A 72,089-nucleotide genomic window follows, 5' to 3' on the forward strand; every position below is an offset into this window, starting at 1 on the left:
TCCAGTGTGCTCTTTCAATTGTTATCCTTCCCTTCTCAACCTCCAAACTAAGGAACTCCAGGGACCACTTCTTGAAGAACTCCACCGGCCGCTCACCTTCCATTCCCTCCGATATGACAACAGCGCGCAGATTCTTTCTTCTGCACCTGTTTTCGAGATCACCTACCAGATCCAACAGGCCATGGATCTGTGTTTCCAGGGCTTCAATCAAACTCTTGGAGGAGTCAGTCTCTGTCTTTACTCCTGCAGCCCGGCGCTTGAGCTCATAAGTCATTTTTCTCAGGCTTTGCAGCATAGCAGATGCAGGAGCCAACTTCTCCTTGATGTTTTCCTGGATCTGCCTTCCCAGGACCTCACAAAACTTAGCCAGCTCCTCAACCAGGGTCTGGTGAGTAAGCAAGCCCGCTGCTTCAGAGGGCTGGGCCATCGTCCCGATCTCAGCCAAGCTTCCTCCTTTCTTCGGCATTCTCCAGCTGCAAGGACAAAAGTAAGTCAATTTGTTTTCAGGTTTCTAACTCCTTTACTGTGTTTTTATTCACAGTAAAGTGTTTGGGATAGCTCCTGGCTCTGTCGGGTCAGTGTTGCAGCACGGAGCCCAGTAAATGCGATCTTAACAGGACTCCACCATCTTGAAGGAATTCCTCCTCACTAAGCTGTGAGGAGGATGCTAAGAGCCTGCAGGGTAAGTTGGACATGCTGGCTGAGTGGGCAAATACTTGGAAAATACAATATAATGTGGATAAATGTGCAGTTATCCAGTTTTAGTGGCAAAAATAGGAAGGCAGATTATTATCTGAATGGTGGCAGTTTAGGAAAAGATGAGGTGCAATGAGACCTGGGTGTCATGGCGGAACTGTCATTGAAGGTTGGCATGCAGGTGCAGCAGGCAGTGAGGAAAGCTAAGGGCATGCCGGCCTTCATAGCAAGAGGATTTGAGTATCAGAGTAAGGATGCCTTGCTGCAGTTAAACAGGGCTTTGGTGAGACCACACCTTGAGTATTGTGTGCAGTTTTGGTCTCCTGGTCTGAGGAAAGACATGTTTGCTCCTGGGGGAATCCAGCAAAAGTTTACCTGATTGATTTCTAGGACAGTAGGATTGACTAGGCTTATATTTGCTGGAATTTAGAAGAGTTGGGGGGAGGGGGGGGATGTCTTGAAATATATAAAATCCTGATGGGACTGGACAGATATGAGAATGAGATTCCTGATGTTGGATAAGTCCAGAACTAAGGCTTGCAATCTCAGAATAAGGGGTAAACCATTCAGGACTGCGATGAGGAAGAATTTCTTCATCAGATCTCGAACATCCACAACATTTTGTTTTTGTTTATATATTTTATATGAGCTTAGCCGGTATTTATCACATCCTATTTGACATTTTGAGAGCTTTCACAGGTTTTCCTGCCTTAGTTAAAACATTTTTGTACATGTATATTTGAGTCGTTGTTCCTACCTCGTTTAACAATTGTAACATTTAGTATATATTTCACCTCAATGTTTCTATTAACTTGAGTGAAATTGCTTCTTTCCTAATAGCACAATTCTAGCAACTAGAAAAACCACTATCATTAGAGACAGCTTCCTCACTGAGGGCTGATGTGTTGGATATAGTGTTAAATTTCATCTGACACATACTGTCAATGTCCTTCTAAAATCTATTACTATTGTCTTCACTTGTTCATTACATTTCCAAGCTTTGATCTATTTAAAAGCTGGCAAATTATGCCCTGTACACTCCAACTGAGAGCATCAATATATATTAAAAGGAACTCTCGTCCTGATACAAATCCCTAAGGAATATCAATGTGTGCTTCCTTCTCATCTGAAAAGCACCTAAGACTATGCTTGCTCTGCCTTTGTGATCCAACTGCCTTTTGATACCTAGCCTTCCTAATCTTTCCTAGTTCTGCACTCTGATATTCCTGACTCCATCCACTCCTGGCCTCCCCTATATTTCATGACTCTGAACTCCAACCTTACCCTGTTCAGCCTTCCTAACCTTCCCCAGCTCCAGAATTAATATTCCTCTCCCATCACATTGCCTCTGTTCGTGCCACCTCATTTTGCCAAAATTCCTGGCTCCTCTTCACTCCCCACCCATAGCCTGACTGGTGTCAAAGGCCTCTCTTGGCTGTAACCAAAAACTGGAGACATAAAGTGATTATTAAGGTGCTGTTAAATTTCTTAGGACCTTCAGAATGCCCCTTATTCAGAGTTTTCCAACTTCAAACCAACACCGGTACCAAGAAATAAGTGGAAATGAGCTGACAAGCTGAATCCAACAATCCTTATCTCCCTTTCGCTCACAAAAGCCCAGGACCCAGCCTGAGAGAAAATTAAGAGACATGTATGGCTATGATGGCCTGAATGGTCTCTTCCTGTGCTGTACCCATTCTATAATTCCATGTAATTTCATAATACAATTTTATTTGCTAATCTACTACCTGCGAGCACACTGGGGCTGTCTGCTTCCCCATCCATTTCCATTAGAACTGGAAGTGAGCAGGTTGAAGATACTGGGACAATGATTCAGAATTTTAAACAGTTACATTTCCAACCCAACCCAAACGTATCCATTTAATGGGTTTAAAACGCTCCCTCTGTCCCACCATTATATGACAATTCAACAGTGTCACATATTAATCTGATACAATAAACCACCTAGATGAATTTATCTTTAATGAGCATCCCCAGATTGATCTTTTTCTAGACTTGATTTTTCTTTTTTAGAGGTGTTGGCACTAGCTTTAGTAATATAAATGATCTAAATGTTGGATCACAAAACATCCGGATTCATGCATGTCAACTGCTGTACGGATTTTTGTAATTCCTTAAACTTTGTTTCAGATTTCAATCACATTGTGTTCACAGACCCTGCTTATATTGGTATAAGTGCTTGCACCAATTACAGAGATATTTCCAGTCACGTAAACAGTGGTATCTATCTCAAATAATATTTATATTATATGAATAATACATATTGCACATTGCATTTTCTTGTACTCAGTTGCAGGTTTTGTGTTGATAAACCAGCAACGATAAAGTCTCAGTTAATCCTCTTGTGTGCTCATCATGCATCAAGGACATGGAGATCACTGACTCTTTCTGTTCATACTGACAGCTGCTGCTGGCATAAGGAGTGACCAAGAGCTGAATGAACTCCTCACTTAAACTGAAACTCTATGTATTATAAATAATAAATATCAAGAAGTATTGCCAACTCAGCTTGGATTTCACACAATGGTTTTAAGTCACTGTCATGGTTTATGACATCTTTTTAAACTATCATTTAGATGACTTTGATGGATCAACTGTTCCCTGTTTATTTTTATTCAGGCACAGTTTCTGTCTCACCGACTTCGTCAGTGAATTAATTATTCCAGGTCACTCCTTTAGGATTCATTGCTCAATTATATGTTATTTCTTCTAAGCACTAAAGATTACGAAAAGATGGCATGAATCTCAATGTGAACAGAAAGTGCTGGAGAAAATCACAGCATCTGTGAAGAGAGAAATGGAGAGAAATGATTTAACCCTATCATATAAGGAAGTGATGCTAACAACAGCCAACATGTGTTTGGGTAGATTGCTTCCACCATCCTTATATTCTGACTTATCTATTAAAAAAATGTAGTTTATTGCATGACAGTGATCAGGTACAAGTTACATTAATAAGATAGACATTGTTACTAAGGCTATTGGGAGACCTAGGATAACAGGTCTGACCCTTTGAGAGCCTAAAGTATTGTTCATGTCCCTATCCTTTTGCCATCAGTAGATGGCGTTTAATGCAATCTTTAACAGAGACCCTTTAAGAACTGTTATTGTGTGCATCACAATTCAATATGGCTCTTCTTTGGAACTGGAGAATGATGTAAAAGTGCTGTCAGAAAAGGTGTAGAGGAGCAAATGGAACAGAAGGGAAGGCCAAGGAAGATTCAAGATCAAAGGTGTCACAGACTAAAAGACAAAAGGACTGGGAATGATAATCTAAGCATATTCAGAAAATGAAACAACGTTAAACTTAGAGGGAGAAAAATATACTAAGGTCCAGTGGCAGGTACAAGGGTCTTAACGCAAAATTAATCCACAGTTGTTTATTGTGATGTATGATATCAAATTCATACTGCCTGCCCACTAATATAACAGTAGTGTGCAGGCCAGTGTTAAATGTGTTGCCAAACATGCAAATTAGGATTTGAGTCAGATTTTGGGATCTTTGAGCTTGTTCTGCCACTCAATAAGATCATGGGATGATCTGATTGTGATATCAACTCCACATTCTTGCTTATCTACAAAAACTTTTGACTTCCTTGTTGGTCAAGAGTCTATCAATGTCTGCCTTACAAACATTTAATGATACTGCCTCCACCACTCTCTGGGAGAGGAGTTCCAAGATTCATGGTTGCATAGTTTGAGTCTTTCCACACAGCGAGGAATGTCCTTTCAGTATTTACCCTTCCTTCAAGGTGTTATAATATCTCAATAAGATCCCTTCTCATTCTTCTCAACTCCAATGGGAATAGGCCCAGCCTCATAAGAAAATTTCCCATCCAGGGTAATAGTTAAATGAACTTTCTCTGAACTTTCTCTGAACTTTTCTTAAATAAAGAGACCAAAACTGTACATAATATTTCAGATGTGTTCTCACCAACACCCTGTGAAATGTCCCTAATTTTTTGTTCTATTCCCCTTCGATATGCAACAAGTCCATTTATCTTCCTAACGACCTTCTGGACCTACATATCAATTGAATGACTGCACAAGAGGCCTCAAGTTCATGGAAGGCTAACACCACTTAAAGCTGATCTGCATAAATTCAATGCAGTTGATGCTCTTAAGTAATTCAGGAGGAGTTCTTGAGCAGAATAAAAACTGAAAAATGGTGCACCCAAATGGAAACATACTCTGTGTTCCTCTGACCATCACTTCATCTAAAACTCACAACAAGCACTGTTTGAGCTTTAGACATCATGTGGAAGTGGGACATGTTGCTTGTAGTCAAGGCAGAGGGAAGAGGGGAAAGGTCAAAGACAAGTTCAGCCTACAAGACGTGTCTGATTTTCTTGCTGCATGGAAGTTGTCATCCTTTTCTGTGTTGTTTTTTATCGAATCTGGCTATTGAGGGAGTGAAGCGTAGGTTCACAAGGTCAATTCCTGGAATGGCGGGATTACCTTACACTGAAAGACTGGAGTGACTGGGCTTGTATACCCTTGAGTTTAGAAGACTGAGAGGGGATCTGATTGAGACATATAAGATTATTAAAGGATTGGACACTCTGGAGGCAGGAAACATGTTTCCGCTGATGGGTGAATGCTGAACCAGAGGACACAGCTTAAAAATACGGGGTAGACCATTTAGGACTGAGATGAGGAGAAACGTCTTCACCCAGAGAGTGGTGGCTGTGTGGAATGCTCTGCCCCAGAGGGCAGTGGAGGCCCAGTCTCTGGATTCATTTAAGAAAGAGTTGGATAGAGCTCTCAAGGATAGTGGAATCAAGGGTTATGGAGATAAGGCAGGAATAGGATACTGATTAAGGATGATCAGCCATGATCATATTGAATAATGGTGCTGGTTCGAAGGGCAGAATGACCTACTCCTGCACCTATTGTCTATTGTCTATTGTCTAATCCCTCTCATTCTGCAGACCAAAGGCAATGGTACCCACAGTATGTTGACTAGGAGCAAGTGTACTGACAAGAACTCTAGATACTGGAACCATTCGGGGAAAGAAACAATAGGTGATAGGGAGCTGAATTTTGCAGCTCTTCTGAGAACTTGTAAAGATCAGCGTAGTTCTCTCAGGAGATCACAAAAATGCTATTTGTAGATTAGCTTAAGAAATGAATTTTCGTTCATGTCACCAACACTAACAAACATGTCAATGATAAATTAAGTGACTAATGATATTCTTGCAGTAATTTAGGTACAGACTCTTTCCATATTTTGCAAAATAGTTAACATGAATCATGGAACAGATTATAGGATTTCAGCCTTCATGATTTCTGTACCTTAATTTGTCTGTAAATTGAACAAGAATGTTAATAATAAAGACTGGTTTGGGTTTGTGTCATAGCTAAATAAGATTTTCTGAAGCCAGTTCAGTACATGTAAATATTAATAATTACTAGTGCACTATTTGTCACATTGATTCTGTTAGATTAAAAAACCTTTGACTGGTCTATAACCAATGAATTCACTAATTATACCCTATCACCCTTTTTATGGACTCCTTTTAAAATGGAATAAACTAGAAAAGCAGGTTATTCTTTTTAAATTTATCTGTTATATTTCATAGTAATGTACCATTGAGAAAATGATTGCTCCAATAGTATAACACATTATTGATTTCAGAATGGCATAGGTAATTGTTAAACACTAAAATGAAACAAAGAACTGTAGATGCCAGAGATCTGAAACAAAAACAGAAATTGCTGGTGAAACTCAGTAGGTCCAGCAATATTCACGGGGAGAAAGCAGACTTAACATTTTGAGTTCGGTGACTCTTGATGAAGAGTCTGATGAAGAGTCTTCTGATGATGCGCCAAACTTTCCCTCCGTTTTCTCCCCATAGATGCTGCCAAACTTACTGAATTATTGAATATTGTCTGATGCATTTTAAATGTATCAAATGTAGGTGTAGATCACAGTAAAATAGTTACTATATAGTTTAACCTGAATTCTGTTATCAATCTTTCCATAGTAAAGGTGAGTATTAAACTTTTATTTCCATTTAGAACAGATGAGGCTCAGGTTTCTTTGTTTAAATCTTTATTCATGCTCATGAAGTTGTACAAATCCAAAGAGGGCATACAACTCAAATAGTCATCACTAAAGCAAATATTTTTATATCAATTTTACAGTTAAGTTTCTAAGCAACTATTTCTAAAAACAATACTTTACACTTTATTCACTCCTATCTTTATCCAATTATGTTTGCATGGTTTAGATTCCAAAGTAATACTCATGACTATGTCATCTAATCATATCATTACATGTCCACATCTCATAATGTAATATGCACTTGTTACAGGAAAACTATTCTGTTATTTTTCTCCCCACTATCAGTTTATTAGACCCATATGGTCTATTTTCCCTTTCACCACTCATTTGCTTTTTCACTCTATAATTTTTCTACTAATTGCTTTCTAGCTATAGTGCATGTCTTGATTGCTAATTGTCCTCAAACATCTTGTCCAAGTGGTCATTATTTGTGCATGAATCTTAAGCGCTGATAGACAGTTAAATGACAAGCTTGATCCTGTCTTCCTTCAATTTCATCAAATATGATCTTCTATAGCTGGGCTTGTTAGCCAGCAATCAGGATTTGGGATGCCCATCGCATGCAGAACAAAATTCCAGTGGAATTCCCAATGGAGACACCTATCAGCAATATATCTGGCAGCATTGCTGAGGACCTCTGGTGTAATTACAGTGTTAGATGCCTGGGCTGCCAATGTGTTAAAATAATGTGACTGAAGAACCTTGGGTATGTTTCACTGTTACCAATCCTTCTCATTGGTATTAGTCTAATCTACGGATACCATGTAGGGAAGGATGCTTTGGCAGAAATTGATAAATTTTGATGAGAAATAAAGGTTTAATACATAGTATAGTATTTATTACTTAGTTACATGAATGTCTGTAACTTTTGTCAAACTGAAGTTTGGGTCAAGCTATGCCCACTGCGCTAACATATTATAATGTTGGATGCCGAAACTGCCAGCATGTTATAACGGTGTGACTGAGAAACTAACTTTACTGCCACAAACTCTTCTGGTTAATTGGTACCAAATTGAGAAGGATGCCCATATGCAGTCTTCAGCAGAAGATCATTTCAACCTTGATTTACTACGCAGTTACATTGCATCAAAGATACACGATAGTCTCTTGTGAGGCGATCAGGCTCAGTTTAGGCTAAGTACATGATACAGTTCTGGAAATGTCTTGGGACAAAACTTGAAGACAATTGAATTACAACAACTCTAGTTAACATGCCCCAGGAACAGTTTTTTATATCCTGATGGGTGGACCTTAATGTGTGATGCCAATTAACCATTTCAGATACTAACTGTTTTATACAACAGGTAGTGCAATTTTTTCTCCCACATTTTTGAGTGGTCCTTTAAGTGATAGTTGCCCTGCCAAATATCCTGCTTGGAAATCAACCAGTTCCCTAAGAATGGAAAATTGCTGTTGAGAACTCAGTTTCAATGTGCAATTAGATCTAATATCAGGATATTTGTTGGGAACAGATTTGTGTTATTGGGATTCCATTTCATAATTGGGCACAATAAGTCTACTGCAGCATAGAGTCATAGAGTCATAGAGATGTACAGCGCAGAAACAAATCCTTCGGTCCAACTCATCCATGCTGACCAGATATCCCATATTAATCATATACCTATCCAGATGCCTTTTAAATGTTGCAATTGTATCAGCCTCCACCACTTCCTCTGGCAGCTCATTCCATTCATGCGCCACCTTCTGCATGAAAATGTTGCCCCTTAGGTCCCTTTTATATCTTTCCCCTCTCACCCTACACCTATGTCCTCTTGTTCGAGACTCTCCCACCTCATGTGAAAATACTTTTCTATTTACCCTATTCATGCCTCTCATGATTATATAAACCTCTATAAAGTTACCACTCAGCCTCCAATGTTCCAGAGAAAACAGTCCAACCTATTCAGCCTTTCCCAGCAGCTCAAATCCTCCAACCCTGATAACATCCTTGTAAATCTTTTCTGAACCGTTTCAAGTTTCAAAACATCCTTCCGAAATGAAGGACACCAGAATTGTATGCAATATTCCAAAAGTGGCCTAACCAACGTCCTGTACAGCTGTAATATGACCTCCCAACTCCTATACTCAATACTCTGACTAATAAAAGAACGCATGCCAAATGCCTTCTTCACTATCCAATCTACCTGTGACTCCACTTTCAAGGAGCTATGAGCTTACACTCCAAAGTCTCTTTGTTCAGCAACACTCCCTAGGACCTTACCACTAAGTGTAAAAGTCCTCCTTAGATTTGCTTTCCCAAAATGCAGCACCTCGCATTTATCTGAATTAAACTCCATCTGCCACTTCTCAGCCCATTGGCCCATCTAGTCCAGATCCTGTTGTAATCTGAGGTAACCCTCTTCGCTTTCCACTACAACTCCAATTTTGGTGTCATCTGCAAACTTACTAGCTATAACTCCTGTGTTCACATCCAAATCATTTATGTAAATGACGAAAAGTAGTGGACCCAGCACCAATCTTTGTGGCAGTCCACTGGTCAGAGGCCTCCAGTCTGAAAAACAACCCGCCACCACCACCCTCTGTCTTCTACCTTCGAGCCAGTTCTGTATCCAAATGGCTAGTTCTCCCTGTATTCTATGAGATCTAACCTTGCTAACCAATCTCCCATGAGGAACCTTGTCGAACACCTCATTGAAGTCCATATAGATCACATCCTCATCAATCCTCTTTATTACTTTTTCAAAAAACTCAATCAAGTTTGTGAGACATGATTTCCCATACACAAAGCCATGCTGACTGTCCCTAATCAGTCCTTGCCTTTCCAAACATGTGTAATTCCTGTCCCTCAGGATTCCCTCCAACAACTTTCCCACCACCGATGTCAGACTCACCACTCTATAGTTCTCTGGCTTGTCTTTATCACCTTTCTTAAATAGTGGTACCATGTTAGTTAACCTCCAATCTTCCCGGCACCTCACCTGTGACTATCGATGATACAACTATCGCAGTAAGGGGCCCAGCAATCACTTCCTTAGCTTCCCACAGAGTTCTGGGGTACACCTGATCAGATCCAGGTGATTGATCTACCTTTTCATTTCAAGACATCCAACACCTCATCCTCCATAATATGGAGAATTTTTAAGATGTCACTATCTATTTCCCTACATTCTGTATCTTCCATATCCTTTTCCATAGTAAATAGTGATGCAAAATACTCATTTAGTATCTCCCCCATCTCCTGCGGCTCCACACAAGGGCCGCCTTGCTGATCTTTGAGGGGCTCCATTCTCTTCCTAGTTACTCTTTTGTCCTTAATGTATTTGCAAAAACCCTTTGGATTCTCCTTAACCTATTTGCCAAAGCTAAGTTATGTCCCCTTTTTGCCCTCCTAATTTCACTCTTAAGTATACTCCTATTGCCTTTATACTTTTCTAAGTATTCACCCGATCTATCCTGTCTATACCGGACATATGCTTCCTTCTTTTTCTTAACCAAACTCTCAATTTCTCTAGTCATCCAGCATTTTCTATATCTACCAGCTTTTCCTAACAGGAACGGACTGTCTCTGGGCTCTCGTTACCTCATTTCTGAAGGCTTCCCATTTTCCAGCCATCCCTTTACCTGTGAACAGCTGCCCTCAATCAGCTTTTGATAATTCTTGCCTAATACCATCAAAATTAGCCTTGCTCCAGTTTAGAACTTCAACTTTTAGATCTGGTCAATCCTTTTCCATCACTGTTTTAAAACTAATAGAATTATGGTCACTGGCCCCAAAGTGCTCCCCCACTGAAACAACAGCAACGTTTGATAATCCATTGCTTTTCCATCATTGACACAGAAACTGAAAGTTCTTATTTGTAAAGTGACATGAATATGGTGAAGTCAAAAAGGAAACAAAAAACTGCACATTTTAGAAATGTGAAATAAAGCCAGGACTTTCTGTCAGCACAGAGCTGTCAATCAGCAGAGAATTTATAATTTGTGAAATTTGAGTTCACAACTTCCAGAAGAACTACAAATGGAAAACATACAAGTATTTTCTTTTGTTGGAGAAGTAGAAAACAGGAGAGAGCAAGGAAATTAACAGATGTACCAGTCAAAAAGAGATGGCTGATGCTGCATTTAATGCTTGGGCTGAAATACTACATTCTGTAAAATGACCAAACCATCAAACATCTGCTTCGGTTCCTTCCTCTCTCCAATGGGACCCACTAGGTAATCCTCAGGAAAGAAACCTGGCTGCGTTTCTCTTCCCCCAGTCCAGGGGTGTTTGTGCAGAGTTGTTTTCCATCAGTTTTTAATTACTCTTTACATGAAATCAAGTTAGTCTCATGTGAAGGAAAAACACACTGAAGTAATCAGTGATGAGCAGAAATCAGAGCCAGAAATCCATCAGCTCAGTCATGTTCCACCAAAGCAGAGATTTTCATTTGAAAGACCAGTTCTTACCCTTGAAAATACATTCAGCAGTGAAGTCAGTTTGGCACATTTCCCGTGGAAAGTCTCTGGTCCTGGATAGACACCAGATGGTTCACCATTGCAGCTGTGCAAAGTGAATACTGTTAGCAACAAACAGTAAAAATGACAGTGTAATGAATGTGATAAGGTAAAATCACATGAGAATGCTCCTTTTTTAATTAGAAACATCAAAAGCTCATAAAGCTTTATTTTCTGAAACAATGTTACTGATGTTACATCGAGAAAACATTCATATCACGTATGGTGCATGTAATATGAAGTTATACTAATTTCCTTACTATTTCTGGTTCTGAAAATTCTGTTTTTAATCAATGTAATTTCCATATAAAACTTGGGTTTAATTGGCATAATTAATTGATGCATAATACTCAATAGTCAATTGATGTATCTCCCAAATATTGTGAAATTTGAGTTCCAGGAAAACATTTATGTAGTAATGAAATTCATTTCCAACTGTAAACACATTTTTAATAAGAATTCCTTTTAGCACAACAGGCATTCCTAGCTAATTGCAAAAACATATACAGGGCAAAGTCTATGCAATTAATTTAACTTTTTAGAAATTAGGTTTAATTCATTAATCTGGTTTCCTTTTTGCATATCAAATACAAATTAGAAGTTTCCTCTGTAAATTTACTCTCTTGGCAGTGTCAGAACATTCACTTTACTATTTATATAATTTGTCCCATCACAAGGGCAAAGATGACTATGTACATTCACCATTTTCTTCAGAATCAAAATTTCTAGCCAATAAGTAGATGTTCCTAACTATTCAAAGAGGATTTTCTCAGTCAAAAGAGTCATTACTGGTTGTTGCTGAAAATATCATCCAATGAAGTAATAATTTGTGGCTTAAATGGTCCACCTATAGAAGCTATTAAAAACAGTTATACCTTTAAGCCCACATATATTAATTTCTTTGAGCTGAGTGAATGTACAAATATCTCAAATTTCCCCAAACATATTCCAGTCTCTCAGAGACTGATCATTTACCACAACCCTATGTAATATTTCAATTTTAACGTTTTCTAATCTGTGTCTTCCACTGTTCCAAACAAGATTGCTGAATTATTGCCAAATCTAAGATTTACACCACAGATCCCATTCAACAATCACCTGGATCATGACTGTTTAGATTTATTACATCTACAGCCTCTAAAGATTATAAAGAACTAAATTCTTCATTGCTTTGGTCTGGGTTGGAATCACAGTTAAGCAAAGAAGGTGAAAGTTGAATCTCTAAGCACATTCCTCATACTGACATGCATGTTGAACAGAAACTGACAAAACATCTAACTGAAGAAACAGTCAAACCTGGCAGATTAAAGGTGATAAGATGTACTTTAACACAACACATTTTTGTTCTCTCTTTACGACTAGAGTCAGTATGTGGGTTCCCATGCTTGGAAATGTCTAATTTCATTTGGACATAGGAATGCAAACATTGTTTATGTGACTGAAGATTATATTTTCACCCAATGAGAGTAGGGGAATGTCCAAGTGCACATCTTTGATTAAAAAAAAAGCTCATTAAGGTGAGCAGCTAAGAGGCTAATTCTTCAGGGATGCGGGACAGGTGATGCAGGCACACAGGCAGACTGTGAGAAAATCAGAGCTCCAGTTGGGTCTTTAATCCTGTCAAAGTAGATGTCAGATACAAAGATGTACATTGATTGCATCATTCCATTTCACCCGCCCTGAGGGAGAGACTCTATGTGCTGTACCTTTAAGCTTCACCTTTCACTTTCTATGCTGAACTGTGATTCCAAACCAAACTGAGGCAATAAAGGTTTCACTTATTATTATGTCATAAATTAATGAAAAGAAACATACTGCATACATTGGAAACATGGAACAAAGGCACTCCAGCTTTGAGCAAAGGTGAAAGCACTCTGTTTTTTCTCCAGACACAAGACCAAGTACAATGTCTCTAATGTATTCTATTTTATTGTCATAAATGCTTCTAAACCACAGCAGTTTAGTAATTATTACTCTGTTTTAGATGTGATGCAAACTATTTTGATATGTACCAATGACTATCTAAAGAATCTTGTTACTGCTGTACTGTATGCACTATACAAAATGATCATGATAAGCATTTTGTATGTTTACATGTTTCTATTTCCCACTGCTGCATCTGGCAGGAAATCAAACTTTTTTTTAGTATCGATGTCAATGAACTCAAATTTGGACATTTTTTTAATAGACATAGATGAAAACTAGGATCTTAGGGTCAACCTTTTAAATGTCAAATTTCTTTAAAGGTAAGAAGGCATCTATGATTTTCACCACAAGGAACAGTAAGTCATTTATCAGCAACCACATAAGTTGCTAACTCTTAAAGACATAGATATCTGGAGGTTTACAGCACAGAAAATGGACCTTTAGCCCATGAATCTGTGCTGGCCAGAAACAACTTAATTATTCAAATCCCATTACCCAACACCTGGCCCATCATGTTGTGTGCCTTAGTGCCATAAATGCATTTCTTAATGCTTCTTGAATGTCATGAGCATTTTTGCCTCTATCACTTGTACAGACAGTGAGTTCCAGATTCCCACTACCATTTGAATGAATTATTTCCTCACATCCCCTCTAAATCCCCTGTCCCATAAATAAACCTATGCCCCAGCTCATTGATCCCTCCACCAAGAAGGAAAGTTCCTTTCTGTCTATGATCTCAATGTTCCTCATGTTTCTCTCTCATGTTTCCACTCAATGATCATCTGCTACAAGGAAAAAAATACCCAATCTATGCAATCTATCTTCTTAACTAATACTTTTCACACCAGAAAATGTCTTGGTAAATCTCCTCGACCCTTCTTATGTGTAATCACATCCCTGTTATAATGTGGATTCCAGAACTGCGCACAATAGTTTTGTAGTGGCCTAACCAACGTTTTATACAGCTCCAGCATCATCTTCCTGCTATTAAACTCTGTGCCTCTGCTAATAAAGGCAAGTATCCTATATGCTTCTTCACCACTTTATTTACCTGTCCGCTATCTTAGAGGGCCAGTATGCATACATGCCAAGGGCCCTTTAACCTTCACTGTTTCCCAGGGTCCTGATGATCTTTTTTTCCCTTTCCTTAATTGTCCTGCCTCAGATATATCTGGATTGAATTCCACTTGCCACTGATTAGCCCATTTGACTAGTAAGGGCATTAGTGAACTGGATAGGTTTTTACAACAATCAACAGCGACTACATTTAATTGCCCACCTTAGAGCTTCCATTGACAGCAGAATGGGAAGGTTGCCAACAATCTGAATTGCTTGGGATGGAGGCAGGAGGTTGCCAGGGTCCCCATCCTAGATTATGGGATACCCCACCACAGTCCTGGTTAAATGTTTCCATACCACTGAACCAATCAGAGGAAGGGCACAGATGGCTAGCCAATATCAATAGTGTGCTGCATAAGTAATTAGCATATATGATAAATAACTACTTGTAATACCAAAGTTAATAGGAATGGAACAATACAGAATTGTAGCAATTAGTCATTCACATTGCTCCAGCTTAATTGAAGCAGTTCATTACTGAAGCCTCATGGCAATGAGTTTTAAGAGCTTGTGGAAATTGGTGCTATTGTTATTTGCTAGAAACATGTTGGTGATTTGTTGAGCCTCACTGGATGCAATCTGAGTGAAGATTTCACCTGGACTTCCAGATTTGACTTGCTGCATGGCTTTTGTAGAGAAAAATATAAGCTTAATTGGGACATCATTAAAATGTTGTTTTCTGAATGTTGCATTACCCATGAGTAACATAAGAGTTTCTGTCCTCAGCCTCATGTGCAAGTAATGAAAACATTTTTCATGTATGCATAAATGAACATACAATTCCTTTAGTATCAGCCCATTGCCAAATTACATCTATCATAATCTTGGAAAGCCTAATCTACACTGGGTCCTGAGTAGGGCACTAAAGTGCAACCTTCAGCCAAGAATGCCCATGTCTTGTGTTATTGGTCATGCATGGATGAGTGGGTTTGATTCATTACAAAACCATCTAGAAGTTCTCAGATTTAGCAAGTAGCACTGCAATCTGGCAGACCTCCCGAGGGAACTTTGTGGATGTGTCTTTTATTTCCCTCATTTTCATAGCACGCTGAATCAAGAACCTTGCCTCAGTAGCCAAAAGCTAATGGAGTCTGAGAAGATTTGCTAATGAACGACATTTTTCAGCTCTCCATATTTCTCCACAGCTATGTAACTAAGAGCCTGCTGAACTTGTTAAATAAGGATAGTAAAGCTCAACTCTTAGGTGAGGCTAGAATTTGAACTTAAATGTGGAGCTACAGGTAACCATTCCCGATGAAGGACTGCTGCCCGAAACGTCGATTCCCCTGCTCCTCTGATACTGCCTGACCGGCGGTGCTTTTCCAACACCACATTCTTGACTCTGATCTCCAGCACTTGCAGTCCTCAATTTCTCCTAATCATCCCTTTCCAAACCAAACTAAACTAGAAACTTTAAAGGTTTAAAATCACCTTCAATAACATTCAGCTCATAAAAAAATAAGTCAGATATTTGATTCATTCCTTTGAACAGCTCAGCAGCTTTCAACAAAAGAACTGTCTGTGGTTGTTAAGAGATATCTTCTTTGGCTCATCATGGTAACCAAGTCTTCCTGATTTTGTCAATACTGTTGGCATAGTTTCAGGCAGAACAGCATCTTATTCCAACAATAGTCACATCTTCCCTCCTTTTCATTATTTATTTCCATTTGAGTGCAGATTGCCTGCCATACTGCAGATGAGCCTTGCGTTTTTAAGTGATTCTTCAAAGTGGCAGCAAAATCCATTTACTGCAGCACTGCCTCTTCCAGGTCAATGGTTTCAACTATGATTTCTCTACATTTTGGATACGACTCCAATTCAGAAGATACAGAGCCCTGGCTGAATTCAAGTAATTGAATGTACTGAACAAGCTCCAAAAATAACAAACACACCTTGCTATTAGTTCTGTCTAATAGATAAAGCAAAACAATTACTAAGGAGAGAACATAGAGTCATACTGTTAAATTTGAGAAGCTAATTCATTAGCACTGCAAGGAAGGCTTCACTGCTTCCACAGGCTTATTGTGTTTATCAAAAAAACTATCAATATCACAATATGAGCGGGTACATAATGACTGGGACATCAACAAAGACAAAGCTTAACTTTTACAATTGCACAATCAAGTTGAAGATAATATGGCACAAGGTGTGAAGACCTGGCAGCAATTCATTGTAAAGAATTGGCACCCCAGACAATGTGTCTCAAGATTGAATTCTGCAGAACTATGTTTAAACATTACTTGCTCATTTGTCTAAAATTTAAAATTAATATTGGAAAGAGATTTAGAATATAAAATGTTCATGTTCATTTACAACAAGACCTACATTCACACTTTGTCTGTTCAGTGGCTTGTAACATTCTCATAGACACACAGGTGGCAAACAGCAACTATCTTGAACAGCAGAATTGCCTAACCACTTCCTCTTAGCATGCAATGATATTCCCATTACCAAGTTCCCCACCATCAAAGTCTTAAGTATGATAGTGGGTCACAGGGTGGTGGCCAGTGATGAATAACAAACAACCTGATTCTCCAAAACCTCTCCAGCACCTACAAAGCACAAATTAGAAGAGTAATTTAATGCTCTACACTTAACTAGACGCACAGCACAGGGAGATGAACATTATTCTGCATAATGCAAAATCTTGTCCACCAATCTAGATCTCCTTCACCATTGGAGTACCAAGACAGCATTATTTGCTATTTATGGAATGCGTTGCAATAAATGTTCAAGGCTTCTTTGGGAATCTCTTTGAAAGCACTTAGAAGTAATGCATGAGGACAGTACAAGTTTCATTAATGTGAATTCGCTGTGACACATTTGACGAATTGGACACATTGTTTCTAAAGCGCAAACTTTTAAAATGTGTGTTGGCTATAATGTGATTAGATTAGCAGCACTTTAAGCATTGTATCTAAAGCATGATTTTTCTACAATGCGGGTTTGCACAAAAATGCAACCATAGCGATATGGAAGAGCTACTGGTATATAAATGGGTAATAAATGCTGGCCAATGCTAACAAGGCTGTCCTTATCTTAAGAATGAAAAAGGATGGCAACCATTGTTATGACATGGAGGTACAGCAGACCATTCATCCTTGACCATATATTGGAGATTATCTTCCACGTAAGCCGTATTTTGGATCCCACACACTTACCTTGTTACCATAAACTATATTCCTTTTCCTTCAACTATTTTATTTCTCCTGTTCAAAATTGTGGATATCAATTCTGTGATAATCACTAACATCTTAGACAGATTAGATGATTTGTTATAGTGCAAGACTAGAGAAAAGAATTCTTCCCCAAATTCTAGCCATTCATCTCAATCAATTCAGCAAAGTGATGGATTGAGGCAGATACACCATCATTCAATATTGAAGCACAGACTGGACCAACAATAGCCAGTTTGCGTGTTTCTTAATTAAAGAGAGCAGCCAAACATCTGAAAGGAAAACAGGTGATGGCTGTGGAATTGCCTCTTTAATATGTCAAAATGGATGCTGGATAAAAGATCTTTATATCTACTTATCATGTGCCCTTTTCAATACAATGACTGTTTTTAGTTTAATGCAGATTAGACACAAAAAGAAACTGCAGATGCTGGAACCTAAGGTAGACAGGGAGGAGGCTGGAAGTACACAGCAAGCCAGGCAGCATCAGGAGGTGAAGAAATCAACATTTTGGGTGTAACCCTACTTCGGGACTGGGGTGGCTGTAAGGGGGGGGGGGGGGGGGGTTGGAAGCTGCAGATAAAGAGTTGGCAGTGGAAGGGTGGTGAAGTGGGGATAGGTGAAGCGAAGAGCTGGAGGGCTGAAGAGGTCATGGCGCTGTGGCACTGAGAAAGGGACTCACTGAGTGCACATCTGATGGAGGCAGAGAACTTCTTCAAAGTGGGCATTCTTTGAAGAGACTTCACAGTAGTACAAACTCGGTTAGCCAATTCAATCAATTTCCTACTTAATTGAATTGTAACCATTTTTACCAAGTTTCTGTTTAAACCAATGTGGGCGGCATGGTGGCACAGTGGTTAGCACTGCTGCCTCACAGCGCCAGAGACCCGGGTTCAATTCCCGCCTCAGGCGACTGACTGTGTGGAGTTTGCACGTTCACCCCGTGTCTGCGTGGGTTTCCTCCGGGTGCTCCGGTTTCCTCCCACAGTCCAAAGATGTGCAGGGTCAGGTGAATTGGCCATACTAAATTGTCCTTAGTGTTAGGTAAGGGGTAAATGTAGGGGATGGGTGGGTTTCGCTTCGGCGGGTCGGTGTGGACTTGTTGGGCCGAAGGGCCTGTTTCCACACTGTAATCTAATCTAATCTAATCTTATCTAATCAAATCTAATCTAAACTTCTTTGTTAAGTCTTCCCACAGTCAAGTGGTTTAAGATGCTGCATTCAGCTTCCAGTCTCTATGAGGACATGGATTCGATCTTTTTGCTATCAATGCTTCAGGCGATGGATTTTTCAGAAAATTCAGCAGCTTTTTTTTTTGGAAAAGGCAGGTGCGCTGCAAAGTTAACTATCTTGGGAGTAGAGGGTCCAGGTTCAAGTTCCATCTCAGGGAACAAGGGCCATGGGGGAATATCATAACATGTAAAAACAGGTTGCTTCTTAAAAGAAGCCATTTCTTTTAGTAGTGCCTTCGCAGTGGCATTCTTTAGCCATGGGATCATTTCAGTAGAAAATAAGAAATGAGAAGCACTAGTTATATGCTCCTGCCCTATGACATCTAACCTAACTCACAGAACCTGACCTTATGGTAAAACAAATTTAAAAGAATCAACTCAAGCTCAATTATAGAGATATAAAAAAAAGACTGATTTATTATTTGAACTGTGACAACATTTAATATCCATCATTGGCCTTCACTGTCACAGCATGGTAGGCCACAATCATTCACTTATTCAACAGTTTCATTCCTGCTTATTAAAATAGTACAATTCATTAATTAAAAATATCTTAACATACCATTAGTAAGAAGAGGCAATGATTCAGAATATTTGACATTTGCTGTGGGAATTGTATGCACATGATTGATGCCGCTCAATAAACCAAAATCCCTTTATGTTTTCACAGTTGAGAAACATGACAGGATCCACAGAGAAAAAGAAAACTGAAAAAAAAATCCAAAGCACACAGTTGTTAGATTAAGCCAAGATACTCTTGCTGAATTGACATTGAAATCTCCCATCCATCGTTCATCTGTCCCTCCACTATGCTCAGTACGTCTTCCAACTGGTGCTCAACATGGACTGATTCATCAGTTGAGAGTGTGAAGGATTGGCAGAGAATAATTAACAGGAGGTTGCTTGCTATGTTTGACCTGATGCTGACACTTCATGGTGTCCTGTGTCTACACGCAGAGCTCACGGGCAACTTCCTCCAAAATTGTACCACCACCTTTTGTCAATCTGTCTACTGAGGGGACAGGAAATATACAAAGATAGTGATGATGGTGTCTGGAATATTATTTGTAAGGTATGATTTCTCAAGATAGACAATGTCAGGCTGTTGCTTGACTAGTCTGTGGGACAGCACCCAATATTAGCATGCCTCTGAGTTAGTAAGGACAACTTTTCAGGATAGAGCCAAAAAAACTACAGATGCTGGAATCCAAAAGACAAAAATACTGCCGATGCTGTAGACAGGGTAGACAGGGCTGGGTTTGCCATTGTCTTTTCCGGTGCCCAGGCCAGTGCTGGCTAGTCCAACCAGATTCCTTCCTTGTTTTTATCACTTTGTAGCAGCTGTGATCTAACTGCGTAGCTTGCTCAGCCATTTTCAAAGGCATTTAAAAGTCAACGACACTGCTGTATATTTGGAATTGCATGCAGATCAACACAGGTTGATCACAGCAGATTTCTTTCCCTAAAGCACATTAGTGAACCAGATAGGGTTTTATAACAATGGTTTCATGGTCACTATTAGGTTAGCTAACGTTTTAATTCTAGATTGATTTCTTGAGTTAAATTCAACTAGCTGCTAGGATGGGGTTTCAAGCCATATCCTCAGAGCAATTGCCCGGCTCTCTGGATTGCTAGTCTAGTGACATTACAATTGCACCTTCAGTTTGTCTTAATATGGTGATAAAGTATTTGATAGGCTAAATGGAAACTATTTCTTCTGATAGGGTAGGGCAGATGGAGAGGTAGTGAAGAACAAGGAGGCCTGACCATAATATTAAAGTTAAATCATTCTAGGTGGATGTTGGAAAACATTTCATCATGCGGAGGATGATGAAATGCTGAAATTCTCTTGTTCAGAGGCTTTTAAAGCTAATCCAATTGAAATATTCAAAACTGAGATTGATTGATTTTTGTTTGTTAAAGGTATTAAGTTAAATGGAACCAAGGTAGGCAAGTACAGATCACAGCTCTCAACTAATTGAAAGATGGAACAGGTCTAAGGACAGAATCCTCTACTCCTGCTCCTTTATTCTAAACATGCCAGCCAACCTGTATACTGTAAGATCCAAAGATGGAATTAATTGAAGGAGAAGAGTCACCCAGGTGCCAGGAGAAGTCACTACTTTTCCTCAAATAAAATATTTAACATTCACTTGAATAGGGATATAGTTCACAGTTTAACATCTCATCTAACAAAATCTGTAGCTGCAACAACGCAGCACTTTCTTTGTTATATATTAAAATGTCATGTTAAGTTATGCAATCAGATGCAGTGCTTAACTGTACCTCCTGTTGCGGAGATGCAACTGTGGAAAAATCTAAACCTGGCTGACAACTTCCTGCTTAACTCAATTGATAGCATTCTTGACTGCTGAAAGTTGCCTTTATTATGTCCTGAGAAGTTTTGACCTGCCTGTCAGTTGGGCAGTGTAGCTCATATAAAAAAACCATTATCATCATTTTCGGTCTACACAAAGACAGCCCCCTTGGTTCAATCATTTCCATGTCACTTTGTCCTGAGCCAGAACCATCAGTTTCCAATATCATCTTTCAAGTTTCAATCCACCTGTCACTGATGTTCTCTTCCTCGTTTTCCTTGTAATCTTTCTTCTTTGGTTGTATGTCTCTTGTAGCACCTTGTATAATGTTGTACCCTACCCAGTTTCTTTGCTATTTTCTAATTTGTGGCCATCAAATTGCTTTGCTTATTCCTTCTCCAGCACAGTTCATCATTTGTTCCATTTTCTGAGCAGCTGAAACGTTGCATTCTCTCTAAAACTCTCATTTCAAAGCTATTTAGCAAGTGATTTGAAGATTTGAATATTGACCGAAACAAAACAATACTGAATCAGGAGAAAGTGAGGACTTACAGATGCTGGAGATCAAAGTCGAAAAGTGTGGCACTGCAAAAGCACAGCAGTTCAGGCAGCATCAAAGAGCAGGAGAATCGATTATTCGGCAATTCTCCTGCTCCTCAGATGTTGCCTGACCTGCTGTGTTTTTCCAGCACTGTACTATTCAACACTCCAAATCAAGTTATTTACAAGCCATTTGAGTTACTTATTCTGATTTGCAGTTGAAAACTCTCTCTTCTTATTAACTACAGCTTTTCCCCTTACTATCCTTTTTTATATTTTTTAATTGCAATTTCTAACCGCAGATATTGCACTTTGTGGCAACTTGAGTTCTTCCACATGTTCTAGTTCTTTTTGTTTTATGAATATGTGAATTTTTGTTGTACAAGTTGACATATGCAAACTGAGGTGCTTAAAATGATTTATCATTTCAACAGCTTCTGAATGAGACAATTTCAGCATTGTGTCATCCTCTGCATGATGAAATGCTTTCCAACATCAACTTAGATGGTTGATTTGGTTTGATTTGGCAATATCTGTAGTTTGGTTTGTCAATGTTCATTTCTATTACTTCATAAAGAGTTCCATTAAGAGATCACACTTTTTTTTCTCTGATCTGTCTACTAGTTCTTGTAATCCTTCTTCTGTGCTTTGTCGTCTGTAAATCTCACTAATGCTATCAGTCACTAGCTCCCATAGTCTTAGCACTAGATTCTGTGTCTTCAAACATTTCCTTAATTACTGATTTTGCATCGACATTGATAAACAAAACCCTTGTTGATCTCTTCTACATGGTTCTAATTTTCTGTTGGCTATTCCTGATGCTATTTGGCCCATGTATGACTTTCTTATAAGTTGGCCACCTCTCCAGCACTAACATATAAAATTAACAGGTTAATAATCACTGTTGTTGCTTCAGCCACATTTTAAAGAATACAAAAGACATTCCAAAAGTCTTCAAAACATTTGTAATCAGTTGAAAGTCCTTCAGTCTTGAGAGTAGTAGCACAAAGACTCAACAATGTTTCAGATGTGAGAATACTAAGACATTGAAGGCTGAGTGGTAACAAGGCCTCCTATTACCATCAGACAACACAACGTCAAGGCCATCAACCACTTGACTAGTCTGGAAAGTAACATCTCCAGAAAAGTCAGACATCTTCCACAACTTAAGGTTGTGGACATCACTTCAAGCGATAATATTATCATTGACAAAATGTTACTTCTTCCAGGCTGATCAGAAGCTCGCACAGGACAACATGATGGAGCAACCATTGACACTGGCAGGATGAATGATAGTTGACTGACTGCTACCAGATGAGTAAGAAGATGGGGCCAACCAAAGAAGGTCTGGTGACATGCATTTAAGGGGGAAACTTCAAAACTGGGATGGCTCATGGGAAGGACCAAAACTGACTGTAATTGATTGAGACTGGTAGAGGAATCTTGCTGCCTATTGCCGCATATGAGACCAGAGAAACAAACAGAATGTATAGTTTGTGTGTGGTGAAGGTTAATGAATAACAACAATGAGTATTGACAAGCGAGGTCTGTTTCAGTTAGATGGCACAGCACTGGAAGGGACTTAATTTGATTTACCTTTAATTAGATTCTCTTTTTCAGTAAGACTTGCTAATTTTTCAATTAACAATTAGTGTCTGAAAAGTATTACTAGAGTCAGTCTTACTCAAAATGCAGATGTGTTCACCCTTCCCCCACTTACTAATTACGCATGATGTGATTATGAACATAAATCAATCATTGAATCTTGGACTTGAGAAGTAATCTTTAACGGGTTTGTGGTAATTTATATATTTATTCATGGTATTTATTAAGAAGGTTTTTGAAATTAAAAATCACTGTTTCTAGGAAAGTGTAATTTGCAGCAAAGGACAATTATCCAGATGTTGTGGTACCAAAACATTTTTATAAGGAGGGGGTGGGTTTAAGTAGTGTGAGTTAGTTTTCTTTGTACTGGTGTCTCATGATTTTCAGCCCCCTACCGATTGTTATGTAACTGCATTTTACGGTCATTTCAGTTGGCAACAGACACAGGGTAATCCCATATCTGAAACTCTGCACCAACAACTGGTTGTTACCCTGTAAGGTGAATTGCGTAAAACTTCCATCATAGTATCTCTGAGGACACTTAGATTTAAGAGATGAATGTGAAGAATGCTTTTCATAAAGGTAGGTCTCACCACTCACTGGGGAATTCTGGGATCACCAGTATTAAAATATATTGAGTTCTCATGATGGGGTTGTTGAGGTCTCCATCATACAAGGGAATCAGTGGGGAGAAGTGCTCTGTTTGGGCAGCAAAGCACAGTGGTTGCAGAATCTGTAAGTGTCTCTGAGGGGGAACCTGCAATGTCTGTCAAGGAGGCCTGAAGCAATATATCACAGCTGATGCATGCACCAAGGGGTGACAAATCTGGTGAGCGTGAATAAGCTGAAGTAAGCAGAATGAAAACACCTACAGCAACATTGCAGGGAAAATTGAAGAACCACTTGGAAGGTCAGGTATATTCCTTAGGGCACAGTTGTCTACAGGAAGTGGATACGCTGACTTCTAAAGCATGCGTGATAAGTACAACTGACAACTTTTGTTTAAAGAAGAGCAGAAATATGAAGAACAAGTTTGTCATCTAAGTGGAAGCAGAATTTCTATGAACTCAAAGGCTATGGGTACCATAATGAAAGTGAATAGCAAATAATACTAAGGCTACGCTCTTCTAAGAAGGCAATGTTAGATAAAGTATCAGTTGAATTAATTACTGATGTAATTGTAATGATTTTATATAAATATTCTTCCATGTCAGACTCATGATATTTTCAAGTTCACTTAAAGGGCACTTGATAAACGTATTTCAGAACTACAATTCCTTTGAATCTAATAACAGTTTGTAATGTTTTATTTCAGGATTTAAAATAACCTTCATTTGCCACCATTCAAACTCAACACTGGACACTTGTTATTACAGGAGAGAATCCACTTGATGACTGTTGAGCTAATAGTACTGCTGTGATTGGCCACTAAAATGTTAACAAACCTCTGGTAGTTTTGTTTGGTGCAGTCATTAGGAAACAATTGTTTCTTTGCATCTTTTGTTCCTGCTGTGTAGGATTGAGCTTCATCTTTCACCTGAGGTGCCAACAGAAAATGACAACCCCTTCGATTGGGGGAGCTAATGCAAAGCTGAGGAAGAGAAATATTCTCTGTGTCAAATTCATTGTCATATCATGCTGGCATTTATTCATCCATGCCCAAATCACCTCGATTCTGAGACCTATTTGAGAAGTGGGTCTGGCTGATAGCAGCTTGGAATTTGCAATTTGTTACAGTTAGAATACCAAGTCTAGGTTGGTTTGGAAGTGACTTCAACCTCTATTTGTAACTAAAGATAGAATATTCATATCCTTTATTGGATATGTTCCCGAAAGGAAGAGTTAAAAGTACACCACAAGCAGGTGTGAATTCACAAAGTCTAAAAATAATCCACTCAAAAAGGTGTAAATGCATCCTGTAAATTGATTCCAGAATTACAGTCTAACACAGTGGTACATAGAACACTAAGATAAGTGGAATCCTCTAACCTTTCTATGAAAAGAATCTCACAAACATTAAAAAAAATTTGAGGGCATGGGAAGGAGGAATTAGATAAACACTTTGAAAGGGTAAATTGTCAGGGCTGGGGGAAAGAGCAGTATTATGGGATTAATTGACGACTCTCTCAAAAAGCTGTCTAACAGGCATGATGGATCAAATGATTTCCTTCTGTGCTGACCATGACTCTACACTTCAGAAGAGTAATCATTCTGGTTCTTCTCATTTCACCTTGGCTCCTGGGATAAATGTGTCTACATTTTTGACCTCTGATAAAGAAACATTCCATGCAAAACAACTCACACATAAAACTACAGACGTTGCTTTCCCTCGGTTTGTCAATTAGAAAAGTGCTTTGCTTTCCTAATTGATTGCTCATAGAAAATTCATTGCAACCAAATCAGTCATGTACAGTGTTGTCACACTGTTAACTTTTATTTACAGTTTCACTCCAAATGTTTAAATTATTAAGACACTTTACACCTGGCAGGATAACTAGCACCAGACACAGTCAAGTATTAAAAAGTGTTGGGGGGTAGTGATGAAAATTGAATTTATTTTTAAATCAGATGCTGATATGAGAGTTACCAGAGGATAAATAATTAGGCTGACACAGACACAGTCAGATCTGCTTCATTGCACTGTAACCTAATTCCTCTAATTCATTAAAATCTAACTGTGGTAACATGTCCTGACAATTCCTGCTGGGCTGCAGAATCGCATAGAACTCATTTAAATGTATCTGTGTGAGCATATGCTTGGGTTTAACAACAGCAGAAATAAGGTTATTTTGATAAGAAAAATATTGATTCTTGCTACCTGCAGAGTGCTTGCACATCACTGTTACTATCCTCACATTACTACCAGGATGGGGATTTATTTCCTATTTCCTTCAGTGGGAATATGCGGCTCTTTTATAATAAGGTTTGAAAGAACTAACTACTAAACACCTTATCAGCCTTATCCATACATCAATATGCTCGTAGCCAAAATTGATAATGGTTGCAAAATTCCATTGAGATGGAATTTGGTGAATTGGCAGTTGGGGTTGTAGAAAAGCTAAAAGTTAATTTTCAGAGAATTCAGCAAAGGTCAAGCAAACTTTGACTTATCGGTGATTTCAACTTAATATTTCTTGTACCATAAAGATAACTGCCATGGAGATTATAAGTAAAGATCTTTATATCTGCACTACATCAGAAAAAAGATAAACGACAGCTGTCCTCATTGTTAAATTCAAAAATGGTACTCAGTGAATGAAGTTGCTTTTAAGCTGTGTAAGAAGTTGCCAAAAACATGGGTCGATAGTACACACAGTGGACCGACCTGTTATTGTATAAGGAAGACAATTATTTTACTTCATCTTAATGTGACTGCTGTTCCAGTATTATAAAATATTGTTGCACTGTTACAAAGTGACTGAATGATTGACATTGGTTCACACACATGAGACTCTAAATATTGATCTCAATTCTGATAGAAAACATTGCACCAGTGAAGCAGAGCACTTTTCCCAGCAGGAAGGAAACCAGAAAGTGGGGTTGAGGCATTCTGAGAGGCAATATTTAATGTTTTTACGTTTACTCTTGTTTCTCTGCATTGAATATAAGTAATACTAACCTTTGCTGGGCATCTTTGATGATATCTCTGAAAGTCTAACTATATTTGTAACTAATAGCTTAAAGTAAATTAATTACATTGAATTTGTAACTTGAGATTGGTAGATTTTGGTCAGGGGCTGCATGTGGGATTTAACCCTCTGACTGAAATCAGTCACCAAATCATCTTCTTCCAATTATCAACAGCCTTTCAGTTCCAAAGCACCTTGCTCCATTCTCCTCCTGGTTTCATGCTCTACTTGTGTGCTAGCATGTATACACAATTAAGTATCTCAACAAAACTGAACCACCTTGAATCTGAGTGCTCTTATATATTCAGAAAATAGATCCAATCATGGTTCTTTAGCTAATGTATTTATGAGACTTTTTAAATCAGTTTAAACAGTTTGTGAATTATGTTTGAAGAGCACCCTCAGTAGGAAACCTGATTTGATAAATAATACCTGACAATGTAGCACTCGACCAGCATTGCACAAGAGTTTCAGCCCAGATTTTGGGTAGAGTTTAATGACCATCCCAGAGATGAGTTTGAAGATGAAAAGGGTACTTAATTGGGTGAGAGGTATGGTTGGGGACCCACTGCCTTCCCATCTCTGCCCTGATTAAATCAGGACCAGGAAGGCTTCTGAACAATTAATGCCCTCTTAAAGATCTCAACCATGTTGTGCTTGTCTGTGGGCTGCCAGCAAACACCCTCATTGTTGGGCACTGCATGGCATTTAATTGGCAGTGGACCTTGTGGAATGGAGGTGAGTCAGAGTTTTCACCTGCTGTCCAGACACTAGGTAATTACCCCCAACCCCACCCCCCATCACCTGTCCAAAATCTTACCAGGATAACAATTTCCATTTCAAAACAGATTCATCTGACAATCTGCCTTTCTCCTTTAATAGTAAGAAGCAATGTTCTGAAAGCTAGTGCTTCCAAATAAACCTGTTGGATGATAACGTGGTGTTGTGGGATGTTTAATCTTTAGTAGTAATCATCACTCCTGTGATATGCAGATAATTTAGTGAAAGTGGTGACACAGTAGTAATGTTATTGGACTAGTCCTTAGGCACTGCAAATATTCTGGAATCCTGGGCTCAAATCCCATGCTGGTGGAATTCAAATTTAAGGAGTTGAAAGTTAGTATCAATACTTGAAACATTGTCATAAAGATCAAGTTGATTCAAAAATGTCCTTTGTTAAGGAAATTTGGCATGCATATCTGGTCGGATCTATAAGTCACTCCAGGCCCACAACATTGTAGCTGACGTTTAACTGCCCTCTGTAATAGCTCGGCAAGCCACTCAGTTGTGGAAATTAGGGATAAGCAAGAAGTGCCCATGAAAGAAAGTTACACCTCCAGAAAAAAAAATATCACTCACTCTCTCCAAACAGTGAAAGTACTAAGCCACATATTGACTGTTGACCTCCATCATAAATGAAGCTTTAAATGGAAAAATGATTTCAGTAAAAATAAGCTAATAATACCCGATGATTGGTGGCCTTCCTAACTTTCAATGTTGCTGAGGCATTTCTGATCTCTTATGCTCCTGGGCCAATTTTCCTCTGCGTTCCCCCAAGGAGCTTTCAGATCTAGATGCAAAGGGAAGACAAACAGAAATCTATTCTGCCAGAAGTGACAAGGTGCTTTCCCCAGTCTTTGGGCATAACTTTCCTCTCCCTAGAGGTGTTGAGAAGAGCAAATAATTGGGTGCATTGCCTTGGAGAGATACTCCTTACCTTCTTGCCACCTCTGCTATTAAATGCTGGGTGAAAAGGTCCATTGGTAACCTTCTTGACTCAACAGCATTTCAGGCCCTTAAGTGATCAATCAATGGCTACTTAAGAGCTTCAACAAGCCATGAGTCCAATTTCCTGCTTTCCCACCAGGCAAGAAATGTGCCTGGTTTCTGGAAACTTCAGGCAATAATTTGAGAAATGACTTAGAATATGCAACTTTACAAACATCTGGTGCTGCTTGCATACTTTATACTGCTTTTATGAAATGCCTTCAGGTCAATTATGACATGAGAGGTACTGTATAAATAAAAGTTTTTGTTATTGTCACTTAGCTTAGCTAATATTAAGCCTGCTATCTTGGAATGAAGCCAATATAGGAAGCTAAGATTTGCAGTCACTTTGTTTTAACTGTTTGACATTATTGATCTGGTGTTATGGTGCGCGGGATCTGACTCCACACTGCTGACTGTTGAATTTGTCAACGTACCTGCCGGGATTTTAATGATTGCTGGGCAGACCAGCCATTAAATCTACACTAAAATGTAAAACAAATCACAATCTCTGAGGCACAGATGACATGTGGCATAGATGATTTAAACCAAATCTGTTAAGCTGCTTAGTTTAGCTCTAAAAAATGCTACGAATGTTAATATTCTGAAAATGCTAGCTTAAAAAAAAACTTGCGTTTTAGATATCACTGTAAGCATCAATGGTACTTTGTTTGTATATCTCTAAAAAGTGCTTTTCTCAAAACAGACATTTGGCCTCCAATATTTTAAGGAACTTGTTAATGGCTTAGCTGTATTCACTTTTTCTGAATCCCATATTTTTGAAGTTAGTCAATCAAAGCTATTAAGACAGAGAAAAAACTTCTTCTCATATAAGTTCCTTGACTTGGGTAAATAAATGCAGTAGAAATGGGCATTAAAATTTAACCAAATTGCATTGATCAAATTGGTTATACCAATGGGCCCCAACTTTCCTCAGGGTCTATTAGAAGTGTAGAATAATGCAGGATGGAACTCTGCACGGTAAGCACATTGTCACAGTTGAAGGTGGCCTAGAAACATAGAAACATAGAAAAAATACAGCGCAGTACAGGCCCTTTGGCCCTCAATGTTGGGCCGATCCAAGCCCACCTAACCTACACTAGCCCACTATCCTCCATATGCCTATCCAATGCCCGTTTAAATGTCCTATACCTATCACCCCTTAATTTAAAGCTATGCCCCCTCGTAATAGCTGACTCCATACGTGGAAAAAGGTTCTCATGGTCAACCCTATCTAAACCCCTAATCATCTTGTACACCTCTATCAAGTCACCCCTTAACCTTCTTTTCTCCAATGAAAACAGCCCCAAGTGCCTCAGCCTTTCCTCATACGATCTTCCTACCATACCAGGCAACATCCTGGTAAACCTCCTCTGCACTCATACCAGTGCCTCCACATCCTTCCTATAGTATAGCGACCAAAACTGCACATAATACTCCAGATGCGGCCACACCAGAGTCTTATACAACTGCAACATGACCTCAGGACTCCGGAACTCAATTCCTCTACCAATAAAAGACAGTACGCCATATGCCTTCTTCACCGCACTATTTACCTGGGTGGCAACTTTCAGAGATCTGTGTACATGGACACCAAGATCCCTCTGTTCATCCACACTACCAAGTATCCGACCATTAGCCCAGTACCCCATCTTTTTGTTACTCTTACCAAAGTGAATCACCTCACACTTACCTACATTGAACTACATTTGCCACCTTTCTGCCCAGCTTTGCAGCTTATCTATATCCCGCTGTAACCTGCCACATCCTTCCTCACTGTCAACAACTCCACCGACTTTCGTATCATCCGCAAACTTGCTCACCCAACCTTCTAGCCCCTCTTCCAGGTCATTTATAAAAATGTCAAACAGCAAAGGTCCCAAAACAGATCCTTGCGGAACACCGCTAGTAACTGCACTCCAAGATGAACCTTTACCATCAACTACTACCCTCTGTCTTCTTCCAGCCAGCCAATTCCTAATCCAAACCTCCAACTCACCCTCAATGCCATACCTCCGTATTTTCTGCAGTAGCCTACCATGGGGAACCTTATCAAACGCCTTACTAAAATCCATATACACCACATCTACTGCTTTACCCTCGTCCACCTCCTTAGTCACCTTCTCAAAGAATTCAGTAAGGTTTGTGAGGCACGACCTGTCCTTCACAAAACCATGCTGACTATCCTTGATCACATTATTCCTATCCAGATGTTCATAAATCCTATCCCTTACAATTCTCTCAAAGACTTTGCCCACAACAGAAGTGAGACTCACTGGCCTATAGTTACTAGGGTTATCCCTACTCCCCTTCTTGAACAAGGGAACCACATTTGCTATCCTCTAGTCTTCTGGCACTATTCCTGTAGACAACGAGGACATAAAAATCAAAACCAATGGTTCTGCAATCTCCTCCCTTGCTTCCCAGAGAATCCTAGGATAAATGCCATCAGGCCCAGGGGACTTATCTATTTTCACCCTTTCCAGAATTTCCAACACCTCTTCCCTACATACCTCAAAGCCGTCCATTCTAATTAATTGTGACTCAGTATTCACATCGGCAACAATGTCCTGTTCCTGAGTGAATACTGACGAAAAGTATTCATTCAGTGTCTTCCCAATCTCTTCAGCCTCCACATGCAACTTCCCACTACTATCCTTGACTGGACCTATTCCTACCCTAGTCATTCTTTTATTCCTGACATACCTATAGAAAGCCTTTGGGTTTTCCCTAATCCTACCAACTAAGGACTTTTCATGTCCCTTCCTTGCTGCTCTTAGCTCTCTCTTCAAATTCTTCCTGGCTACCTTATAACTCTCAATTGCCCCAATTGAACCTTCACACCTCATCTTTACATAGGCCGCCCTCTTCCCTTTAACAAGGAATTCCAATTCCTTATTAAACCCACACGACCCTTTCCTCCCTGCCTGACAGGTACATACTTATCAAGGACACTCAATAGTTGCTCCTTGAACAAGCTCCACATATCAATTGCGCCCTTCCCTTGAAGCCTACTTTTCCAAGCCACGCATCCTAAGTCGTGCCTCACCACATCATAATTTCCCTGCCCCTAGCTATAACTCTTGCCCTGCAGTGCACACTTATCCCTCTCCATCACTGGAGTAAAAGTCACCGAATTGTAGTCACTGTCCCCAAAGTGCTCACCTACCTCCAATTCTAACACCTGGCCTGGTTGGTTACCCAGAACCAAATCCAGTATGGCCTCACCTCTTGTTGGCCTGTCTACATATTATGTCAAGAAACCCTCCTGCACACATTGGACAAACACCAACCCATCTAACGAACTCGAGTTATAGCTTTCCCAGTCAATATCTGGAAAGTTAAAGCCTAGCAACTCCTGTGTAAAAAGATAAACATAAGATCATGAAATCAGGAAACAAGTTCCTGCAGAGCTGTAAGTCTGTACCAATGTAAAGTAGCAATAGATCACAGTGGGGTCTGATTGTACAAATTATTTATTTTAACCTACTCAATGTTTCTAACTGATGGCTTTCTCTGTCTTTAGTGAGATTTGTTTTGGAGAGAGAGAAAAAAAATGGAAAAGTGCCAAGTGTTGTAATCCTACTTTTAAGAGATTTTCTCCCAAGGTTGATCACAAGCGCATTCCAAATATTTGAAAATAGATTGTGAAACATTTGTTCTATTATTCAGTACAACAATATTCCATGCATCCCTGTTTGATAAGCAGTTTGTTGTGGCAACTGATAACACATCATTGAAAATGATTTGGTGCAAGCCATGGATGAGGACACCACCTCGACTACAGTGACTTCTGGAAAAAGTATGGGGTATGTCTGTTGAAAACTGGCAGTAAAACAATTACTTCAGACATACTTAGCAGATTACTAAATCCAGAAGAGCTTCTCGAGGTATCATCAGACTTACATTTAGAAGTTGTAAAGAATGAGGTAGGAGCTCTACTCAAGGTCAACTTGATGAGTTTTGCAGAGCACAACTGTAATCAACATCAGGAGGCAAAACTAATGGTCCGCTTCTGAAGATATTGTAGAAGTCTGGCCTAATACAAAACAAGAGGTGCCAGATACTCTGAGGCTGGGCAGAAATGAACTAGATATCTTAAAGGTGTAAATTTTAAAGGAAAATAGGTACACTTCATCAGCATATATTATCAAAGCTACATCAGGGACATAAGGTCAAAGAGCAAACAAGCAGCCTGATAGGGGTCACTCTTTACTGGCCAGGGGTCAACAATGCTATCAAGAAGACAGGATATTTAAGGTGTGTCCGAGTCACCAATCACATCAATATAAGGCACCACTACACCCTTGCAAAATCTCATTGAACTTTTCTGTTGTTTAAGGGATTCCGGACCCTGGCGTAACCTTGTGATAATTTCACAGAGCGGCACATCACTGAGAATGAATAGTATAGTGAGAGTAGAGTTAGAACAGAACTACATCTTACTGCTCTAGACTAGCGCACTCTAGAGTGAGAGATAGTCCAGAATATGTGAATATACGTTTCCAAAGAATATAAATTAATCATTAAGTTTATAACTAATTATAAGATCATGATCTAGCGTACATAAAATTATCATGCATAGACATATTTAGTATTGATGTAATAAATAGTGTTACTTGGAAGTCTAAGCCTAAAGACAGTTCTTGAATTGGTTTCTCCTTGGGCAGTTTGTCTTAAACCCAATCTCTCAGTATGGCATCAACTCACATGATAAAAAACTGTCATCTAAAATTTCTTGAAGGACTTATTTACTTTGCATTGCAATGATTTTCTCTGAGTCATCGCCGGAAAATTGATTGAAACCTTAAATATGTCAGCAGCAGCCACAATAAATGCAACTTCTGATCTGTTCCATACACCTGAAGCGTTCATATCTGATGGTGGGCCACAATACATTATTAGATCTTTTAGAGGCACGTGTGCCAAATCAAGCATAAACCATGTGACAACCTTACCATATTACCCTAGACCCAATGGTCTTGCCAAGTGAATGTTTTGCACCATTAAGGAACTAATGAATTTGAATTAGAATTAGGTTAATTGTGACATGTATTCAAGTACAGGGATACTTGAGTACAGTGAAAGGTGTATAAAGTTGTCATTTCCTCCAATTAGGTACAAAGCTACGACGGTACAAAAACTTAAATATCATTTGGAAAATTGAAGAAATAAAGTTAAAAGGTGAGCATTACAGTCTTCATAAAGCTGGGTACAAAGATACCTAGGTACAAATTTTTAGACATAGATTAGACAAATACAGAAATAAGGTTAAAAGTTCAGCATTCCAGTATTAAAGTTTTAAAAAAGGGAGTCCATGCTGGGCTTCAGCTCAAGGCTGGGATTCTGAGAATCATGAAGTACAGGGTGATGGCAACAGCATTCCTGGGTTAGAATGTTCACTTAAAAACAGCATGGGCTTACTATTATCAGGGATAATAGTAGATCAGGAGAAAGCAGATCAGGAGAACCTTGCCAACCCATTATTTTATGTCGCATCTTAAACTGTTTATTCTGCAATTCTTGTTTCTGGGTCAATAGCTTTTTTTTTAACAACTACCATAATATACATGTATTTTCATTCTTAATGTGTATGATTTTATCTTGGAAAGAAAAGTAACCATGATGTAGCAGATATGACTGGCACCTTGTGTCAGTCTAACTTGCAGCATATATTATGAAGGAGTGCAGGGAGACCTAAGAGTTCAGGTGCATAATTCTTTTAAGTTTGCATCACATGTTGGCAGGGTGGTTAAGAAGATGTTTTAAGCATGCTTGTCTTCATTGTTCAGACCTTTGAGTATGTGTGTTGGGACGTCATATTGAGGTTGTGTCGGAAATTGGTGAGGCCTCTTCTGGAGAACGATGTCCAGTTCTGGTTCCCTTTTATAAGAAGGAGAGGGTTCAGAAAAGATGTATCAAGATGTTGCCGGGAAAGGAGAGTTTGAGTAATAGGGAGAAGTTAGATTGGCTGGGACTTTTTTCCCTGGAGCTTAGGAAGTTGTAAGGTAACCATACAGAGGTTTATAAAACTATGAGGGATATAGATAAAGTGAATGGCAGATGTCTTTTCATAGAGTGGAGGATTTCAAGGCTAGGGGGTATATTTTTTAAGTGAGAGGAGAAAGATTAAAGAAAGACATGAGGGGCAACATTTTTATACAGAGAGTGGCTCATGCGTAAATGACTTTCCAGAGGAAGAGGTGGATGTGGGTACTATTGCAACATTTGAAAGACATTTGGATAAGTACATGGATAAAAATGTTTGGAAGGATATAGCCCAAGTGCAGGCAGATGGGACTAGTTTAGTTTGGGGATTATGGTTGGCATGGACTGGTTGGACCAAAGAGTCTGTTTCTGTGCTGTATGATTCTGAGTGTAGTTTTCCTGTAACAAAAGCTGCTGTACAAAATCTGCCTGCTGATTGATCCAGTAACAGATCTTTGAATAAACTGAACCTATGTCTATTTACCAGTCCTGGTGTGAGTAAACATGAAGTCATTGTACTAGGCAATCCAGGCAATTCCATATGCGTATTACCGTCAAATCACCTATGCCCCCTAGCCACATTCACAACCAGAGAGCAGTTTAGTAAAGCCCAGCTACTGGAACAAACACAGAGAATGCTGGAGAAACTCAGCAGGTCTGGCAACATCTGTGAAGAGAGAAACAGACTTATAACATTTTGAATCTGCTATAGCTTGTTCAGAACTGAAAGGTGTTAGAAAATAGATTATATTTTATACTTATGACAGAGGCAGAGGAAGAGCGTAATTAGTGTCGAGGTTCAATGCAAAAGACAAAGTGGTTGTCTGTAATGAGGGAAAGAAAATGTTAAAAAGATGCAAATTAAAATGTGAAGGGGAACAAATGGTGGATCGAGGAGAAGAAGAGAAGGGAAGAAAAATGGAGGGTAGACACAATGCAGTCAATTTCTGAAGTTATTGAATTCAATATTGAGGTCTTGAGGCCATAAAGTGCCTAATTAGAACATGAGGTCTTGTTCAGCAAGCTTCCAGTACCAGCCCTTGTGCAAACCAGAAGCTCGCTCATGCTATGTGAGTAGTGCTTACTCTACAAATTAGATTGTTTAGAGTCACTGGACCTGAAACGTGGACCCTGTTTTTCTCTCTACGGATGCTACCAGACCTGTTGAATTTCACCTGCATTTTCTGATTTCGTTTCAGACTTCCAGCATCTAAAATTCTTTATTTTTATTTGACTTCATATCTCTGACTAGTCACAAACTTGTTAAGTTTTCTTTAGATTCTTTGTAAGATCTGAAGATTATTTGGTGAAGCAATTGGTATTGAAAATCTCTGGAGAATGTATCCAGTTGAAAATGTGAAGACAAATCTATTTAGACATTATTAATTTGTTCTTATATTAACAACTCATTAAATAATTAAATGTGTTAAATAGTTGGTGTAGTAAGTAGTTTCATGCATAAAATATTTAAAAATTCTTATTAGAGTTGTCATGTAAATTATTAAATGTTATGGATTTTAGCATTAAGTATTAAAGATTTACATTCATGATAATTAAACATTTAGAAAAATGTATGCTCAATGTGTCTTGGTATGTATTTGGGAGAAATGGTTCTTTTCCATTGCTGAGGATGCTCAAGACGTAAACTCATAGGAGGGAGCATGTCCAAGTAAAACACAGTGATGGGTGCTGGTATAAGATACTACAGTAGAGCACTGGGCTAGTAATCCATGTTGTTGGATGAATGATTTCAAATGAGTTAAAATCTCATCATAAATGCTGGGTAAATAAAATCCATTGCTGTAATAAAAATAATTTGGAATAAAAAGCTAATATATGTAATGGTGACTATGGGTCTACTAGATTGTCAGAAAATTTAATGTTCAATTGGAAAGATGATCTGCTGTCCTTACTCAGTCAGGGTTACATGACACTCCAGAGCCACAGCAATGGAGTTTCCTCTTAACTGTCCTCTGAAATAGTGTAGCAAGCCATTCAGTTGAGGACAATTTAGGGATGGTAAATATATACTGGCCTCAGAGACTTCAATGAATGAATTAAAAACACACACACTTTTCTGTGTATCTCTAAGGCAGAAAGATAGTTCCAGATTTGATACGTACAATGTAATACATTTTACATTCATTATGAATAGCTCCACACTACTGAAAAAAAAAGGATGGATCTTCTTCAGAGTTACTGCCTCTCCACTGTGGTAACTTTGTCTGCAGTGAGATGGAAAACCAGCTTGCCTGTATAAAAACATTTCCATTTATGTGTTTGTATACATATGTTTAGGTCATATGTGCATATGGCATGCTTACTCTGGCAGAGTGGTAATAAGCCAAAGAAATTTGCAGCATAGAAGAAAATCTTTTGGACTATTGTATTTATAATGACCACCTGAAAGAGCTATCCAATTAGTTCCATTCCACAAACACAATCACATTTTTATTTTCCAAGCATTTACCTACTCCGATTTTTCTAAAATATCATGGATTTTTAAAATTATTCTAGGTTCTCACAACCCTAATCCTGTGGTACAATATTCTCATCATCTTTCTTTGTGCTTTTTGTGATTCATCCTGTGCTGACTCAATCATTAGTGGAAAGATTTTCTCTATTTACCTAATCGAAAATCATCCACAGCTGCCAAATCTCCTGATCAAATTCCCACCCATGTTTGCGAATCTCCTTTTCACTCTTTCCATTGCCTTGATGTCATTCATAAAATAAATCAAACAGAACTATACCCAATTTAGTGCTCTAACCAATGATTTGTTCTAATTTTGCTTTTGCTTTTGTACTCAATTATATAAAACTTAGGGTATTGATGTTTTTTAAACAGTTAAATCCTCAATCTCTTCTTTTTAAAGATTTCTGTATCTGAAGACCTAATCCTCTTTACTCCTTTAATCCTATCAGAAATTTACCATTTTTCATCCTTTTCTTTGGAAAATATATTACTTCATATTTCTCTGCATTGGATTACATCTGACACCTATCTATCTTATCTAAGCTACATTTCCTCCTGAGACTTCTGATAATTCACTATGTTCAACATTTTTGTGTCACTTGCAAACATTGACATGGTGCTTCTATCCTAAAACTAATGCATATCTATCTGTCAAGAAGAACTATGATCTTAATGTTGACTTTCAGGGACATATTATTTATATCTTCAGTTTGAAACTAGGTCCATTATTTACTATTCAGTATTCCATCTTCTTTAATCAATGTTTTACCCACATCGGCAGATTGGACTAGAACTTGTTACAGGCATGTAATGGAAGCAAAGTTAGGCAGTATCGTCAACCTGTCCACAAACACGTCAAATATTGACTGCCGTTATATTTGAAACAGTTCTGACATAGGCAACCTGAAACAGGTGTTGCTCTCTTTGTATAATATGCAAATAGGGGACAGGGTGCCTGCTTTAAACTCCCTTCTCAAAATCTGCCTTTTGTGATCACAACATTAGAGTAAAGGGAATTATACCTTAAGTATCTCTTATCATACTCTGTATACAGTGGATCTCATTTTACTTCAATAGTTGATGCTGAAATGGCTGAATTCATGACAGCAATATTTTCATATAGCCTAAACAACAGTCCTTGAAGAACTGCTGAATGATATCACCAAATAGATTACTTTTCTTAAAAATAGTTTTCTTAAAAATAGTAGGACCAATTAGAGAGAGAGTGTCCACCCCACCTCCATACCATAAACAACATTATTGATAGCCTCACTTCACTTTCTCAAATCAATGTTGCATATGGATTTGAAAAAAAAGTCTGAAATGATTATTATTATTGAGGAATGCTATGGGAATAACTCACTATGCTGAAGTCATATGGAATTATGGGCAGAACAGCTTACAATCTCAAAGGACTGAGACCTAACATTTGGTCCTCCTTAACGTCTTTGTAACAATGTCTGTCATGTAAGAGTAACTTGTAACTGTTCATTAACATGCAAAATTGATATCTTGTTAACAATAAGAGCCTCTTCTGAAATATCATAGAAAATGTTGGAGAAACCTAGCAGGTCTAGCAGCATCTGTGGAGAGAGAAACTGAGCTTATGTTTCCAGTCCAGGATGACTCTTCTTCAGATTTAAAAAGACTCTTCTAATTGGACAAGGAAGCAGTTTTCCTCTACCACATCAGACTATGTAGTCTCCTTCAATTAAAAACATTAGTGGCAGCAACATTCACCCCAGCAACAGCTCATGATACAGTGAGTTGATTTGCACATACAACACTACCCTTCTTCCAGGGCCTATGTGACAGCTACTGTCCTTGAGGAACGGATGAGTTGCCTCTTGGTATCTGATTGATGCTTCCAGCTCCACAGAAATTGTGAACATCCCATTTAGTCTATTCCTGATGGCTTCCCTTATCCATCCCCTTTTTTGCAATCACTTGCTTCCTCAATTTCTTCTATCCAAAGGACATAGCTGAATATCCATGATGGTGAAGTAGCCAACCCAACTTATCAATTAACATTCACAGTTTGCTGTTGAGGTCCAGTTTTAAGAAAACCTCGTAACCTCAGTGTTCTGGTTCCAAGCAAATTGCCTCTTTATGGCCCTAAAATATGCCTAAACAAATTTTTATTCAATTATCTTTAATACCATGTGGTTTAACTTTATTAAAAAGCAATATTTTTGCTACATTATGAAATGTTTTATTGAAAATTATTTAAAAAAATCTCCAGTGCATTTCTTTTTCCGTTCCATTCTGTTCCTTCTATGAAGAATCCTATCATTGTCAAATATGATACTTCTTTTATGATTCCATTCTGGCTGTCCTTTATTAGTTCATGCTAGTTGAGCGTGTATTAATATTATCCTGTATTATGGCCTTCAGTAGCTTGGCAATTGCTGAGGTTGGGCTGATATGATCATTCTCTTTCCTTTGTTTTAATAGACAAATTACATTGCCAACTCTTCGGTTCTCTGACACATTCTCAAAGACGAAGGAACTTTGAAACACTGTGGTCAGATTCTCCAATATTTCCTTTCTGATTTCTTTACTAAACTAGGGTGAAAATCCTTACAACTACCTCCTTGTCTATAGTTATTATATTGTTTCATCTCTTGTTATACATTCATTCCCACTCCCATAATCTTATGTGAGGACTTCAGCAAGTTATGTAGTTAATATATCTGGTATTCCATCGTTCTTCAAAGAATCTTCTTTCATCCTAAATTGTTCTGATACTTTCCTACTGAAATGCTAGCTTTGTTTTATATGCTTATAAATTGTTCATTGGAACAGGAAACAGAGCATAGACATAAAGGGGTCATTTTCAGGTTAGCAAATTGTAATGAGTGGTGTCCCACATAGAACTGTGCTAGGGCTTCAATGCCTTACAATTCATGCAATACCATGGATGGAGGACCCAAACATAAGGTTGCAAAATATACTGATGAGTAGTATAAGAAGGAAAGTAAAATATGAAAGGACATAAGGAGACTAAAACGGAGTGAAGATAGGTTACAAAAATGAGTAAAGATCTATCAAATGGGCATAACATGAGAAAATGTGAAATTGTCCATTTGGCAGGAAGAATAAATAAAGAAATAAAGAATATCTAAGTGGTGAGATTTTGCAGTGCTCTGAAACATATAGACATTTGGGTGTCCTATGCACACATTGCAAAAGGGACAACTGTAAGTAATTAAGAAAGCTAATGGAATGTCATTGTTTATTGCAAGAAGAATTCAGTACAAAAGTAAGGAAGTTATGCTTCAGTTATACAGAGCATTGATAAGACCACGCCTAAAGTAATGAGTACAATGTTGGTTGGCCTCTGTTTAGAGACAGATATAAATATGTTGGAAGCACTTTAGAGAGATTTTAGTAAACTACTATCTGAAGTTGGCATTAGGTTGTCATATGATGAGAGATTGGACAGGCTAGACCTGTCCTTGCGGGAATTTAGAACAGTAAAAAAAATTGATCGAAATATATCAGGGATCTGATGGGGTACATGTGGAAATAATGCTTTCCCTTGTGGAATAATTTAGAATTTGGGGGCACTATTTAAAAATAAGGAATCACCTATTTAATACAGAGATGAGCAGAGATGACCCTGAGGATCATTTTGGTTTTCAATCTGTCTTCCTCAAAAGGTGATAGAAGCAGAGTATTTAAATATTTTTAAGGGAGAGTAATACAGATTTTTTGTAACCAAGGGAATGAAAGGTTATCAGGGATAGGCAAAAATCAGATCAGTCATGATCGTACTGAATGATAGTGCAAGTTCGAGAGTCCAAGTGATTATTCTTATTGCTAATGTGCTTGTTTGTATGTTTTTCTTTGTTTCCTGCTGTCCTATTCTTCATTTCCCGTACAAATTTAACTAATGATTTTGCTTCTCTGTTGCAATTTTTCTACTCTGTTTGGTTTAATTTGATTTGATTTGATTCATTATTGTCACATGTACATCGGTACAGTGAAAGGATTTGTTTTGTGTGCAGTACAGGCAGATCAGACCATACAAAGTGCATAAGTGCAATAGAACAGAGCAAATGCTATGGCTATGGTTACAAATAGATTTCTGAATTTGAACATGAAGTAAAATCACTTTTTCTATCACTATAAGCCAATTTAATGAAAGCAAATTACTGCAGATGTGAGCGATCTGAAATGAAAACAGAAAGTGCTAGAGAAACTCAGAATGCCTGGCAGCATATGTGGAGAGAGAAATGCAGTTGACCTTCTGAGTCCAATATGATTCTTACTGAGAACTGCATTGCAGGGATTATGCAAAGTTATTGTGATTTTGCAAGGTTAAAGTTCATCTTTTAATATGATAGACATCAGCACAGATGTTCCGACATTTTTGATTTTCGGTTCATCATTGGTTTTAACTCCACCTTACGAGCAACTCCCCATATCCCTTGATCTCTGAGAGACCAAAAACATCTGGCTACCCTACTGCAAATGTTTTTAGCTAATGGAATGTCCATAACCCCCTGGGTTAGAGAAGTTAAAAGATTCACAAACCCTTTGAATGAAGTAATGTCGCCTTATCGCAGTCCTAAATGCTCACCCTCTAATCTGAGACTGCCACCCCCACATTTGAGGTTTTCCAACCACCTCTCAACAATGTGACCGCTTAAGTCCCAACATAATCTTGTAGGTTTCAATGAGATCACCTCTTATTCTTATAAATTGCTGAGAATCGAGGTCCAATTTTCTCAGTCTCTCATTGTATCTTAAAACCTCAACTAACTTACCTTACCTTTGTTGTACTACCTCCAATGTAGGTACATAATTTGATAATTTTAAAAAATTTAGGATGTGGCTAAGTTCACATTTATTGTCAATCCCTAGTAGCCCAGAGAGCAGTTTAATCAGCCACATTGTTATGGGTCTGGTTTGACATATATGCTAGACCAGGCAAGGATGGTAGATTTCCTTCCCTAAAGGGCATTAATGAAACAGATGGAGTTTTTATGACAATCCGCAATGGTTATAGAGTCACCATTGTCTGGTAAAATTACAATAAGTTTTTTTTTGAATTCCTGAACTGTAATTCCCTTGCAATAGGGGTCAACATGGTATTTTCCTACCTAAAAGCCTGCCATATCTGCATGTTGACTTCCTTGATTCTTTGTATGAACACACTCAAGTCTCCTTGAACATCAACACTTAGAAGCTTCATACCTTTTAAAAAATATACTGTTATTACCAAACTGAATCACTTCACAATTCCCAGCATTATCTTTCCACTTTGCTTTGCATTGTCTGCAAATTTCCTCTCTGACTCTTCATTGAAGTTTTAATATAAATTGTCAATAGCTAAAGCCCCAGCACTGATTCTTATGCAACTATCTACTGCCTGCCAGTTGTAGAAGAATATGTCACTATCTGATTCCTGTCTGCTAAGAATTGTCTATTCAGTCTGATATATTATGCTCAATTTCATGACTCTTGTTTTGCCTTTTAGCCTTTTGTGTAACACCTTATTAAGTGCCTTTTAGAAATCCAGATATATCAAATGTACAGGTTCACTTTTAGAATATAGAACATAAAAAAGTACAGCACAGAACAGGCCCTTTGGCCCAATTTGTTGTGCTGATGATTAATCCTAAAGTAAAATAAAAATCTTAACATACGGACCCCTTAATTCATCTCTATCCATGTGCATGTCCAGCAGTCATTTAAATGTCTCTAATGACACTGCTTCCACCACCATCACTGGCAACACATTCCATGCATTTACATCTCTCTGAATGCCATAGTGTTAAAGGTTTAGATGGAGGGGAATTTGTTAAGTGTTTCTGATTCAGTGTGTGGATGTACCTATTAGAGAAGGTGCAAAATTTGACCTACTCTTGGGAAATAAGGCAGGGCAGGTGACTGAGGTGTCAGTGGGGGAGCACTTTGGGGCCAGCGACCAAAATTTTATTAGATTTAAAATAATGATGGAAAGGATAGACCAGATCTAAAAGTTGATGTTCTAAATTGGAGAAAGATCAAGTTTGACAGTATTAGGCAAGAACTTTTGAAAGCTGTTTGAGAGCAGATGTTCGCAGGTAAAGGGACGGCTAGAAAATGGGAAGCCTTCAGAAATGATATAGCGAGAATCTAGAGAAAGTATATTCTTGTTCGGGTGAAAGGAAAGGCTGGTAGGTATAGGGAATGCTGGATGACTAAAGAAATTGAGGGTTTGTTTAAGAAAAAGAAGGAAGCATATGTAAGGTATAGACAGGGTAGGTCGAGTGAATCCTTAGAAGAGTATAAAGGAAGTAGGAGTATACTTAAGAGGGAAATCAGGAGGGAAAAAAGGGGACATGAGATAGTTTTGGCAAATAAAATTAAGGAGAATCCAAAGAGTTTTTATAAATACATTAAGGACAAAAGGGTAACTAGGGAGAGAATAGGGCCCCTCAAAGATCAGCAAGGCGGCCTTTGTGTGGAGCTGCAGAAAATGGGAGATATACTAAATGAGTATTTTGCATCAGTATTTACTATGGAAAAGGATATGGAAGATATAGACTGGAGGGAAATAGATGGTGACATCTTGAAAAATGTCCATTTTACAGATGAGGAAGTGCTGGATGCCTTGAAACGGGTAAAGGTGGATAAATCCCCAGGACCTGATCAGGTATACCCTATAACTCAGTGGGAAGCTAGAGAAGTGATTGCTGGGCTTCTTGCTGAGATATTTATATCATCGATAGTCACAGGTGAGGTGCCGGAAGACTGGAAGCTGGCTAACGTTGTGCCACTGTTTAAGAAGAGAGGTAAGGACAAGCCAGGGAACTATAGACCGGTGAGCCTGACCTTGGTGGTGGGCAAGTTGTTGGAGGCAATCCTGAGGGACAGGATGTACATGTATTTGGAAAGGCAAGGACTGATTCAGGATAGTCAACATGGCTTTGTACATGAGAAATCCTGAAGAAGGGCTTATGCCCGAAACGTCGATTCTCCTGTTCCTTGGATGCTGCTGGACCTGCTGCGCTTTTCCAGCAACACATTTTCAGCTCTGATCTCCAGCATCTGCAGTCCTCACTTTCTCCTCGCATGAGAAATCATGTCTCACAAACTTGATTGAGTTTTTTGAGGAAGTAACAAAGGGGATTGATGAGGGCAGAGCTGTAGATGTGATCTATATGGACTTCAGTAAGGCATTCGACAAGGTTCCTCATGGGAGACTGGTTAGCAAGGTTAGATCTCATGGAATACAGGGAGAACTAGCCATTTGGATACAGAACTGGCTCAAAGGTAGAAGGCAGAGGGTGGTGGTGGTGGAGGGTTGTTTTTCAGACTGGAGGCCTGTGACCAGTGGAGTGCCACAAGGATCGGTGCTGGGTCCTCTACTTTTTGTCATTTACATAAATAATTTGGATGTGAGCAAAAGAGGTACAGTTAGTAAGTTTGCAGATGACACCAAAATTGGAGATGCAATGGACAGCGAAGAGGGTTACCTCAGATTACAACAGGATCTTGACCAGATGGGCCAATGGACTGAGAAGTGGCAAATGGAGTTTAATTCAGATAAATGCGAGGTGCTGCATTTTGGGAAAGCAAATCTTAGCAGGACTTATACACTTAATGGTAAGGTCCTAGAGAGTGTTGCTGAACAAAGAGACCTTGAAGTGCAGGTTCATAGCTCCTTGAAAGTGGAGTTGCAGGTAGATTGGATAGTGAAGAAGGTGTTTGGTATGCTCTCCTTTATTGGTCAGAGTATTGAGTACAGGAGTTGGGAGGTCATGTTGTGGCTGTACAGGACATTGGTTGGAATATTGCATGCAATTCTGGTCTCCTTCTTATCAGAAAGATGTTGTGAAACTTGAAAGGGTTCAGAAAAGATTTACAAGAATGTTGCCAGTGTTGGAGGATTTGAGCTATAGGGAGAGGCTGAACAGGCTGGGGCTGTTTTTTCCTGGAGTGTTGGGGGTTGAGGGGTGACCTTACAGAGGTTTACAAAATTATGAGGGGCATGGATAGGATAAATAGACAAAGTCTTTTCCCTGGGGTCGGGGAGTCCAGAACCTGAGGGCATGGGTTTAGGGTGAGAGAGGAAAGATATAAAACAGACCTCAAGGGCAACTTTTTCACGCAGAGGGTGATACGTGTATGGAATGAGCTGCCAGAGGAAGTGGTGGAGGCTGGTACAATTGCAACATTTAAGAGGCATTTGGAAGGGTTTGGAGGGATATGGGCCAGGTGCTGGCAGGTGGGACTAGATTGGGTTGGGATATCTGGTCAGCATGGACAGGTTGGACTGAAGGGTCTGTTTCTATGCTGTACATCTCTGTGACTCTATGACTCTGCGTAAAGGACCTTCCTCTGATTCCCCCCACTATACCTTTCTCCTAATATCTTAAAACTACATCCCCTCATGCCAGTCAATCCTGCCCTGGGGAAAAGTCTCTAAATTGATCCTATTCATTCTTCTCATTATCTTGTATACCTCGATCAGGTCACCTCTCTTCCTCCTTCTCTCCAGAGAGAAAAGTCCGAGTTTAGCCAGCCTCTCGTCATAAGGCAAGCCCCCCAGTCCAGGCAGCATCCTGGTAAACCTTTTTTGCACCCTCTCCAAAGCCTCTGTCTCTTTCCTACAGTAGGGCGACCAGAACTGGACACAATATTCCAAGTGTGGTCTCACCAAGGACTTGTAGAGCTGTAGCAAAACCTTGCGGCTCTTAAACTTGATCCCCCTGTTAATGAAAGCCAACATACCATATGCTTTCTTAACAACCCTATCCACTTGGGTGGTAGCTTTGTGGGATCTATGTACTTGAACACCAAGTTCCTCCACACTGCCTCACTTACCCACTTACTGCCTCACTAGTTACATTCTCAAAAATGTCCATTAATTTAATAATAGGATTTCCCTTCAGTAAAACCATCTTTACTCGTTCTATTCATACAATGCTTTTTCTACATGTATCGTAAAAAATAAAGCTTTGGCTCATTTTGTGTATCATTGAACAGGAGGCTGTCTTGGAGACAATACAAAACTATGAGCATAAATAATTTCCCAGTATTTAATATGTTCATAGCTTTGGTTTGCCCACATTCATCCATCCTCATAAATGAAGTGCAGAAGTGTTCCACTAATGGCACTAATGCCCCACAAAAAATGTTGCTACATCTCTAGAGTGGCTGACAAGTTTAATGCTGCATATTGCAACAATAATTCTATTTTCCTGCCCTGCACTTAGAATAGAATCACTTCCACATAGTTATAATAGTTAAGATCTATAATTAAAATATTTAGCATGACATAGCTGATATTCAGGGACAACATTCTGAGCATATGAAATCCGTTGGTACCTGATGACATCTGTAACCTTGGTTATCAATCTAATTTTGAGAACAGAAATAGTAGGATGTGATCTCTGCACATTTTGCTATCAGCTCTGAATGTGAATAGCACATGGATATTAACAACAATGCCTATGGGGGTGAAATATGCAGTGACTAATTTAGACAATTCCTCATAGATCTGAAAATGCTTAGGCAGTTTCCTCTCATATTTTGTGACTTCGTAATGAGATCCCAAAGAGAAATGAGATTACTGTATACTTTAGTTCCTTGAGATAGTAATTAATTCTGACAAAAAAAATTCTCTTGATTCTTTGATTAGCAGTAAGACAATTAAAAACATATCTCCCTCTCCTAAGAGATGATTACATGCTGAGAAAAATAATGATGTACTTAATATATGTAAATATGTGTTTAAATATTACACAATACAAACATACGTGTGTGTATATTATACCTCTTCATGCTAAGAGGTATGAAGATGAAAAATGATAACATATAGCACCGGTGGTCAAACATATCTCTGGTGCACTGACAGAGCAGCCAGATCTTTATTGTCTGATTATTTTTCAGTTACTATGGGAGGTTTTGCAGGCAGGCTCATACAAATTAGTTTCCCTACTCCAATTCATTTCTTCAGTCTTTTGGGACATACTGGTTGAATTCACAATTTGCTATGACAAGTAGAAGAGGGATGAACCAACTTGTCTCTTATTAACCCCTTTGGGTGACTGCAGCAATGATTTTAAATTCTTGTCAGCATGCACCAATAGCTCACTCCAATATAAAAAATGCCACTCATCAGAATCAAATAATGAGCCAATTACTTTGATTTTCTTGTTGGAAAGGAACAGCAATCTTATTACTTGCTAACCCCAAGAAAAGTAATAAAGATGCAGCACAAAAACACAGATGCAAACATAGGTATAAAGTTTTAAAAGGAGTAGAGTGCCTAGTACCAAAAGGAAGATAAAGGATCACACAGTTTCAAGGTCCTTAGGTTCTAACAGCTGTTTAATCTTGTATCCTCAGCAGTCTTGAATACTGAAGAGCGATCAGTGAATGGATGTTTCTTCAAGTTACTTTATCATCAGATTATGTCCTTTGAAAGACACTGAGAGAAAACAGGGTTAAAGAGAGCAGTTCCAGTTACAGGTCCTTTTTTCTTTATATTGCTTTGCCAATGCAGTTGCTTAAAATAAAGCTCATTGGTGTATTCCCATATTTGGGAAAGTTTTCCTAGCTGAATGACTTTCAGGTGATTCTTTAATCTCCAAGACTTATCATAGAAATACAAATCAAACAGGAGACAGGGATCTGAGTTTTAAGGCCTGAGTTTTATGAAGACATTCAGTGTGACTTGACCAGAGTGCTGAGAGCTGGGAGACTAAGAGAAATCTCAGTCTCTTTCCAAACATTGAATTTTCTCTGTAAGTGACATTTAACTAATTTCCTATTTAAATTCTAAATTTCTTCCAGGCTTCAGCAGGGAGACAGAAGTTGTCTACTTGAGAGTTTATAACATTGGTTGATTAAGCAAACAATTTGAAACTGCCTTTCTTTCCCGGGGACTGAACTAACTCAGTATAGTCATCTCAGTGGGACTTGGCATTGAGCATAGCTTTGAGCAGAATGTTGGGAGTTGGATGCTCAAAACGTCATTTCTCCTGCTCTTCAGATGCTGCCTGACCGGCTGTGCTTTTCGAGCACCACACTCTTCGTCTCTGATCTCCAGCATCTACAGTCCTCACTTTCTCCTCTCAAGGGAGGAAGGTGAGGAGAGAAAGAAAGAGGTCCTTTGTTTTTCCAATTTCTTTGCCCAGCAGAAATTGGTTCTTATCCTATTACAGCAGAGGAAATTAACTGTTGGTGAATATCTGGTAAGTAGTTGAGGTGCAAACCATTCTTAAGCTTAAAAACAGAATGAGTACTAGTGGTAATTTTAATAAAAATATATATTTTATAAGAAAACAAAAGGAAAATAATAATGAAATAAACAGTTAAATAGTTAATTAAAGCACAGCAAAGATAGTAATGTGTCATGTCTATAGCATGTGGGAGATCCTGGATGCCAATGTGAGCTAAGATAACCACATCTGCAGTAAATGTTTGCAGCTTGTGGAGATTCAACTGTTTGTTAAAGAGTTAGAGGTCACGCTGTAGATGATATGGCACATCAGAGAAATTACCTTGATATTTTGCATTAATAGATGAACACATACCCTAATATCTTTGGATTTGATCAGTGGTCAGGGGTAAGGGAGTGTGACTGTAGCTGAGACAGGTAAGGGGAGCCAAAGTTTCAGAGTTTCGTCTTCTGAAATGTCCAACGGGTCTGAAGTTCTTTCAGTTTCTTTTGATTAGAGGTGGGGCTCCAGAGTATGTGAGCGAACTGATCATAACACCATGGCACAGGAAGCCATTAAAATGGGAGGAGCAAAAAGTAATATTAGTAGAGGACAGTATAATGAGGGGATTTAATACTGTTCTCTGCAGAAAAGAGTAAGGGGATAGTTGAGTGTGTTCCTTCATCAGTGCCAGGTTCAAGGCATCTCCTCAAAACTGGAGATGAAGTTACAGTGTGAGGAAGAAAGTTTCCAGTCATCATTGTTTGCCTTGGTACCAACATAAATGGGAACACAAGGTGAAAACTGCATAGTTATTATGAAGAGGCAGGCAGAAAGTTCCCAAACTCCAACTAAAAGGTAGCAATCTCTGGATTATTATATGAGCCATATGCAAATTGACTAAAGGCAAATACGTCTAAATAGATGATGATGTGCCTCAAAGACCAATATGGTAGAAATGGATTCTGCTTTGTGGGACTCCAGCAACAGAACTGGAGGGAGTTGAAGTTGTACCATTGGGAATGGTCAATACCTGAACTGTGCTGAGGCCAAATTTCTAGTCACTTAACTAGTTAGGTAGATAGGATTTTAAACAATGAATAAAGCGGCTATAATAAATCTGCCAATGTACAATGAAATAATTCACAATCCCTACGTATTAGTGATCATAATGTGATTGAATTTTACATTCAGTTTGAAGAAAAGAAGTGTGCATTCAAAATTGGTATTTTAAACTCAAATTAAGTGACATTATGACAGCATTAAAGCGCTTGGCAAATTAATCTAAGGGATAGGTCAATTGAGATACAGTGGCAAACATGTAAGGAGATCTTTCAGAAAATACAAGATAGATACATTCCAGTGAGAAAGTAAAATTCCAAGGGAAGGATTCCTCATCTGTGTTTAACTGAACAAGTTAAAGACTATCAAGTTTAAAGACAAAGCATATAATGGTGCAAAGATTTGGGTCAGGTCAGAAGACTAGAAAGACTGTAAAAATCAACAAATAATGATTAACAGATTAATGAGGAGGGGAAGATGAGAAGATGATTGAAAGCTGGCTAACAATAAGACAAAACGGATAGTATGAATGTCTATAGAGTTTTTAAATTAATTTTAAAGGAGTGAGCCTAGGCAATAAATAATGGAAAAGAAGGATGTGGCAGATGAATGGAGCAGGTATTTTGCATTGGTCTTCACTGTAGATTACATGAGTAACATCACAGAAAGAGGAAATGGAAGAAAGAGACTCAAGAAAATTCTAACTACAACGAAAATAGGACTGAGCACATAATTAGAACCATGAGCTAACAAGTTCTTGGGTCCTGGTAGACTTCATCGTAGAATCTTAAGAGAAGTGGCTAGTGAGATAATTGATGCATTGGTTTTAATTTTCTAAATTTCCCTTGATTTGGGGAACAGTACCATTATATTGAAAAGTAGCAAATGTAACCCATTCATTCAGAAGAGGAAGGAGATAGCAAGCTGAAAACTATGGAACAGTTAACTAATACAGGGAAAATGTTTCTGAAAGATGTTTGAGCAGGACACTGAGAAAAGTACAAGGTAAACTGGTAGAGACAATATGGTTTTGTGAAAAGGAAATCATATTTGCCTAATTTACTAGAGTGTGTTGAGGAAGTAACGTGTTGAGGATAAAAGGGAACTGGTTAATCTGCAGGATTTAGATTTTCGGAAAGCATTTATTCAAACTTTAAGAAAATACAAACTCGTGGTGTAGACGGTAACATGGATAGAAAATTGGCTAGCTAACGGAAAACAATGACTAGACATAAATGGGCCATTTCATAGTTGACAAGATGTAACAAGTAGTGTACCACAGGATGCAAAACTTAATTTTCAACATTTTTCATTAACAATTCAATGACTTGGATGAAAAGACTGAAATTATGCTTGATTAATTTGTTGATGGCTCAAAAATAATTAAGAAATTAAGTTATGAAGATGACATAAGTTATAAAGGGCTATCGCTAGGTTATTTGAGTGAGCAAAGATCTGGCAAATGAGGTATGCTACAGGAAACTGTGTAATTGTCCATTTTAACATGGTGTCCTCATTCACTGATCTCAAAAGATTAGCATGAAGGCATTGTAAGTAATTAGGAAAGCTAGTAGAATTATTGCTTATTGTAAGAGGAACTAAATACATACTGATGGTTATGGTTCACTTATAGAGGGCTTTGGGAGACCACATCTGGAGTTCTATGTACCATATTTGTCTCCCTATTTCAAGAAGGATATAAATGCATTGTATAGTAGTTCATGCTCGGTCTGCTAGACTAATACCATGACTGGGCGGGTTTTATGAGGATAGATTGAACAAGTTGAGGTTGTATCCGCTGGAGCTTAGAGATTGAAACATGTAAGATGCTGAGGGGACTTGACAGCGTGGATGTGGAAAAGTTGTTTCCTCTTGTGAGAGAATTTAGAATTAGGAGTCACTATTTAATCATACAGATTTGCTCATTTAAAAAAATCAGATTTTTTTCTCACAGAGGGTTGTGATTTTCAGCAACTTTTCACCGAAAGGCAGTGGAAGCAGAGCCTTTGAATATTTTTAGGTGGAGTAGATAAATTCATTATAAATAGAGGTTGAAAGGTTATCAGGGATAGCTACCAATTTGGAGAATCAGGTCAACTGTGATCCTATTTGGATCAGGCTTGAGGGGCCAAGACATGTATTCCTGCTCCTAATTCATTTGCTTATATCCCTTTCGAAAGTTTTCATTACACTTCAGAGTGCCCTTTTACATAGGTTTATTTTACATAGATTTTGCAAAGCTGGGCTAATCTGCCTTCAGCTGATTGCTGTGGCCTTTTTAAATCAGTGCTTTCCTTTTCAATACCAATTCTGTCCATGAAGGTCCCAGATATTAAAATATTCCAGATGTTGGAATTTGAAAATTGATAGCTCATACTTTACTTCTATTATACTTTCTAAGTTGTTGCTAACAATGCAGCAAAGCAAAATGGGTATCTGGGTTGTGAGTGAACAGCACTAGCAAGTATTTATGTTTTTAACCAGTCAAATTGAATGGTTGTGTCACCGATAGTGAGATGGAAGTATAAATTAGAGTGGATGAATTCAATGTCACATCAGATACAGGAAGAGAAGTAAACATAAGACAAGAAAGTTTGATTTACAGACCAAAAATGTTCTTAAAACTTTTAAGTTGCCTTTTTTTAAATCTTCAACAATTAATGCTTGAAGGAGTGAGAATCATACTTTGAATAGTCAGTGGTAAATAATTCAGTGTTAAAAAGGTTGATTGGTAATAGTCACATTATTAATAGGAGACTTATGCTTTCATTGATGAAACTTTTCTTTCCTCCAAGATTACTTCATATCTACCACTCAAAAATAGCAACTTCATGCCACTTTATGCATCTCACTGGTGAGTCAGACAACAAATTTACGTTGAAGTACAAACTTCCTCAATTGGCTACTTATTTATGTAGGAGAAAGTGAAGAAGGGCTAATGCCCGAAACGTCGATTCTCCTGTTCCCTAGATGCTGCTTGACCTACTGCGCTTTTCCAGCAACACATTTCCATCTCTACTTATTTATGTACCCAATCTCCAATGCACAAGGAACAGCTGATGCACATTTCTTGGGTTTTTGTAAATTTATGGACTGCCCTAAATTTAAAATCAATAATTAGGTGCAGCATGGTCCAAAGACATTGATGTCAGCAAATCTGAGCTCTCAAGATTTTGGTAGCAATTTTCTTCTCATTTTTGTTTTAAACAATTGACATTATAACCAACATGTCCAACATGTCAATATACTCAATATTTTTCAGACATTCAACCCCCTCCCTTCACCTAAATATGTCCAACCCCCAATGTAGACTTTTTCAGAAGGACAAAGCAGTGGACTGGCCTGAATGCCGCATACTAATTGAAGGTGACTCCAAGAAGCAAGAGGCTGTCAGTCTGAAGTGACAATGTGGAGGAAATCAGCTTACATGCTTAGTTGACACCAATATTATATGCTACATTAGACAAAGAGAGTTTTGCACAAAATGCTATCATAAATTCTTGCTGATAAGATTGGCCTATAAAACTGCATAGATTTCAGCATAACATCTCCAAGTGTGATTCAAGAATTTTAACCCCAACATTTTTTTTTACTTTGGATACATAAATAGAGAGTTTTGTCTTATTTTCTTATTGGTCAGATAAACCTTCAACTAATAGGTGTAATCACTTGATTGGATTATTTCTTTATCTCAGTGTGATGATCTACTACTATTCTTCATTCCAACCTGAATGATATTTTTCTCTTTATATACCTTTCACCAACACCCCTCTGTTTCTTCTTGGGATCATTATTCTTGTTGTCTGCATTGTCCCAAATGCATACATCCTTCTTGAAGTTTACCAACCAATACTGATTACAATAAAGCATTGCTCTGATGTCATTAACATACAAGAATTGCAAGTATTTTCATTTGGCTTGGTTATATAATGCTCATTGAAATGAGTAATTCCACCACACTAGTGAAGGTAACAGTGACTTCTTGGGATCATGCTTTTTTTGCTTTCCTTTGGTGCACCAGCACACTCATTGATCTCGTCGACTTGACTGAATTCCGAGAATTTTTTAGATATCCATTGTTGAATATGGACATTGTTACATTGGAAGGTGTTTTTCTGTAATTTCCCTAGATTATCTTTTGTGTTCTGAAAGATTTTTGCACTAAAGGCAAAAGGAATTATACAGAGTCTACAAAAGCATGTTTAATATAGATCTCAAGAGAATAGTGCTGATTGTGGAGTGTTCCACTCCCCATTGTGGGAGGATACTGATTAGAGGGGCAGGCCAGGTTGCCAGTCAAGGTCAGATGATGGGCAGTAATGGTTCACAGGGTAAGATAAGGGCAGAAGACATGATGGTTTTGGACTGGGATTATTAGTTGGTGACTGGATACTTTTATGGTGTTGAAGGGAGAACTTGATGGTTAGATGTTATAACTGGTGATTGGGTGTTCTGGTGGATATCAGAGAAGGAAGAAATTTGATATTTTTAGTGGATTTTTGGGCTATGGATTTGTTTGGCCACTTACTGGAAGAAACACTCCTTTTCTAGACCACAAGCAGTACTGTAAAAATACTTATTTTATGGATTGCCCTCCTTAAAGCTATTGAATATTGAGAAGCTTGGGAAACCTGACCACTTTGCAATTTAGAAAAGTAGAATGACTATTAAAATGAAACTCTAATTCTTATTCTTCTCAAGTTCTCTGACCAAGATTCAGTCCATGCTCATGATGTGCCAAACCACAAAAATGCTTGTTATTTTTATTATGGTTTGAGTAAGGAAGCACGGTGGCTGAGTGGTTAGCACTGCTGCCTCACAGCGCCAGGGACCCAGTTCAATTCCCACCTCGGGCAACTGTCTGTGTGGAGTTTGCACATTCTCCCCATGTCTGCGTGGGTTTCCTCCCATAGTCCAAAGATGTGCAGGTTAGGTGAATTAGCCATGCTAAAATTGCCCGTAGTATTAGGTGCATTAGTCAGGGGTAAATGTAGGGGAATGGTTTTGAGTGGGTTGCTCTTCAGAGGATCAGTGTGGACTTGTTGGGCCGAAGAGCCTGTTTCCACACTGTAGGTAATCTGATCTAATAATACCTGAAATCTGCCTCAGCTACGGTAATGATTGAACTATGTGCTGTTGGTATTAATCTGACCTACTATCTGGCCTGAAATCCCCAACAACATAATTATAATATTTAAATGTATAACAGATTTTCCATGAGTGTTTTTATCACCTCTCATACTGTTTCTAGTAAAATCAGTATTGCTAAGTTCAAGGTTACTGGGTTCCAGTTTCTAAATTCTTGCATTTTAAATACCTGCTTTTGGAGTTGCAATTCATTCCACTATGGAGAAAACTAAAAACTATAACGTTACATGAATCCAGAAAAAGCCTCACCAATGTCCTATACAACACGATACCCCAACTCCTTTCCACAAACATCTGTGCAGTGAAGGCAAGCATGCTAAATGCTTTCTTAACCACCCTGTCTACCAGTGACTTAAATTTCAAAGACTTCTGTACCTGAATCCCTACTTCTCTGTTCTATAACTATCCAGGACTCTACAAGTAATTGTATAAGTCCTGCCCTTATTCGTTTTACCAAAATGCAATCTGTGCATTTATTCAAATTAAACTCTATCCGCCACTCCTCAGCCAATTGACCCAATTGATCAAGATCTCTTTGTAATCTTAGATAATATTCCTCACTGTCCACTATACCACAAATTTTGGTGCCATCTACAAACTACTAACCATGTCTCCTAAATTCTCATCCAAATCGTTTATATAAATGCCAAACAAAAGTTGACCCAGTGTTCCCTGTGGAATACCTCTGGCCACAGCCCTCCAGTTCATGATACCACTAGATTCTTCATGTCATTGCTCAGAATATATCATTGGTGTTAAGCAAGTTGCCAAGCAAGTTGGTGATTTAGAAACTAAGGTGCACAATTCTATTCTTTATGGAGAGAATTTATTAACTTGCTTGGACCTACAGCTGTTATTCTAACATTCCAGTGTCTCAACTATCCCTGTTTATGTGTTCAAAGACAATTACTATGAACTATCTGCCTTTCTTAAACAAAACAATGGCATGAACAAACTTTAACAATATGATTCACAAGACATTAACAATTATGAATAAAATGCTACTGTCGACAAAAAGCTCTGAAAATGATAGATTCTAGTATCCAGTCATTAGCAGGAGAAGAAAGTATAAATATCTTACTCTACACCAGAAATTGATGTTGTGACTGGTAATATTTACCTCGATATTAATATTTCCATGAAATGAACTAGCACTTCCTGTAGTGATTGGAACCAGGTGGATCGTCTTGTCCATGAGATTCTTGATTGGCTTGTTAACCTGAGACAATCAGGGAGCATTGGGCAACAGGTATAGACAAGTGAAGAGAGAGGTGGGCACCGCAAGGAGTGGAGTGTTTTATTTCCCCCTCCAGCTCTACTTTGATTTAATTTCTGCCCTCCCCTTCACTTCTTTTGATCATGCAGCATTGCCTTTTGTCGAGAAGATGCTGCAGATAAATCGAGAAGACTTATCTGATCAACTTGTCACTGACCACTCTGGTGTTTCCTTTCTTCCTGGTGGTGGAATTATAAATAAAGATTTGTGTACTGTGTCCTACAACTACACACACATGACATGAGTACTGAGGAAAAATAAGCAATACCGCTGTTCGGCATTAGTGTGTGTGTGTGTGGGGGGGGGGCGGGGGGGGGATAAAAAAAGAAAAAAAAAGGAGATTCTGAATCTCTTCAGTTCAGGGACTGACTCCAAACTGGCTGGCCACTGCCAGTGTATGGTGCATACATAAATAAAGGGTGATTTGGTGATAGGATACTGGCTTCTGTGCAGTTATTTCACTTCCTTAGTAAGAAATAGCAACTCTGCTTTTTCAAACATTTTAAATCATATATGCAAAGATCATTTTACCCATTTCTTGCATTTAGAAATAAAAGTCTAGCATTTTGATCAGATTTTTCATTTCTGTCATTGTCACTTTCAAGTTAATTTCAGCAACACAAATTACAAATTCAAACAGAATATCTCAGCCATGTGAATGAAGCTCACAAAGAGAGAGATTGACATATTAATCATTATTTCCCTTTTCCCTTCTGAATTTTTAAAAAAAGTGTTTTTTAAAAGTAACATGCATGAGTGTCACTTTCTCACTGACAACTGAAGAAAGCAGTTAACACCTACTCAGGTAACATGTTAAGATGAGCATTTCAATAATTGAATTAAGTTCTCTAACCCTTTCAGTTCTACAATATTGAGAAATTTAGTTGCAGTTTTTGCATTTCAAACAGAAAAGGTTACTAACCTAAATGTATATTTCAAAGATGCAATGCAAATACAACCTAAACAGAGAGCGAAGTGTAATAGCTATATCCTGCTCAAGAGTCTAATCAGAATTTCCTCAGCAATTTGTTGCTCAAGACTTATCTGATCAACTTGATTCATTAAACAATTAATCACGCATTACTGATGGATTTCACAAATTATCTCAATAACTATCAATAGGAAAGGGCTTACAAAACCTCACAAATGAATGATTTCTTATTCATTGTCTTAGGTTTATTTTCCTTTTTTTTCCTGCTGTATGCCATTTGTTTGCAAACATCATCCTTTTGCTGAGCAGGTTTTTAGAATTCTATCCACAGCATCTTTGGTGGCTTCTATCAGCTGTGATTTGCCTTTTCCTACTGAGCTGCAACTTGGCATCTCTAACTGAAACTAACATGAGGGTCACTAGCAGCAATTCGCCTCAGTCCAGATTCTTCACTGGAGCAAGTAACAGATGTCAGCAAAGCATAGCAATTGTCCAGATGTGTTATTAACCAAATTCTAATAATACTATGGCCTATATCTTTATGCACAAATGTCATTCTGTATTCTCTATTTCTATTTGAAAACTGGGCTAATAAAGTTCTGGTCCATAATAACCATTTTTTTTTCAATGAAGCTGCATTTAATTCCTTGTGTAACTTTGCACCACTTGTCTGCGATCAAATTGGTGCCTATCATTTTATTGTACTGATGTAATTATTCTCACTTTCAGGTAATGGTAAGCTAGCTGAGCATTAAAATACAAGCAGTTATATGAATCAATGCTAATCACAACATTAATTATAGCTGCAGTGATCTTGTGAAGCAACAATGTTAGCAATCAAGCAAAGTCCAAGGGAGAGGTTTGGGAGCCCAGAGTAAAGATCCCATTGGAGAGAATGCTAACATCAGTAAATAATTCTCAGATCAGTCTAGAACCATGGGACAAAAGTTGAAATTGATGCAGTACACCATGACACAAGGCTAATAAATAATTTGGAAGATAACATAATGATGCTTATCGATTGACTGTATTGCTCCATCCACCAAATAGATGCTGTAGAATGTATAAATACATATACTATCAAATATATCAGACCATATCATTTTTTCACAAATGTTCTTTTGCTCACATTGCTTCTAAAGGTCATCATTATAATTTTACATTGTATCAAACATTATATTCACCTGGTTTCAGTCATCATCAGTGTCAATGAAATTGGATTTAATAATACACATTCATGTGGGAGGTATGACAGCTGACCCATTGACTCTAGGGCAGTTAAAATTTTAAAGCATGATTGAAATAGTGTTGGTTGAGAAATGGCCAACTGATTTTGCTGCAGCCTGTATTTGCTTAATATCTGGAATGTGGAATGGCATTTTGCTAACTTTTTCATGTACCTGAGGTTAGAGGGACAAAATATACAAGGACACAACAAAACCATTTAACACAAGGGGTGAAATTCACTTTGAGCAGCATGTGATAGTTTACTGGTAGCTCCCTTACATCTTGACCAATTTTCTTTCCTATTAGCTTTCATTTTGATTGCCCTTTCTCTAATGACTATAAATAATTTCAATATCTAGAGTTGACTGCTTGCCTAATTGATGACATTATTAACATATATATTACTAGAATAACTCTAAACACTGCAAGATTCTCAATACTAATAACTTTATTACAATTTTTTAAGTAATATGCCAGTGCATGCATACACATATGTTTGATAATGCCAAAATGGAATGTTTGATTTCAAGATCTCTAGAGTTTGTTTTTATTGCTCATATTTTTAATTAACGATTGATCAGTGCAAAAAAAAAGGGCTGTACCATTATTGAACTTCTAATGTGAAATTTAAACCTGGGCAATACTTTGGAAGACATCTGAGACCTATTTTTGCAGTTCATAAATCATGGCTGTATCCATTAGAAACAATCATATATTATGGACTAGGATGAAAGAGAACTGAAACTCCAGTTCCTTTTCCTTATTGTCTATAAACACTGATCCGTTTCTTAAAAAGGAAGATGCATTTGTTGCTTAATTTGAATATAATTTACAAGTGAAGTGGTTGGTTCATTTTGGCGCAGGTATGGTGAAGAAAAGATTATTTTCCATCCCTGAAATCTAACCAGGTGAATTTAAGAACTGAACTCTTACCTCAAAATTGTTGCAGGATTGTAGCTGAACTTTCAGCAAGTCACAAAGTTCGTTATGTGTAGTCTTATTGCTGGGAAGTTGGTTTTTGTAATGATGGACTAATGACCTGTCGAACTTACAATTTTACAGGCTTCGGTTTTAAGGCATAAACATTGCAACTGCTGTTTCCCTGCTAAGTTAGTTGTCTGCAGGCTGACTTATTTCTTCCTCATGAGGAAATAAGAATAATTACTTGTGATTAGTTTTAGTCATGTGACTATCAGATCACTACATCTAATGTCTATGATTAACCATGTCTAGGTGAGGAACTGCTGTTCATAATGTGTATTTTCTCTGATGACATATGACTTCCAAATTATTGGAACTGAATTTGCCTGCCTTTGACTTGGAACAATATCCCCACCCTAGAGAACTAGTAGACATGTGTTGTTAATGGCTGTCAAGATGGCTATTGCTGGGAGGCTCTCTCTCAGTTCTTTACAGCTTTGTATTCTCTTCTTTCACTTGAAGAGAAAGCAGAGTATGGTGAGTTAGAGTAACGGACTGTGAAGGATGAACCTTGGTGAAGGTTGATTGTGAATCATATGTGAGTTGACAATAAGATGAGGGTGAATGTCAGCATTTGCAGTTCAGATGGGGGTGTGAGAAGTTACTTCAAGAGTGATAAATTTGGACATCTGCAAGGTATGTTGGTTTGAGGTTTGATGTGCAAGAGAATACGAGAGACGTCAGAATGAGGATCAGCACCTGAAAACAAGACATCATTCGTATTCAATCCTCCTGAGCTCCTTGAACTTCTTGGTGCGTGATTTCCAGTTTTTGGGATCGCAATGCTGCTTCTCACTTCCATGAACCCGTGCCTGTAAGGAGAGGCTGGCTTTTCCCCCTTGTCCTTGGTAAACATCACTGCACTTTTGTTATTCAACTCCAAAACAGGATCACAGTAGGAATTCAAGGCCTTGTAAGCAATCTTCCCAGGTCTGCTTTCCCTTCCTGTGTTGAAACCCTGAGAATTAATGTTCAGGTCTTGCCTGTGCCAAGCTTGGTTCAATAAAAAGCCCTTTCTTTGATAGGTGTGTTCCATCTTTCCATCTCACTTATTGGCTGGGAAATAAGGAAGTTATCACCATGGTCGAGGTAAAGAACAATGACAAAGCTTGATTCAGTTACAAGCAGATTCCCTGACCTGCTACCATATTCTTACTGCGTGCTGGCCTGTTAATTTGAGATTCCATCTGAAGACTCTGGGGCAAGTAGCAGACTAATGTACCTTTCGAAGGCAGGAAATGATCCTGTGTGATCACTGCAGTTACTTTTTGGATCTTTGGATGAGATGTCCATTCCACAAAATCATTCTTTCTGCTTTCAGCTGCAAAACAAAAAAAAAAGAATAATGAAACTTATAAAGTGGTATGCCATGACTGTTCAATCCATTACCAAGTGGAATTTTAAGAAGGAGGTGAATCAAGCTAACTGAGGAAATTACATTCTCTAGATATTAGAAGAATGAGAGCTGATCTCATTGAAGCATGCAAAATTCTTACAGCGCTTGACAGGCTAGGTGCAGGAAGGGTGATTCCCTTGGCTAGGATGGTTTAGAACCATGGAACATTGTCTCTGAATAAAGGATAGGCTATTTAAGATGAGATGAGAAGGAATATTGTCACTCAGAGGGTGGTGAGTCTTTGGAATTTTTGACCCCGGAGGACTGTGGAGACTTAGGCTTAGGATAAATTCAAGACAGAGATCGACAGATTTCTAGATATTAAATACGTTGAAAGGTATGGGGATACTGCAGGAAAATAGCATTGAGGTGGAAGATCAGCCAGGAATGATGCGTAGACTTGAGGAGCCAATAGTCTATCATTGCTCTTCTTTTCGATGTGGGTAAGCAGTCTCACATGTTGGAACTCCCTCTGTGCCTCAGTTTGAAATCTATAACCTATCAAACATGAATCATAAAAAGACATGCCACGTACAGTCTGACACGATGAGAAGCAAATACTGCAGGCAATCAAAAAAGTGATTCATGAATGGCAGGAGCTAGCAACTAATATGGAATTACCCACTGGATAAATGACCACAAATGGGTTTACCGATATCACTAGTGACAGCCACACTAATCTTGATCATTGTGTTATACTGTGTGAGCAATAACGGATGCAGAAAACAAAAGGAAAGGTGAAAAAAATAGTGAAAGCAGTGAGAGGAATCAAGCATTATTACAAAGAATCCCTACAGTTCAGAAAAAGGCCATTCAGTCCCTCAAATCTGCATTGAGCCTCCAAAGAGCATCCCACCCAGACTATATCCCTATACCCACATGGGTTTTCACCTTGGCTAACCTATACACCCTGGGTGCTACAGGGCAATTTTTAACATGGCCAATCCACGTAGCCTGCACATCTTTGGACTGGCAGGGAGAAACTGAAACAAATCCACAAAGACACAAGGAGAACATACAAACTCCACACAATCACCCAAGGTGATTGAACCCAAATCCCTGGTGCTGTGAGTCAGCAGTGCTAACCACTGTGCCATAAACTTTGCAAAGAGGTAATATGACATGAAAATAAAAAAGCATTTTCATACATAAATTATAAATTGGAGGGAGAAAAAATGGGAAAATGAGCATAACAATGAGGTGAAAATAACACTGTCACCTAGTATGTGTAAGGTTGATCAAGGTTGCAGCAAAAGAGATGTTACTGAGGTGCATCAAACAAATAGAAATCATCAATGTACATAATCATGTACTGACATTAATTCAGGATTAGACAAAGGATTACCAGAGTTAACAATGATGAACTGATCAAGGGAAAGAAAGGAAATATTAAGAAAAAAAGAGACTATACGTAGAGATTTCTCAAGGTCTGAATGACATGGGAGTTGGGAGCAAGTTGAAAGAAAACAGCAAGAATGGAAAATCGAGATTCTTGGTATTGAGATAAAAATATCTGAATTTCTAGTTAAGGTTTCAATGGCCAGATAAGAATCTTACTAATGAGTGGCAAGGGACCTATCTGCATGCAGTAGCAACTCATCAATTCCTAATCTCACACCATTTCTATGTAGGTTGCTATTCTCCCAGGAACCAATAAAGAACTAATTGTGCCAATTCCTAACTTGAATGACACCTGGCAGCTGCAGCTCCCTGGCATTTTCTCTAGACATTGATCTCGGCCTTCATTCCTCAAATTCTCAGGGCATGCTCCATAAGCAGAGACTACCTGTATCCTTTGACAACAGAAGTCAGTATGGCAACGCACCAGACATAACTCATCACCATGCCACATTTCAGACCACATTATAATGCAGGTCAGCACTTCAGTGTTTCACTTTGATGCCACGGACACCTTACATTGCAATGTTGCTGCCAAGCTGTTTTTGCACAGGGACAGGTACCCATCACATGCACCTGCACAGGATTTACCTCAGGGGTCTTACATTGTTTCTTAGTGCTCACTCATTTTGTGCTTTCTCAGGTGTTCACAACATCTCTACCCTGCCTTACCTTTTAGTATATTGCTATTTAATTCAGAATTTACAGTTGCAGTATTTTGGACCTGTCTTGTCTTTCAGTGCAGACTGAAAGCAAGTCAACTTGTCATCTTTGCCTGCAGTGAACAATCAAGGGGCAGACATGTTGCTGTGTGGCACTGTGCAGCATTAATGTCAATGGCACATCTAAAGCATGTGCTTCAGCCTAATGACCATGTTTGGCAATCTCAAGGTGTAGCCCTTTATGCAGTCATGGAGGATTATCGTCAGTTAGGAGGTACCACCTGTTGTCACTCGATCTGAAACATTTACTCTTGATTTCGTTTTACTGTTGCTGTCATACTTGCCGATCTTTTCCAGCAAGTTTTATTTTTATTTCCCATTTTTAAGTACTTTCAGCACCTGTCATCACCTCTTCCCTTCCCTGGATTACTATTAACAGTCCTTTTAGATGCTTCCTTCCTTTTTCTTTAGACACTATCTCCATCTTTTGGTCTCAATCTCACACCTTGTCAGTATAAATGCCCCATTTCCTAGCTGCTGTGAATTCTAACAAAAGATCACTGGACTCAAAATGTTAACTCCGTTTCTCTCTCCACAGATACTGTCAGACTTGCTAAGTTTCTCCAACACTTTCTGTTTTTGCTTGTTTTAGAGGATCATAATTTTGGACATGGCTATCCAGTAGACCTGAGGCTGAGGAGGAAAATTAAGGAAATGAATAGTTACATGGGTAGGAACGGAGCAGACTCTAAGCTGATGGGTTGATGAGGACTGTAATGTGCTCTCTGGCATGCAATCTGAAGAGCCTTCCAGTTTCAACCCAACTTATAACAAGCATGAAAATTGGCTCCCAGCACATACACAGTGGGTGAAGTAAATTTGTTTTTGTTTTGTTTTTTCGCCATTCTTGGGCTTATACCTGTGGTACAATGTGGGACTCTTCTTTGGAAAATTGTATTAATAAGGTAAATATTGATTCCAGATTCCAGATGTCTACTGTCACAAATTTTGTATGTGCAGCTTAAACAATGACCAAGTATATAGACTACAAATCCTTCCCGCAAGCATCGCCGAGTATGTCGTTAGTAATTACAAATTAGTTCATGTAATCTCTGTAAAGCAGAAGTGATCACTGGCAACCTTTAAAATCTACCTGCAGCCCAAAATTCCTAAGAATATTTCAAAGGCTTCATAGGCTGCACAAGTGCATGGACCGGCTTTCCTCTCACAGTGAACTGGTCGCCTGTGGGATTAGTAGCTTGTATTTGAAAAGTTGTAAGTCTTGGGTGATGTGGAAGTGGGGTGGGATGACAAAGTTTCAGTAATCCTATCACACTTATGACCTCCTACTGTATGTTAGATGTCCATGTAGAGGCATTGGTGTACCTATTTGTCTAACTATATCAAAGTTTATGGCAATGTCTCATTTGAATATGTACTGACTGTGATGAGTTGCATGACGTTTTTCTATGTGCCCCACACAGGTTCACTGGAATCATCCTCAGTATTATGGACAAGACCAAACCCCCTCCAAATACATTAAGAAAACTGCCTAGACCCCCAACTGTTTTTTTTTAATTTTAAAGGCAAATTGGTCAAACTTCCAGGCTTAAAGCAAAACACACTTTATTTTTACCCCATAGATAAAATACAAACAAAGGGAAGAAGAATTGGAAAATCTTAACTCTAATGGAAAGCTTAGTAGAATAATAAATTATTTAGCTACTAAATAGCAACTATTCTGATATAGTAACATCGCATAAACATATCCTTGGGAAAGGCAAATTCAGTGAAATAGATTATCTCACATGCAATTGTCCAGTCTAAAGGGAAAGAACATCAAGAAAGAACTCTGAGACAGAGAGAGAACTCAAGCATTTTACTGCAACAGGGAGAGATGAATAGCAATTTCCAAACCCCAACAGCTACTGAAAAGTAAACTAAAATCCTGGTTCTGGGGGAGCTCGATCCCACCCATTCAGGTTGCTTCTATTGTTCCAACTTTAAAAAATGCCCCCAAGGCTTCAGAAGCTGATTATATTATTGGCTTGGAACTGACCACTTATCACCTCTGTCTCAACCTTTCTTCATTAAAAAAAAGGACAAAATACAAAGCCATAGCATCATAACAGCAAACGAAGTAGCCAGCGTAGGGGTTATCATTGCTATGGCCACCATTCAACAAAGGGCCATAGAAGTTGAGGAGTCTCAAAGATGTCAGCAAATTCGGGATAAGCAACCACCTCCAATAGCTGCCATGTAGCCTCCACATGAAGATGTTACAGCAAAGGTTCCCCTCAGGATGCAGAGGACAAGAGTCTAAAGTCATCATTTTCTCCAAATGAGCCAAGGTCAGTGCTGCTGCTGAATGAAGACAGTCTGGGACACCACTCGGAAGGGGTGGATGGCCATCCTATCCCAGTGACAATCAAAGGCGACACTTGCACTTTAGTACTAAGTGACTTGCTCAGCCCAAGGATCCACTGGGGAACTCTGGGGGGTTTCTCAATCCTCAAGCCACAAATGTATCTAGGCTGTTACTGAGTTGATCTTGTTCAAAATCAAACCGCTTCATCTTGTTTTCTCATGGCAAGGTTCAGCATTGCATCCCAGCCATTGAATCTTATCAACATCGTTGTCTTCTCCCAGGATGGTCTATAAGATATGCATATATTGCTCCATATCCTAGTATGGCTGAAGTCATTAACATGAAACGCTTCCATACAATATGTATGCAAATCATCTGTGATCATTGCTATCACACCATTAAAGTCTGCGCCAGGTAGCTGTGATGACGACAATGTCCTTGAGAACTCTTAGGTTCCTGCTTCATTCCATGGGCTGGATATCTAACAGGTTGGCTGCTGGGAGGCATGGATTACCATCTCCAAACATGGATGATGAGTCCATTGTACAATTACTGATTGACGCTGAATGTAGACACAATATAGTTCGTTCTGCTACTGTGGGCTTCTCAAGGTGAGATTCTAATGATTAAGTTGAACTAGAGGTGGGATTTGCAAACAACATAGATATGATGTGCCACATAATTCTAGCATGCTGAGCTCTGAACGCTAATCCTTGTGGAGTGCAATAGTCCATAACCCATTTATGGCATCCCTACTCATTTCTCTGGACAGGGGGCACCATAATTAGCGCGAGTGGCTGCTTTGCTCCAGGCTACCTGTGTCTGGTGCCATGTTCTCCTGGGAAAGAGGATGGTACTTTTCTCCATCAACCTTGGCACCAGGACTGCCAGGTCACTGTTTGCAAAGCTGGGTATCACACTAAGGACAGTCTCTGGTTTGGAATGTTTCAAATGGTTTGGTTTAAATATGGTGTTCACAGCATGAATGATGTAAGGTCTTGACATTGGTCAGCACTTCCACCTCCGCTGATTGTGAGAGCTGCACGTTGAAGCACGGCTGAATACTTAATGAGGTGAGCAATGGAGAATTGTAAGAAAGGTCACCCTGGCTCATGAGGGAAATCCTTCATGAAACTCCCTGAAATTGACTGCAGAAAGATGCGATGATTTGACCCTATGCATTTTCATTTCTTTAGGCAATATTGCAAAAGCTTGAAGATCATCATTTATTGCATTCCATCTGCAAATAACTCCATCTGTCTCAGGCCATAAATTACCTTGTTACACTGAAGTGAAAGATTAAAAACGATTGTGGTCATTCACTAATTTTGTTGTCTCTCAAAGTGAATGTTATATATTTCTGGGTCTTTCCTCATTCATAAGAACCTTATAAAATTCCTTCTTTGTCTACATTCTAATTTTAGGTTTGAATGTTTTAACTTCACACATTACCTATCCCCATGATGATTTTAAAAACCTAAGTGTTAATTCTTCTAATTCTTAAGAAATATATTTGACCCAATTTGTTGAATGTATTTGAATGACATCTTACATACAAAGTTTAGCCAAGTGAAAGTATAAACATTTATCCAAATACATTGCAGTTCACTAAATATTCATTGTAATTGTTACCTGTATTGTTCAAAGTTCACCAAGATGCTTTTGACAGTATCATTACCAGCAATACCGATAATGACTAAATGCAATACTGTAAGTCTGAACTAAGAATCATATTATTACATTCTGAGCTTCAATTTCCTACAAAAGTCTTAGTTATCACAAGAGCATTTGTAATTCATCTCCATTGTCTCTGGATGATATTCATCTCCTCAAACCACCCTTTATCCTGTACAACTTCATGTCAGCCACAGCCACAGACATTATTCTTCCAATATTTCTTGTTTAGGCTATTACTAAATATGAATAGTAGCTGTCTCAAAACCAGTCTATTGAGAATTACTCACTTTGTAGCTGTCCAACTGAAACTGTGACCACTAAGTATTCTCTGTTCCCTATTCTCCAGCCAACTAGTAATCCAATTTGTCTTGTATCCACGAGCTTCTAGTTCAGCCTAAACATTCTCTGATGAGCTTTGTCAAATGCTTCCAAAAAGTCAAGGCATCTAATATCCATCATCTGTACTCCAGCCACAAATTTAACACCATCAAAGAGCAGCAATAAATTTATTTGTGAGAAATAACTTACCCAAAGTCCATGCTGGCTTTGATTTATTGCTTCTATTTTCATGAGATGTTTTTGAAATCATTCTGTAATCAGATCCAGTAATACTTTTACTATGAATGTCAAAATAAGATGACTTTAGTTTCAAGGATCCTTATATTTTTGTGATTGCGACCTTATTAGCTAGCTCACAATTCCTGGTACAGCCCCTGCATCTAAAACAAAAATCTCACAAAATTAATTAGTTTCCATTACTTCAAGCTACAGTTCCTCTTGTCATGCTGGTTTACAAATTCTTGCTGGTTTGTATATATTACACATTTGGAATGTTAACAGTAATTTAGTACAGAATATTTCTACTTAATATCTGACTTAAATTGTTTAGGCATTAAACTGAGGCCCCAACAACCTCCTTAGCTGAGCGTTAAAGAATTTGTGGCACAATTTCACTCAGTACAGTTTCCCCTAGTGCCTTAGATAAAATTCCTTCCTCAATCAACATCATAAAAACAGATTATCTAGTCATTACCGCATTGCAGTCTGTGAGAGCTTGCTGTGTACGAATTGGCTGTCACATTTCCTACAACATAACTGTCTACACTTCAAAAATAATTAATTGGCTTTTAGGTTCCTTTGGGATGTCTTGAGAAGAGAAATATTAACTTGCTTTTTCTGTCTGATAGGAAGCTATTGACTGTGTTTTCTGACCATGTTGGAGAGATAATCTTCAACAGCATTATCAAAATACAAAGAAAGAGATCTGGGGCCTCATTTCAGCATCTTTTTACAGGCCCACAGTTAAGTGTGACAATGACAAATTTGGCATTGGAGAGACTTGCACATAACTTAAATGTGCATCCAGAGCACTGACGAATTTGGCAGGGCAATTTTTCATGTGCCATACAATTTGGGTCCTCTATTTCCAATAGAACACTCTAGAGGTTGTAACCTCCTTGTACTGTAATGACAGCCAGCTCTGTCAAAAGTAGCAAATGTTTCTAAACAGGTTAAATCATTTGGAGTCTATGTTCTTCATAGTGACTAAGGATCAAAATATGGAGAATATCAAATGAGTGAAAATGTCACAAACGTATATTTGTAATGATCACTCAATAACAGCTGCTTAATCTCCCAAATTAATTTTGTACAATATAAAAAAAAACTAGTTTCGGAATCCTGCTGCACTGGATTGATGTAAGAACTGGCAGATGTCCTTTAGAACAATGCTCCCACAGATGATCTCTGCTGGATCTGATGGATTAATTTATCAATAAGAGCCATATCAAGTGGGCAAGTTGGTTGGCAAGATACACAACACATTTGTGTGGGTCATTAACTGTTTTGATATGGTAGTATAATACTATTATGGCAAATAACATTCTTGCTATTAGACTGAGCTTAAAAAGAGTAATTTCTAGGGATATGTTTTGTTCTCATTTTAAAATCAGAGATGCCACACAAATGAGCTTAATAGTTGTTGCAGTAAAGCAGAAATCAAGCCAGGCATTATGATTAAATGCCAGGACTAAATCTTTCATTTGTTCCTGAAATTATTCTGAAGAGTTTGTGGAATCCGACCAATGTTGGGCTATGTAAGATTTCATTTTAGCAATGTTTGAATCAGACATTACAGCTTGTCCCTATAGGCATACCAATGGGAAGCCTCTGTTCATCTGTTTATTTGGCAAAGCATCAGTTAGATAGCATTTTGACAACTCACTGTTTATGAGGACTTGCATTAGTGAACTTAATAAGTTGCTCTTAGAGTTCTGTATACACCTGGAGTATAGCCAATTTAGTGGTACAGATTCTCACCAAACCCTTCATACTGATTTCAGGAAGGGTAGTTTCTGGGCAGGGTTTTTTGTCCAGAAAGGAACAAACTATTTTAACAATCTCCATAGCAGAACTGCTGAAAAATCAAAGTTCTTCAGTTCACCGACTGATCACTTAATCGCTGACCAGCCTATTATCGCCAGCTTGAGCAACAAAGTTGGTAGGCTGTAGGGGACAAGAACATTGAGATGTCTATCTGATTTCACAAGCAACAGAGCAGAACTATTTTAATAGTTGTTTCTCAATTAACTTCATGGGATGCTGACCTTATGCAAGCATTATTTCTTGGCAGTTCACACCCTTTGGCAGGTGGAAATCCATAGATTCACAGCCTACCTAAATAACGGCAAGGTGTACCTTGCTTCGAAGGAGAATTTGTAATGATTTTTGGTTCCTTCTGTAATAGACATTTTCTGACAGGACTCCCAGTTTTACTGATATTACAGTCAGGATCTAAGTGCAGAGGTGTGGACTCCCTAGTGGATGAAAAATACCCAAGACAGTGGCTTTTGTAAGGAAATAATTGATAATGTCAACACGTGGAATTTAAAATGTACCAATAGCCTTCCCATGGCATTATTTGTGATCACTCAAATGTGAATGTAATTTAAATGAGGAAGATATTAAACACTTAAATATCTGACATTGGATAAGGGAGGCAGGTTTGTAGAATGATAAAGCATATTGAGGGCCATAAGTTACAAAAGAAAGTTCTGTGGAAATGGTACAATTGACATTGATGTGTTCAATTAATAGAAAGATGACAAAAAGTCCATACTGCTTTTGTCTATCATCAGCAATTGTCTAATGCTGATTTGATGCTGGATCTCCCACTTTTTGTCACAGCACTCCAGTTAACATTATCTGTTAAACATCGCTGAAAATGTATAAAAAGCATGAAGGACAATTCATCCCTGTCCTCTCCCAATACACAAGCACTCTCTCTCTCTCTCTCTCTCTCACACACACACACACACATCTGTTTCAATACACACACACACACACCTGTTTCAACCAAAACCCTGCATATTTTTCCATGACAGATAACATTCTAATTCCCTTTTCAGTGTTTCAAATGAACCCATGCCCCTCCAACACCTCAGACAGTGCATTCCAGGCATTTACCACATGCTGTGTGAAGAGTTTTCTTTTCATTGTACTTTTGCTTCTTTTACCAATTACTTTGAAACTTTGCTCTCTCATTCTTGGTCTACTCTGTTTAGATTCCTTGATATTTTGAACATCCTTTAGCAATTCTACTCTCAGCTTCTTTCTTCCAAGGACAACACTCTTAACTTCTCTAATACTTATTCATGGAATCATTCTTGTAAATATTTTCTCCACTCTTCCCAATGCTTTCATGTCCTTCCTGAAATGTGCTGTCAATAAAGGGACACAATACACTAGTTAAGGATGAATCTCTGTTTAGTAAAAGTTCAACATGACTAGCTTGTACGCTTTATCCCTATTAATAAAGCCCAGGGTACATTATGTTTTGTTAATTGCTTTCTCAACTTGTCTTGCCAAATTCAATAACATATGCACATGTATACTCAGCTCCCTGTGCTCCAGCATACATTTTACAGTCATGTTGTTTACTTAAATTGTTGCTCTTTCATCTTCCTACCAAAATGAATCATTTCTCACTTCTCCCTATTGAATTGTAACTTTCACCTGCCCACTCATTGCACCAGTTTGCCTCTGTACTTTTGAGGTTGTGCACTGTCCTCCCCAGAATTCACAATGCTTCCCAGTTTTGTCTGGGTTTATCAAAGTATTGGGTGTCTAGAAGAGTTTGTGAAGTTGTGATGTTGCACATAGAGAAGGCATTGGTTTTGGTGTAAGGTGTCAATTAAAGGGGACTGTACTTTTACCATCAAATAAGTGGAACTGCGCAGCAACAATTTCAATGTTCAGTCCAATCAACATGAGCAAAAAGATGACTGATTTTTTTTTCCCAAAGAAATCCCTGTTTCCTAATACAACCTGCAATAGCTATGCAACTTGTACAGTTAAATTGTTCAATCGGATGAAATGTGACTGATGAGAATAAATTACTCAGTTGTCATTGGCTTCAAGGTTAATATTATTTCTGAAATTTGGATAAATCTGGACTTTATGACCAGATGACACCAGTTGAATGGTCTCCATGTGACTCTGTAAAGCCTGGATATCATCTTAAATATTTTGCTTTACATCTTCCAACATTTCCTCTGTTTGAGCATGAACAGAAGGAACTATGTCAGGCTGACATCAGATCACTTGAAATTCTGTCACACTCCAGATATGAATTCTTCCTTAACATTCTCTGTATTTGGTTATGTTTAATAAAAGCCCATTTCTGTTGCTCACAAGATTGTAGATCTCATTATGCTGCATAAGGGATTTGAGTGCCCCATTTTCTCCTAGTCATGGAGGTTCCAGTCACCATACCACACTCAGTGACATCTCCCAGATTGCTGAATGAAAGAGGGAACACACACAAAAAAAATACTGTCCTTAGGGGAGGGTTCTGAAGAGGGCACATTGGACCCGAAACATGAACTCTGCTTTTTTTCCATAGATGCTACCAGATCTGCTGTGTTTTTCTAGCAATCTCTATTATGTTCCTTAGATGAAGGAGTTGGGGACCATGTTGAAGGTCTATCAGGAAGACACTGTACTTATGTTGACTCTTCAAAGGGATTCTGTTCAATATCCGCCTAAGGAAGGAAGGACATTTTCAGAGTCTACAATTCACAGAGAAGGAAGTCATAGAGCTTTGCCAAATCTTGGAACTTGAACACAGCTCTGAATTTCTTCTGGGCTGGTTCTTGCCAGTCTGGAACAGGAGCCACGCTGATCATCTCTCAATGTCCCAGCCTTTGTTGCACCAGAGAACTAAAGCATATGAAGTGTACGAGGATGAGGTGAGGCGATGAATGTGAAAGAGGAGTTATAATTTGATAAAGATTATTGGTTGACATGTCAAGGACATGTGGTGAATGGAGAAGTGTTTGTGAGAGTATTGGTGCAGTTAGCATTCACTGGCTTTGACTACTCAAATGAGATCATCAAACTTCATTCAACACAGGTTTCTATAGCTGGATTGACCACAATAGTTATCTATTCTTATTACCTTCTCAGCGTTTCTCTGGAGGGCTTCCTGGTCCCCAAAGAGAATGGGACCTCTCTCCTCTATTTTATCACCCGGGTACAGTGATACCCTCACTGAACCTTGGGGTCACTCCCTGATTTGTTTTGCCATTTTCCTTGGTTTTTTCAGTCACCAGTTTTAGCCCCTTCTGCAGTCATGGTGTAACTTAGTCTGAGAAGGTACAAGTGGACTTTTTAGGTTGTGCAGGCTCTTTTTCAGTCGTGACAGTGTTGTATGAAACTGGGCCCTCCTCCTGAGCAGCATCACATCATATTCACCAAGTCTAACTGCTGCCTACGTCACTTTG

The sequence above is a fragment of the Chiloscyllium plagiosum genome, unplaced genomic scaffold, assembly GCF_037043375.1.
Source record: "Chiloscyllium plagiosum isolate Xiang-an unplaced genomic scaffold, Cpla_swu_hap1 HiC_scaffold_26, whole genome shotgun sequence".
NCBI classification, from domain to species: Eukaryota; Metazoa; Chordata; class Chondrichthyes; order Orectolobiformes; family Hemiscylliidae; genus Chiloscyllium; species Chiloscyllium plagiosum.